This window comes from Calonectris borealis, chromosome 4, assembly GCF_964195595.1.
Source record: "Calonectris borealis chromosome 4, bCalBor7.hap1.2, whole genome shotgun sequence".
NCBI classification, from domain to species: Eukaryota; Metazoa; Chordata; class Aves; order Procellariiformes; family Procellariidae; genus Calonectris; species Calonectris borealis.
The window spans coordinates 41,350,719-41,411,666 of NC_134315.1; the positions used below are offsets into that span (position 1 = coordinate 41,350,719).

The 60,948-nt window shown below is 37.5% G+C and overlaps 1 protein-coding gene across 1 annotated transcript; it reads left to right on the forward strand.

Moving 5' to 3' along the window:
- The first annotated feature begins 32,395 nt into the window (after positions 1-32,395).
- HPGD (15-hydroxyprostaglandin dehydrogenase) lies at positions 32,396-59,641 on the forward strand. Its single transcript, XM_075149310.1, has 7 exons — positions 32,396-32,507; positions 32,711-32,834; positions 36,882-36,988; positions 47,815-47,911; positions 56,003-56,079; positions 58,044-58,207; positions 59,263-59,641. Exons 1-7 carry the CDS (start codon positions 32,415-32,417, stop codon positions 59,399-59,401), a joined length of 801 nt encoding a protein of 266 aa, XP_075005411.1. The 5' UTR covers positions 32,396-32,414; the 3' UTR covers positions 59,402-59,641.
- The last annotated feature ends 1,307 nt before the right edge of the window (positions 59,642-60,948 follow it).

Consider the following 60,948-nt stretch of genomic DNA (forward strand, 5'->3'; position numbering starts at 1 on the left):
GATCCTGCAGATAATTAGACTAACCACAGAGGGTACCCAAGGGAAGACAGCTCTCCTGAGACAACAGGATAACTTGGCAGTGGTCAGAGAAACATGATGGAGCTCTGCAGCAACTACATACAGTGTTCTGTTATGTGTGACTGCAGTGCTTGCTGTCCAATAAATGGACATATTCATAGCTTTAACTCTCCTATCGTGTGACTTTCCAATCATCACATTACTTTTCATGCACTCTATACTTTTCTGGACTAATCTCCTTGGCCCAGTCATCATGCAGTTGGACATGTGAAGATAGCTTACGAACTTCTTTACTCCAAGTAAAGTGAGCTCTCACTGAAACAGAATGAAATTTCATAGAAATCAAGAAGGAAAACCTGGCTGCCATGTTTGCCAGTAGGAACTATAACACACGAAGCTTCAATAGCAGAAAATGGGACAGATGTAATAGAGAGGTGCTTTGCTGTTACATTACCATGAATGGCATCTAATGGACTACTGTACAGGATGCTAAAAACATTGATCTATGTTATGAACTTCAACTCTCGCACTGAGTACAAATTGGGTGAATATGTACAAAGACGCACACATAAAAATCCTGCAATGCAAACCTTACAGAAAACCGAGGGAGGTTGTAGAGCAGATTACCAGAGGAGCCCAAATTGCCTGGGCCTGTGGAAAATACTATTTTATTACAACATAGATTGTAGGTAGCAGATTATTATGTGCTTCACAATTTCCATAGTTCTAGTGAGGCTTCCAAAACACAAGATCTTGTACTGGGCAGACGATGTATTGATTAGATACGTATAACTCAAGCCAATCAATTTATTGCTATATCAGAAGTAGAGGACACTTACTCAAAAATATGTTGTTATGATGAAATCTCTAATTAACAACTATGTAAAGCAGTATGTTTTTCCAACATAAGCAACTCTTGCAATAAGGTTTTGCGGAGAAGCTTGGAAAAATGTTGCACGTTTCGGTAAGTCCATTTTCTGTTGAACAGGTGAATACATTCCATCACTGTTGAAAAGTGTATTTAAAAGACAAGGGATTCCTATGAGTTTACAAAATACCCATAACTCAGTTTTGAACTGATACATTTTTGAGGTCATTGGGAATGAAATATATTCATTCCAGGTCTGGATAATGATAATTCCCAAAAGACTGGTCACATGCCAAAGCCAATGCTTCTTGAGACGAATACACAACATAAACATTTTTGAAGCAGAGGACTGCATCACTGACAAGTATTTATTGCTTTTCTGAAAATCTGTTCACAAGTAGAACATGAAGAATTACTTTTTCTATGTGACGCAGACTGCTATGATTCACAAGGTCTCAGTAAATTTACATGAGAGTAGAATATTCAAGGAATAAAGAGGGTACTATGCCAAAAGAAGCAGCCAAACGATTTATACCATACAATATAAAGACCTGCATGAGAATCTCAGGCAGGTATTCACAACCAGTCTCAGCCGATAATAAAGCCTGAGCTCAGATGAGTTAAATGTCAACAATCTCTAACTTACACAGGTATAATCAGCAGGTTGTCAGAAGTATGCCTCAGGCCTAATGATGAGGACATTATTTGTCTGAGATATTTTTAATGGGAAATGGCAGAGGTAGTGTATTGTGATACGATCTTTTAAAATTAGTCATGTATAATCATCAGAAAACTTCCATTTGGGAGAGGTCTCATACGTGAGGCAGAAACTGGCTCAGAGTCTGCAAGACTGGCATATCTGTACAAGCCATTGTCAACCAAAATCTCGTTAGAAGAGCTCTGTCTGGAATGCTACAATCTTGGTCTCACTGCATGTCTGGTGGTGCAACACTTAGGACGAGCAATTAGAAAGTATGGAAACCAATGGATCACATCCTATTATCCATGAAGCTGAATCTGCAGGTCCTGAGGGAACTGGCGGATGAAGTTGCTAAGCCACTATCCATCAGATTTGAGAAGTCGTGGCAGTCCGGTGAAGTTCCCACTGACTGGAAAAGGGGAAACATAACCTCCATTTTTAAAAAGGGAAAAAAGGAAGACCCGGGGAACTACAGGCCAACCAGTCTCACCTCTGTGCCCAGCAAGATCATGGAACAGATCCTCCTTGAAACTGTGTTAAAGCACATGGAAAATAAAGACGTGATTGGTGACAGCCAACATGGCTTCACTAAGGGCAAATCATGCCTAACAAAATTGGTGGCCTTCTACGATGGGGTTACAGTGTTGGTGGATAAGGGAAGAGCAACTGACGTCATCCATTTGGACTTATTCAAAGCATTTGACACTGTCCCGCACGACTTCCTTGTCTCTAAATTGGAGAGACATGGATTTGACAAATGGACCACTCAGTGGATAAGGAATTGGCTGGATGGTCACACTCAAAGAGTTGCGGTCAACGGCTCAATGTCCAAGTGGAGACCAGTGACGAGTGGCGTTCCTCAGGGGTCAGTATTGGGCTTGGTGCTGTTTAACATCTGGCAACATGGACAGTGGGATTGAATGCACCCTCAGCAAGTTTGCCAACAACACCGAGCTGTGTGGTGCAGTCAACACGCTGGAGGGAAGGGATGCCATCTAGAGGGACCTTGACAGGCTTGAGAGGTGGGCTTGTGCGAACCTCATGGAGTTCAACAAGGCCAAGTGCAAGATCCTGCACATGTGTCGGGGCAATCCCAAGCACAAATAGAGGTTGGGTGGAGAATGGATTGAGAGCAGCCCTGAGACAAAGGACTTGGGGGTGTTGGTTGATGAGAAGCTCAACATGACCTGGCAATGTGCGCTTGCAGCCCAGAAAGCCGACTGTATCCGGGGCTGCATCAAAAGAAGCATGACCAGCAGGTCAAGGGAGGTGATTCTCCTCCTCTACTCTGCTCTGGTGAGACCCCACCTGGAGTACTGTGTTCAGCTCTGGGACCCCCAACATAAGAGAGACATGGACCTGTTGGAGCGAGTCTACAGGTGGGCCACAAAGATGATCAGAGGTCTGGAGCACCTTTCCTATGAAGACAGGCTGAGAGAGTCAGGGTTGTTCAACCTGGAGAAGAGAAGGTTCTGGAGAGACCTTAGAGCAGCCTTCCAATACCTGGAGGGGGTCTACAAGAAAGCTGGAGAGGGACTTTTTACAAGGGCATGTAGTGATAGGACAAGGGATAATGGCTTTAAACTGAAAGAGAGTAGATTTAGATTACATATAAGGAAGAAATTCTTTACTGTGAGGGTGGTGAGGCACCAGAACAGGTTGCCCAGAGAAGTTGTGGATGTCCCCTCCCTGCAAGTATTCAAGGTCAGGTTGGATGGGACTTTGAGCAACCTGGTCTAGTGGAAGGTGTCCCTGCCCATGGCAGGAGGGTTGGAACTAAATAATCTTTAAGATCCCTTCCAACCCAAACTATTCTATGATTCTGTGATTCTATGAATTACAAAACATAGTGGACAGACTGAGGAGCAAATCATAACAGCTGGAATGGGAGCAGATGTAAATCAAAAGCAATCCACAGTAATGCTGATCCAAGGCTAGGATCTAAAGTGGCATTACAGTTAAGAGCTGTTCCTATGCATGACTGCCACTTAGCATCAGAAAACTCTGACAAATTTGTTGTACTTTCCCTTTACAATTACTTCTGACAATGAAAGCACGGTGGTGTAAATAAGATAAGCATTATGGTCCTATTATGATCTCTTTGCTGTGTTTGGCACTGCTTGTGTATATTCTAGTTTGCAATGGTTTTGGTTTTATTTTGTGAAAACAGGTTTTTATTTGATACAATATGAACTTCACAGAGCTGCATTGTAATTGGTCTCATAATAGGGAGAAAGAAGATAGTTTTACTTTATTCCTTTTATGTTTTTCTTTTATACGAAAAGGGGAGAAGGGAAGAGGCATAAGCACTGTTTCACATCTCAGGAAACAAGCTGCTTCCTTGGTCTTACTGAGATCTGGAAGTTTTCCGTGCCAATAGAACACTTTTCTTTCTAGCACTGAAAGAATATTTGTGATTTCTGTGCCTAATGCAATAGTTTATTTTAACTGAATCCACCTCTCTGAAATAGGTGTAATTTTGCCATAAAATTGTAATGTTAGCTAGATTTTTCATTAAAATACATTCTATACAGAAAGAACACAGATCTTAAAAGAGCTGTGATAGTCTTCTTTTCCTAACATAGAAATTCATATGATTTTCTGTTAATAATCTAAAAAACCAAAGTGGAGTGCTAATATTCATGCTGTGTTTTCATTTTTTTCTTGTTGTCACAGCTGTCTTAGACTAAACAAAACTGTTCTATTTTAAAGTAAGAGACTTTGTATATTTATTTTAAAGAATTAACAGAGCTTTTACAATATTTGCTTTTGAGGAGTCTAGTAGGGGATACAAATATTAAACAAATATAATAAAGGATAAATATATCTATTATCTAAATAAAAAACAAGTTAGAAGAATAGTTTAGCTACATATTTATTTAAACACTCATACATAGCAAAGATGTTAACTATTTAAAATAATAAATGTCCCCATTATTTTATTGTCCAACATACTGTTTTATTTCATTTCCATTTCCACATATTATTCATAAGGAATGAGGGCATACTATTTATGCATCTATATTTCCCCTTCAGTGACACAAATTTAATAAATCATAACATGAGAGATAAATACACTTTTAACCACTGAAGTGAGCTGAAGCTCTATACTTTCAAGTACCAATGTCAAACTCCACATTGGCTTTAGTGAAGTTCCAAAAAATGGGTTCAGGAAAGCTAGTATTTACCATGGTACAAGATGACCAACAGAAAAAGATTAAACAGTTATCTCTCATTCAGTATTACATTTTTTGTAATTTAGATATTTCATGTGAAAATATTTTAGCTTTTGGCAGCATATTTTATGTGCATGTGTGGTTTGGAAGAGTCCTAAGATGTATCATACTAGAAATATCAGAAACCTTTATGATAGTGCTGCTGACAAAGAAAAAGTGATTGACCTCATCACAGTTTAAAAACATTTCTGAATACCGAATTTTCTACTTTTTCTTCACCTTAAAAGGATCACTCCACCCCGTGCCTGTTGGAAAACAGCTGATAAATGAAAGCTAGAAGGATCAGAAAAGGTTAATTCTAAAGATCAGCAGGTATGCTTAGAACAAAACTGGCATATATCAAAAACCTCAAGTTTTCATAAAATCCAAAATCCGTTTCCACTTTATTTAAAACCTGTTATGTCTACCTGACAAACCAGTCACAGTTTTCCAGTTTATAAATCAGACTGATTTCAAAGTTCTTTGAGATCTGAAGATAAAAGAAGCATGAAGTTCTGCATTCCCCTAATATTCTCATAGCGCTTTGGGCATGTTTTACAAGAGTTTAACACAAGAACAAAAGTTTTGCTTCAGAATTTATTGTACCACTTCAATTTTAAATGTTATAACCCTGTGAAAAATTTTTAACCATAAGGACTTAAGTCAAATTCTGCCTAAAGAAGTGTAAATCTGGAATGTCTGTATTGAAGTCAATGGATATGTTCCAGATTTAAACAACGGTAGATAAGAATAGAGTTTGACTTCATATCTTCAGTCACAACCCGACATTTTAAGGAGAAGACTAGATTATTTTGCAGACTATTTTTATATAGTTTTCCTTTGGAAGGAAATATTTACAGCTGTTACGCTGTCAGCTGGAAAAAGAATGGTCATTTATTCTTACCCTTGCAAAATTAGGCCAATAGCTTTGCTGCATAGGATGAACGCAAGACTGAGTCATGGTTACAGTATGCTGGGTGTGACTGCAAAAGAAATAAATATTCTTTACCTTGACAATATTTGTTGTTACTTTGGGGGGTGGGGGGGGAAATATGGGTGATTTTATCAGTGAATGGGTGTGTCCCCAGCAAATTAGCTGGGTATGCCAGCTGAGTAGAGTTCTCTATGAACGTTTGGTACCAGGATAGTAGTAGCAAAGACAAACAACAAATAGTCTAATACGGAATCACAGGAAATTTTGAAGTTATAGAAAACCCATTAGAACATACGCTAAGTTTGAAAGTCCTTAAAACATCCCAGGGAGGGATGCGGTTTTCAAAGAACAAGCATTTTTCCAGGTTTCTGACAACCAGGCTGCTGGGTGCAAGGACAGGTAAATCACATACTTACAGTTACCATATTTGCCCATCTGTAACTTCCAGGTTACCCACTAAAATGCCGTGCAGTTCAGCAGCTATGTGGATTAAACTTGTGTCTCTACAGCACATGTGAAAGCTTACGGCAGAACTTTTTTGCTCCTGCCCCTGGTCTGCGACAACCTGTTGCTTTTCCTTCCCGGCATCCGCTGGCCCCTGTCTTCATATAGCCTGCCCATTCCACCTCAACTTCCCTGCTCCCCAGTTTCCACAGCTCGCTCTCCCGGGACTACAGACAGGCTTCTGTCAGTACCTACCCACTCCTTTCCCCTTACAGAAGTTACCTGAACATGTGAGTTATCTGAGGACTTGTTCTCAAAGGTCAGAACTTTAAAAAGGCATGGATTACTAAATGCAATTATTTACTCATGAAAATAACACTCTGTGCTTGTGCACGTGAAGAATCCTTACCGTCTTCAAACTCAATTTCTGTGTGTCAGCCGAGAGCCGCAGAGTCTCCCCCGGCATCCATCAGAGCAGGGTCTGCCACCCCAGCTGGGGAGCAGGGCAGGCCGGGGCCCCGGGAGGGCCATGGGGATGCGGAGGCAGCCTGTGGGACAGGCCTGAGTCCCAGGCCCATGGACGGGCCCACTTCAGCAGCGGCAACCACTCGGGCTGGGCCCTGCTGCAGGCACCGGCCCAAAGTGGCTCCCGAGGCCATGTCATGGCCCCCAACGGACCTCTGAGGCCACCTCTCCCCACAGCCTCTGGCGGGACAGGGACATGCTCGGTGGCCTGTGGGATCCACTGTCACTGAAACTTACTGTATACACACGCAGGGGTGAGGCACTCCCAAAGAGGGGATCATGGTGAGCTGAAGGGCCATTCTCATTTAGCACCAGTGCCACGGGCACTAGTAAGGGTTGAAGGTCACTCCTGGCCAGACAACATACAAACACAGCCCCTCAGTGGGAAAGCAGTGTCAGATGGGGATGGATAATCTCCAGAGGCATACGGAAGCAACAGGACAGTTACGAAGAGTGGACCCTACCTTGAAAACAAATCAATTTTTTTTTTTGCAAGTAATATCAGTGTTAGGCTCATTCTTTATTCTTCTGGCAACATCCGGTGGCTGGTGTGTGCTGACGATGTGGGACCTGCTTTGCACAGTCTCGGAGAAGTCCTAGCAGCAAGTAATCCACTTGGTGGTGACTGCTTAGGCTTCTGGGGTTTTTTGGTCTAAATAGTGCTACTGAGCTGTCTAACCTGCCCTAAACTGAAAAATTACTGATACTAAGATGCTAAGAATACTAAGAAATGTTTGACATAGCTTGTGCATGTATCTGAACAGTACATTCTGCATCAATCTGCCTTTTAAAAATCTGTTTCAAATAGGAAACTGCTTAGCAGCCCTCTAGACGTTGTTGCAGGCTTGAAAACAGCTCTTTCTCTGCTTCAGGGCTTAACAGATGGCAAGTTTGCTGAGACAATACACAGAGCACAAGGCAGGTGCTGGAGTTACAGCTTGTTCTTCCAGGTCTCAGGGAAGAACAGGAAGCTCTTAAAAGTTTCTCTCTCTAACATTTCCTTTATTAGCACACTTGTTCTATATTTGTTTTGGATTCGCCTCTGCCAGTAAACACCTTCCAGCATGACTCCTAGCAATAAATTACCTTGTGAATCGGGATACTTGGGATGGATTTTAAAGTGGAGGCTGTCATTTACCCATAGATTAACTGAAGATAATTTTCAGCCTGCATAGTGAACACGTCCCAGAGAATTGTCTACATGCCAAAATTGAGACCTGATGCTTTTCAGCTGAAGTTATGTAATTTAGTTCCCCTGTGAAGCTTCTCACTTTTCATATGAGGAAGCAGAGGGGAAACTCAGGCTAATCAGACTTGAAGTCTCTCTTATTTCCTTTAGGCTCTTGCATCCAACAAACACTGCTAGGTGACATGAAATCCCTCAGAGCTCTTTCCAGACGATTCTGGCCACACATTGCAGAAGAATTGCAAATTTTCAATTCTCTTCTTACTCTTTCTTATTCTTACCAATTCTTTTTAATGACACATAATCAAAAAAAAAAAAGACAGACAAAATATCGTGCACCAGTCAACTTTGATGCAATGAAAAATTTCTTCTAGGGCCCAAAAAATGATTTCCAGGTTCACACTCTATTTCCATGGCACAGTCAGGAATATAAGACAGCAAGCACCACAATACGTGCTAGGTATTTCACCTGCTGTCAATGAAGGGAACAGGAGTTATTCTGGACAAGTCCTTCCGCTTAAGAATGTATTTCCCTCAGGTTCCACTTGATTTCCTTTCGGTCCTGAATATCCCTCCTTGTCGCATTTTAAGAGCAAAATTGTAATTTCATCATTAAAGTATTACGTTTTCTAAAAGAGCATCTCCATTAAGGTGTGTGAGAATACTTTCCTGATGTATGACAAATGCTGAATGTACTGCAGTTAACTGGAAGTACCTTTGGGCAAGCATTTGCATTTAAAAAAAAAGAGCATATAAAATTTTAAAAGCACAGTAATAAAATGAACTTTTTTAAAGCATTTATGGCTTTAAGGAAATGTACAACCCTGAAGTAAAGAGTGGAGAGTGTTACATGACTAAAGACTATTCCCTGGTTTATGTTGGATGCAGCAGAGAAAAAAGAAACATTACTTACATGCTGTCAACATCTCATCTACCTCCATTTATCTTTGTGGAGGGTCAAGCATCAGACAGAATTCATAGCATAGCACTAGGATTACGTGTGGTGTCATCTCGGCAGCAGGAGAATTGGTGGCTTCATGTCTTAGGGAAATGGTCTTCCTCCCCCTCAGCAAATTCACATCTGTGCGTATGTGTACTAGAAACTCCAAATCCCCGCAGGAGATGTACACTGTTTTTCAATTTAGTGCTCAGCAAATGTTCATTCAGTGAAGACTGAGCAATTCAAATTGATTTTCACCTACCATCTTTCGTTTGCTTCCTTTCTTCTGCTCTCCCACTCTGGCTCCCAGTTTCTGTGAGAACAAGATTTAGTCAGGTGACAAAGCATGATCAAAAATGTTTAAAGTTCTAAGGTTTTCCATTTCAAAAGATTACAGGTAACTTCTCTTTTTCTGTTGAGTTTACTTTTACATTTTCAAAAGAAGGCTATTAAAACAACTATCAACATGACTAGTGAGTTGTCAGAAGAAAGCAGGACAACAGACAATAATTTCAATACATTTCTCTTAATTTTTAATATGATGTTGCATGGAAACAAAATTTAATATGAATGTGTTGTCAGTGTATTTTTTTCTGACTGTTTGGTTTCTCTTAATAGCTCTTGAACGGCAGATTTTAAACAAATCTTATAAAAGGGTGGAGGTGGTTTCCATGAAAATAGATGGCCAGGGAGAAAATCCAGACCATGCAGTTTTTCAGACTTTGAGAAAAGATGCAGAGTCAGTTCGTACATTATTAAACACGAATAAATCCACATGGGAGAGACATCTTATAAATATGCCTGCCATAGGAAAAGTTGCTGTCATTTTTAGAAACCAAAACAAGTCAAATGTGAGGCACTCATTTCTAGCAAAAAGGGCTAGTCCTTGTGATCACTGAGCTATCTGGACCAAGAAACTGCAATATTTTTGAAAGAAAGTAAAAATATCTACCACTTTTCTGTGAAAATAGGCTTTTTGAAAATAGGTTATTCCTTACTGGACAAATCAAGCATTATTACTTACTGTCACTCTGAAAATTATGTTGATCTTGGTAAGAATCTAAATTTATTTTGCTTCTTTAACCATTGGTTTATGCCCAACCTAATGTTTGCTGGATTGCTTCACTGGATTGTAAATCAGCTAGGGCAAGGACACAATTTAAGTTTCAGAAAGTGCTATTCAACCCTGACTTACAAAAAAATTACTAAGACCTCAGTGATATGTTAATTGAGGAAAAATTGGTAACTAAAAGGCTTTAACCTTCATTTTCTTCCAGAAAAGCATTTTATTTTCTTTTATCCAACTATACTGTTCTCAATAGACCTTAGCTTAGCTTTTTTTTATGCCAAGTGTTTGCCCCTATATCTGTTCCCTACAAAAGTGAAGATATCTTAAAAAAAGTCTTCAATAGCTGGATTTGGTTTTCCTCAGTATAAAGCTGTCAGCAGAGCAGAGGCTTTACTTGCAAGGAAAACATTACAGCATATGACAGTACTTCTCATATCAGCCTACTACATAAAAAACGGGTGCTTTTAAGTTCATAATCTCTAATGTTCTTCTGCAATATAACTTGGACAGAGCTGTAAATCTTTCATTAGTGACAGCCATAAGTAAATAATCTATTCTAAGTGATGTAATTTTCAAAGCCGCTTTACTTTCTCTTTGCAAATGTCATAACAAAGCTTGATGGCAGCTTTTATAGTTGACACCTCACAGAATCCCTGTTGGCAAAAATAATTTGCTGTTTTAAAAAAATGTGCTTATGAACTATAAATACCAATGAAACCATGGGAAGATTCTCCTGGGTTACAGTGAACTTTGGGTCAGGTCACCCACAGCTTAATTGGCTTTAAGACTAGAAGGGGGTATTAAGATAATTTGTTATGACCTGATACACATGGCAGATCAGTAGCAGATCAGCAAGTAAATGCTGCATCAAGTCAGCAACTTGCTCTTGAATCGGAATATATCACAGTGCAGAAGAATTCAACTTCTATCAGTTAAATTTTAGGAGCTTAATGGGAACATGTGCTAGGAACATGTGCTGGGAAGAGAGCTTGGAAGAGAATCTTTACATCTAATAAAAGCCACACAACATCAGACTCATTCGGTAAACCACATTTAAAGGGAAAAGAGCTGGTGCTAGAGAAATACACCTACAGGGCTAGGCTTTGGGCTATCCATCCTCACTCAGAGATGCAAATCCCTTTGCTTCAGGTGCAGGTGTACGCTGGTCATCCTTGCAGGATGGCTGCGACTACTTGAGGAACACTTTATTAATAGTTAGCAATATTCTTTTAACATCCAGTCCAAGATTTTTCAGGGTCAGTCTATATCTATTTGTTCTTGTGCCAACATTGTTCTTTAAATTAAACAGATCTGTTCCCTCACGGTGTTTATCCCTGAGGAGATCAATCTTATCCCCTCTCAGCCTTCCTTTTGCAAAGTTAAACAAGTCACACCCTTCCACCTCCTCTCATTAGGCAGTTTCTCCATTCCTCCTGCTACCCTAGTAGCCTTCTCTGCAAATGAACTAGTTTCAGTTCATTTTTTTGTATGTCTGTGACTGGAGTTTTGACTATCCCAGATGACTGCACACCAAGGCCTAGCACCATCAACCCGCTCCTTGGCTCTCCTCCTGGAATACTCCTGGTGGGGAATTTTTCGAAGTCACATTTGTCTTTTTTCATGGCTCCATTGCATTAGCAATTTATACCCATGCTATGATCATCAATAATGCCTTATATTTCTCCTCCTTAACTACTTCCAACTAAGAAGATGCAAACTTACAGCAAATCTTTTTTTTATCAGCCCCCAAATCATGTGCTCATAACCATTGGTGAAACTCCATATAGATGACGTTCTGGACCAAATTTCTTCTGGACAGATCAAAGAGTAGCAAGAGACATATATGCAGGGGTAAGAACAAAAGCATGGAATGAAATTGCTAAATCTTCTCATTTAACCACAACAGGATTAAGCGTAATGCTTGCTCATACAATAATAAGCATTTAGAGAGAGAGAGAGAAAAAAAAACAAACTTAGCAGCATTCAAGCACAGAGAAATATAAACAAATATTGTAAATCAATCCACAGTGGCTAGATTCTTTTTTCTGGTAAAATGTTTTAAGTTTGGGATTTTTGTTAAATACCAAAATACTGAATACAGTGAACTTATTAAAAATTCTGCATGCTTTCGTACCTTAGAAATAAGGAAAGGATGAAAAGAAATACAATTTTTACTTCCCAAAATTTGAACATACGAATAACAAGCCTGTGTAGAGAAGGCTGTTTGAGGTTGAAGCTGTGAAAAATTACTTCACTTGCTGACTGTTTGTATCTCCCACCTCTTAAGTGAACATCCTTAGCAGTGGAAGGTGAGCTCAACCTATCCTCGCAAACAATAGTAATTAAAACACTGCAGTAAAATGGGAATCAAGGTGCCTCCTTTCTATAGTGAATGTCCCAATGACCACATAGAGTCACTCTTCTTCCTGTTTTTTGTGTCTCACACTTTTCTTTCTGCAGTTTCCACAAGACGGACCGTAACAGGAGTAGTTAAGACAGCCATTCAGCACCCAGGTAGTAAGGATGCTCTTTCAGGAGGTAAAGGACATGATTTGAAAATTTCTCAGACAGAACAGAACACCAGACCCCTGAATTTATGTCTGAATACCCTAGCTACCTGGCAAAACAAAACATGAACTTTCATGGTTTTGTGAATACACTCCTTCCTTTCTTTTGCTTTTCTGACAAAACCTGGAAAGCATTCCTTTTGAACAAAGTGTTTTGCTAAGAAGTGGGAGAGGAAAATAAGGATCAAGCTCATTTCAGTACAGCAAACAAAACATATTTTGATTCAATAGAAAATATTTTTGTCTTTGAATTTTCTGGTTCAGCAGCCAAACAGAGAACTTATTTTTTGCTTCCTTTTCCATATCTTAGTCACTGCAACCTCTTGCAGCTGCATATTTTGACACTTTGACAGAAACTTCCAGGTCTGCCCAATGGCCGAGGAATGACTCTCTCACTTGGAAGCACTGTCTGAGGCATGGGGATGTATAACTGCTTTTTAAAGGGGAACTCCAAGCTTGAGTCTCAGTTAAGTTTTCCCTTACTTTTTAGATCCTTATGTGTATAACAGGGGAAGAACCATTCTGCAGCATCTTGTTTCTTATATCAAAATGCTCATTGCTACCACCGGGTAGTGGTGATCTGATTCTGTATGGAATTTTGTTATTATGCTCTTACCTATTATGGAATTATACCTCAGGCACCTACCTCAGAGCCTTCAGCTCTTTCAAAAACTGCAGTTGATCAGCTAGAATTTGCCCAACAACAGCAATTTAAAAACAAGACGACTGTGTTTCCTTGGGCATTCATGCAAATTTAATGGCAAAATATATACCACATAAAGATGACTGCTTTTGACAGTTTATACTAGATGAAGTTTACACTGTAGTCTCCCAGATCAAATCCTAGATCTTTTCTTCAGTTCCCTCACATCACTGAAGAAACATTCTGCATTTACATTGACCACACCTTCTGTGTTCACCATGGCTTTTTGTTCAAAGCCTTTTTGTTCAGAACTGTCACATCAATGTGTCTGGTTTCTTTAACATGCAATCTTTCAGTTCCTTTGGTTGTGGTCTGGGATGCTTTCAACCCAAAATATATCTTCTAGAACCAGACATCCACTAAAGAAACACACTCCTAACTTCCTCAAACAGGGCCACTCCTTTTTTTTTTTTTAATGTTCATTATGAACTTTTTCTCAAGCAGCAAGGACTGTGTTTTCAATATTAGACAGTTTAGTTCCTGTTATTTTCTGTACAGTTCTGCAAGGTCTTGGAGGTTATCTGTCCTTTGTCCTAACTTAGAGAATGTACTTTTGTAAGCAAGTAGATTTGGCTAGAGATGTAAAGCTGAAGTCAGTTCAGCCTTTTTTTAAGAACATGAGGTATATATGATTTTCAAATTCTTATCCATCGCATATTAAATCTGAATTCTCAACAGAGTAGTGCCAGCCTGTCAAAGTAGTGACTAAATTTGTATTAACAGAAGTTTAAATTCCATAAAGAATGTTTCACAAGGTTAATTTTTTTCAGACCAAATCATTCCTTTGATTTGTATAAGAACAGTGTAAACATGAAGAAGAGTTTTCAATTACACCATTCAGCAGTGATTTTGTAGTTGTTTTTTAATGATAATTTGGTTTATTTAGGATTTCTATTTCATGACACATTTTTATAAATGTGGTTGTTATTTTCATTTTCACAATTAAAGGGTGGTACGTGAATTTACTTTGTCCTGTCAGCATGCAATTACATGATGCAGTGCATACAATCATGTATATAATTCTGTCAAAACCAGAAAAAGAGCTGCTAGGTTAAAAGAGTTAGAGGAACACACCTTTTTAGGCCATTTTCATGGTCCCATCTGCAAGATTAAAAAGAAGAGGCATATGTTGCTTAAGATACAACCAAAAATTCAATATGGGTTTTGTAGCAAAATTTAAAGGCTAATTCTGTCTGATGTGGATACTGTCTTGAACACACATAGATTTCAGTGATGTTTGTCGGGGTTTTTGGACTTTTTTCCCCTTGCATTGCTGCTTCCTGATGAAAGAAAGGAAGTAGCAACTGATGCATCAGTGTTTTGGTTCCTGAATGCACAGAAATGCCAGTTTGCTAGAAGAGCAAATAATATGACTCACTTTGGATTTTAAGGCGATATCATCCACCTGGAAAATAGGTCTACATACATTTTAGGAAACTTCTTATTTGTCACATAAAAGTTATAATTTTGCGCTGCCTATGAAGTTTTATTGTCATGTTCCAAAACCTCAACCGAAGCTTCTCAGGATCCCTCATTCATGACATTGTGCTTTTCCATAGAAACTATTGGGAGCGCGTTGGTTACAAATGCACCACCTGGTAAACTGTTCTTTTAGGACCTGTTCTCCTTACCATATGTTTTTATTTATTTGATCAGAGAGACAGTACCATCCTACAGACAGTGGTTGGCATGGTAGGTGATCAGTTGTACTCTGCCAACATCATTTCTGTACAGTAGTGCACTTCTCATGGCACTACAGAGCCTGGCGACTGTCCTTTTTAACAAAAGAGACTATGGGGAACCTGTCACTGGAGGCAGCAGCATCAAAGCATCTAATGTCTCTGCTATTCCCAAAAAGAAAGCATAACTGTGGTCAGCATCCACACACATTACATGGCCAAGTTCATGGCTCCAGGGTGTTTGCAATGATATTTTTGCTGCCTCTGAAAAGACTTGCTAAAGTCTGTTGAGCCATGCGGCTGGAATGAGCTGATGAAATCGTGCAACAGTAAGTGTTATATTCAGATTGCTAGCACAGTGCTTGCCTCCTTTTCACCTGAAGTAACCTTCTGGGGCATATTTGTTCTGTGATTGCGTTTAATTTGTTTTATCATGCCTAATGCCCCCAGCCTTTTGGGATCACAGCCAAAACATCTGCACAGCCGGCAAATGGCCATTGTGCCATCCAGTAGTGTTGGATTCAAAAGCTGACAGAATTTAAGAATTACAAGTGGAGATGGTCTCTACCAAGTCACATGTCACTTGATCTCCTAGGAGGTAACTCCTCTGGCTAGGTGCTGTGAAAAAAAAATCATTCTTGCCAGAACTGAAAGAAAACCACTGTTACAGAATTAATTGGTAATCCCTGGGAAATAGCTGGCAACTGTTGAGACTTCAGAGAAGTTATCTCAGGTGATCCTAGACTGATTAGAGATGCTCTTCTTCCACACCATTAACGTTTTCAAAGTGACAGGCTGTGCCTCAAGGTCCGAGTTTGACTTAGGCTAATTCATATTCACTGATTCTTGGGATTCATGTTGCAAATCTTCCAGATTAGCTGTTCCACTTAGCAAGCTTCCAGAAGTAGAGGGCTTCTTTCTGTTTCTCCTTCTGAAGTACTGCTGAGAGGAATGCTGCCTGTGAACAGCCTGTACTGCTGTTCCTTGAACCATAAACACAGCTTGTGGCTTCGGGAACTGTGAGGTTGCCAGATCAAGCAGCAATATTGCATTGTCAGAGATTATAGTTCGTCTTTCTTTCTTGAGACTAGGAAAATTAATACCTCCCAATCCTCTTTTTCATCATTCAAAAAGTATACTTATGTATGCAATCAGCCAGCTCTTCTAGAGAATCCTCTTTAGTGACTGCTGGTTCTACTTCTGTTCCTCTGGGCAGTCCCTTCCCTGCGTGACTGTAAATAGGCAGTTTCAAATGGACAAACTTACAACTACAATAAGGGACAGACTTCAAGTGTTATCTACAGTGAACCACGTGTATCATCAGTGTGAACTCACACAGTCAACAGACACATGCAATAATATGTAACAGAAGTGTAACTTCCTGAAATCAAACCAGAATGAAATAGTAAAGCCACAATGGTACCAAATAGGCAATGCATTTTTCAATTAGCTCGAGCATGCTACTGGAAATTTTTCTGAAGCCAATACAAATTACGTGGCTTTAGTTTACCAGTATTTTCTGTGGAAAAATTCCATTCATGAAAAATTTGGACCAACTTTAGTGAAAACTTCTTGCAAAGGGCAGAATGGATTCATAAAAACTCAGAGATCTGGTCTTCAGAGTATTCTCTGACTGTCTGAAAAATCTATCCTCTATTCAGGGGTGATACAATGGTGGTAGCATTTGGGAACAAACTGAGGAGCTAAAATCCTGCTAAAGACACATAAGTGAATAATCACTTGGTTGTACCTGTGCAGTAAAAATCTATATGACAACTATTGGCATATAGGCACCACAGCTAAATTAAACGCTAGTAATGAATCCATTAAGTAAACCGAAATGAATAACAGACTCTCATGTGCCAGAGGCAACATTTTTTTAAAATCTTCTATCTTCCAAATACAAATATAATATCTTCTTGGAGTCATCCTGAGGTAATAATTCATTTCATACTCTGTAGCTGTAAACATCCTGGTATGACAGACAAAATATTTAAATTATTTTTGATTTATCACCTTATATTATTCCATGGCTAGCATGCCTTTAGCATGAGTTGCTCTGAGGTGAGAGAGCACTAGGCTTAATCTAAAATTACTTCACAATGGATTGAGAATTAATCATTTATGTGATCTCAAACATTTCATGCTACCATGAACTCATTAACTCCTTGTCTCTACCTATGCATATGTATGACACACATACACATGCAGATATATGCTTTGTCACCTCAACATAATTCTTGGATCTCAGGATTGTTAAGACTGTCAATAGGATATGACAGTCTTTATGCCACAGAGAAACTCATTTACCTAGAGGAAATCTCTACTTGTTGCATTAGGGCAGACTTGTGTCTGAAGGCTACATTCATGATTATGTTTTCACTGCTGCTCCAGAAAATCTGGGTTTCTTGAATGCCCTATGTCATATCTGTCAATGAGTATCTAAGATTCCTTAAAGCATCTAAAGTGATGTGGATGCCTATGTTTAAGCAGCAGAATCCTTCCCATTATTGTCTCTAAACTGAAGCAAAGCGTATATTACAGAATAGAGTGCGGGTCAAAGATTTAGTTCAGTACTTGGCCTTTGAGCAATAACTATTTTGATGCTTTCTGTCAAGGATTCTTAGGGAAGAGAAGATGACACCAGAATAGCCACTGCTCAAAAGTCAGGATATTGGCCTTTTTTATTAGTACATGTAGACAAAACCCATGACATACTTTCTGTTGTCTATGAACTAAAGGAAAAAAATAGTCATAAGGGTAAATCTGCATTTTTGTTGACTATTGTTTATTTGCCAGTGACTGTACTAAAGACAATCTATAAACATACAAACTAAGTTCTTACAATTTGAATATGAAGTTGACATTTTCTGACATATTTGGATAGTCTAGTTTCTTAAACATATGGGTAGAAGACACGAATCTATTTTTCTTTGGAAATTTGGAAGAAACAGATGTTTAGTTGCAACTTCCCTATCACAGGATACTCCATCTGTATTTCACCTTTATGATTTACTAAATTGTGGTTACTACATACTGTGTGTTTATTTCCTTTTCTCATTTTCTGTCTCTTTCTCTTAGTTCTGGTTTTCTTATTCTACATTAATTCTGACTCCATGTGCCTTTCATAATTTCAGCATTGAAAATTCAGTTGGATTCTGTGACCAAAAAATGTTGTCTGATTCCAGAAAAACAAACAGAGAGCACAGTTGTGTCAAAGTAGGCTGATACTCAGCTGTATTTATTTACTCTTTTTTTTCCAAAAAAAAACCCTTTTTAAACACTAGTCAATGTCATGATAACTAACATCTCCTGCTGATACAACTTCTAGGTTAAATGAAAACAACAATCCCAAATAAGAATTCAAAAGACTCACAGATCTTTCTATTTTACTTCTGCATCTACCCCTCTTCTTTCATATTGTGCTCTTTGTGAAGACTATTTTAACAATATCTAGATGCAATAATTAACCCCCCGTTATGACAAGGTGGATTTTCTAATTGGAGTTGATAATTTGAGGATTTGTTTTATTCCTCACAGGGTGAGAAAGCAGCCTTTGCAAGGAATTATTTAGTTTAGCATTTAAATAAATTACATTGGTATATATTTTAACTTAAAAGCTTAAAAACAAATAAACTACAAAAATACCTGACATAAGCCTGGCCATTTCTGCAGCTACATAAAATGATCATTTAGTTTTAAAATACACAGGCATACTTCAGGAAGACTACTTAAAGTGCCCTGGTTTCAAAAGAAGGGCAGCCCCCCATACCAAAACAGTATCACCATACAGCCTCACAGCCTTGTGCTTAAGACACTTTCTAGGGAGATGTGGATTTCAGTTCATTCATTTTGTGGAAAGTCTTGAACCTTTTAGCCCCATATTCTACGGGAATGCTCTAACCATTCAGGTATTCAGCAAAACAGAGGACAGCTCCTCTCTCCTACCTACCCTGTAAATTTAAAGAAAGTGGCCAAAACAACCATATTTTGTCTGAAGTTAATGTGAAGCAGGTCAGATAAATACTTGGGCAGAGAAATGTCGATTTTCAGACTATCGATTAGATTTAAGTTTCAAACAGCTACCAATCTTAATCCTAACAAGATGGCAGTCACTGAAAAGAATGGAATCTTCTGCATTAGAGGAGTTTTACTGCCAAAAATATAGTTCTTATCACTGTTCAGCAGGGCTTTTGAGAATCACTGCCTTGGATTTCAATGCTTAAACCATCTAACAGATGCACTTTTGACACTTTAATTTTTTTGTATATCTTGGCCTGAAAATCCCCGAGCCTTGATTTAAACTAGAATAATTCTAGTGCTACGAGAAACTGTAGAGGTCTACTATGGGAAAGTTACTACTACCTTCGACCCCAAGCTGTCAGCAGTCAGGCATCCAAGAGTTACTGGTGCTAGTAGTACTTATCAGCTACCATGAGGACTGCTTTCTCACTAATAATAATGGTTGAAAGATGTAAGGCAAAAGACTAGTATAGACACATCTCTGATTGTTTAGGCTGATTATTTGCTCTCAGAGCAACAGAAGGAAGCTATGCAATGGATTTGTGCAATAAATTAAAAGTGTTAAGCAAAGTGTTTTCCCAATTACTGATATTTTCTCCAACTTTGCTGATTTCTCCAGCTCTCTCTCCCTTTTGAGTTTACTACTGTGTTAGCTCTGCCTGATTAGTCATATATCTAAGTGAATCAGCGTGAAATAATTCATGTGTCTTAGCTTCATTGGATTACATTTAGTCATGCAATATTTGATCTGTCTTGATTCCTAGATTCCTAGTGTATGATTTTGAATTTGCACATAGTTACTCTGTAAATTTTTGGACATCTTTGCTGGCTGTTGAGACATCCTGCCTTGAACTTTGCCTGCTCCAGATGCCAGACGTGGTTAGTAACCTTGAGCTAGAGCCCAGAAACTAAAAAAAGGCCAAAACAGATATGGAAAAAGAACCCACAGTGGTGCCAAGATCCACCCTCACTTTTCATGTGTAGAAGGTACTCTGAAAACTTTGAGCAAAAAAATGCTCCATCCACAGGTCCAACACTGCAAAAAAATGACCTCAGAAAGACTGCCAAAACAAAACCTGAAGGCCCCAGCCTAGCGGTACCATTTGCACTTACTAGCCACCTCTGATTCAACATATAGAGAGTTGACTTTTGTGCCTTATACCTGGGAAGCCCCTACATAACCGATTTCAAGAGAACGTATTTCTACCCTACAGAAGATAGACATGAATTAAATAAAAAGGAATAACCAGGTTTATTTGTAAAAGCAAAAAGTCCAAAATAAAATAAATAAATATATTCAGGAATAGACTATCCGATCATAATAAGAGGCATTGTGCTATTCTTCTTCTTCTTCATGAAGAATACTCTTTTTTTTACATAATTCAAGTAGGTCAATAGGCATTACAGATGCAGAGAATATTTTTGGCATATTTTTAATGTCTTGTAACTCTATAAATTGTGAAAATAACACAATATGAAGGTCTGTTCCAACCAGTGTTATTGTCTTCCTTCATCCCCTATAAAATATTGGTTGTCTGTTGTTTTAAACCATATTACAAACTCTGGCTGAATTGTCTTTAGTGTCTGGGATCATGATCATACCAGATTCTCAGTTCTTAGAGGCATAAGAGCCACTAAATACCTCCAGCTTGTCTGAAATTAATTTAGAATCACACAGAAACTGGATTTATAGGCTTGACCTTAATCTCACGAAATCCAGGAGGAGAAAGAACAAAAACTCTTACTGTAAAACTGCTAAAAATGTCACATATCAAAATTTCTTTCTTCTCTTTTAAAAAAGAAATTTTTTTTTTAAGGTATAGAATCAGATAAGTTCATTAAAAGGCACTTTGAGGTATATATGTTTTTATTGGCATTGAACTCTATCAGCCCCACCTAATGTCACCTAAGCCAGGAAGAAAAACATAAACTCACTCTGTAAATACTGTTGCCCTTTTGCCAGGTTGTACCAGTTTGGGGAGTTTGTAATGGGCTAATTTATCTTTCAAATAGAAATTAGTGACATGGAGAACTGGACTATTTCCTAGGTATAGAAACATATGCAGTCTACGTATGTATGTACACACACACACACAAATATATTTTGATTATTGAATGCATATTGATAGAGAGAAGGACAGAATGGAATATACCTAAATTAGGTAAAAAAAGAATTCAAACATTCTTCAAAAATAATCTGTTTTCTCTTGAAAAATGTTCTGGAAAATGTGTGGAATAGATTTAGTTAACTTAGTAGACATTATAGTACTGCCATAATACAGAAAACGTGACTGTACTCATTCTGAACCAAGATCCACTTATTCTAAAATCCTGTCTTTGACAGTAACCAAAAAAAGAACAGAACATATATATATTGTAATTCTTCCACATTTTGCTTTCTCACCTTCAATGACGATAATTTGGTGTCTAATTAACCTAAATTTGGTTGATGATTTTTTGAACCCATGTAAAATTACCACGACATCCTATGGCAATGGGTTCCACAGTCTAACTGCATTGTGCATGTTGTAATGATTCCACCACCATTAACTTCTGTCTTTTAAATAGCCAAATATTCCTTTCTAGTTAGGCACTGATGCTGAGAAAGGGTGTTGGAGCCAAATGAACAGACACCCAAAGCACAGGGCTCAGCCCTATGTGATGCTTAGCATTCTTACTCGCAAGCTCTAAGCAGAAAAGTTTCCCCTTTGGATCACCCACCTCATTCTCTCTGTGAACTGTATAGAATGTCTCACGTCAGTGATCTGAATCAACCAGCTGGGACTAGGTGCCTCGTATCTTGGCATTGCATCGCTTACTTGGAGGTGGTTGAACAACCATTCTGTATTCTGGTCATTAACTGTAGATTTATACACATGATATATATATATATATATGCATAACAATGCCAACTGGCATCATCAGCCTGAGAAAAAGTTCTGTTGATGTGGACTTCTTTAATTTCAGTGCTGGATTATTAATATCTTCAGATCACCAGAACACTTTAATTAAACTCTGTTGAAGACTTCTGCTGCAATACTGTAAATTGCCTTATAGATTTTGCTGTCTCAGCTGCTTAGAAATGGATTACGTAGTTCTTTACACCTAGGCTGCAATTCACAAGCCAACACAAAATTTCCCTCCAAAACTGGGAAGGTGGTGTTTTTACTATATCCTGGTATATCTAATAAACCTTTGTACAGCACACACTTCAGTATCTTGTGGGAGCTTCATGATTTAAAGCAAAAAAATAATTGGAAGACATTAAAAATTGTGGGGGGATTGAATGGAAGGTTTCATTCATGGGAACGCAGTCTAGTAGTATTATCTTTATTTGTTCTCCAGGCAGACAATCTGTCTAATTGCATTTGTCTAATAAGCCTTAAAAACCCCTCACTAGAATGGCTGAGAACTTGAAGTTCAATTTTATGGAAAATTCTCACATTTCACAACTACTTTTATCACTATGAAGGAATTCATAGTCAGAAAATTTCACAATTATTCATGGAATAAGAAATTGGAAATTCTGGGAAAAAAAAACTGCTAAGAAAATGAAACATACCAAGAAATATATATAACAGAAACTACACTATGGCATAACACAACTAATAGAATTTAAAAGCCCAAATAAACAATAACAAAACAAATTCAGAATTAAACACATTCATTTTGCCAGAAGAAATCTTATCATCACTAATGAAATAAGAACAGTCTTGTTTTAACAATTTTTTTCTTTGAAACTTGTCAAAATAAATGTGGTTCCATAAGAGATTTGGGCTTTCTTAATACTGAAACATGGAACATCCCTATTCGTAGAGAATAGTGACTTGAAACATGGTGTGGTACAGGGACCTAGAAAGATGGAATGATCCAATCTGATTCACTTCACATTTACAAAAATACTTAGGTTGTCACCAGGACTCATTCTGGTCTTACATGGTTTACAGATTTTTGGTAGAGTATTTCCTTGTGTTCATTCTCATATTCTTATTTTGGATTTTTGAGTTCTCAGTTTTCAGGACTTTTTTTCACTTGTCTTTTGAAAAAGCTAAGAAGTCATCCTTAACATCTCAAACATGCTGTTATTCAGTAATATTACAGGGCATGAAATAATTCAAATAGGAGCAGTATTCCTCTCTTAACTGATAAAGCATTTTGCAAAATTAGAAAAATGTATTTAATAGTATAATGCAGAGGTATTGACAATCATCATTCCAAGAAATGAAATTTAGTCACGTAAGGATGAAGGTCTGGACTCACAAAAAGATGTCTGTATCTCAGTAGTTCTGTATATGTTTCATTTATATAGACCTGTTAACTCCATCAACAGTGGTGCATTATAAAATACGGGAGGGAAATTAGGTATCCCAACAGCCTGCCTAGCTCAATACAAGATTGTTCAGCTCATTCACTGTACACATTTCTAAATATGTTCAAAGGCAGTAACTAGGAAACAATAAAAGGAAAGTATTTGCTGTGTCCCTGCCTTTATATTTCACTTTGTATCTGGCCTAATGAAATTTCACTGTTGCCCTGTATCACAAGAATGCTAGAAAAACTTAAGCCCTAAAGCAGCTTAAATTTAGGTGGGTAAACGATGCTTCTCAAAAGAGAGAGATGCAGATTTGAACCTTCCCCTCTCTCTGATATGAAAAAGAAAAGAACCACAGACTAGGCAAATATTTTGCCACGGAATTATTTTGAAAAGTAGGAGTTGCACAACAACATAATCTAGCAAGAGAGCCGTTGCCATGGCATTATGTACAAAGCCCAAGTCAGTATCTGTGCCCACTGCTCACATCGCAGCATATAGGACCGGTCAGGAGACTGGAAGATTTTACACAAATGGTTTTATGCACGTACTAGATAAAGATTAACACACAGTTTACATTTTACACATTAACACTGTCAGTGAGACAGTTTTCCTGATAAAAACAAAATCACCCAAAGGGTGCAGAGGCTGCGCACTTGTTTGAAAACTACTGAAGTCCTTTTGCAGATGTAGCTCTGCATGACACAGCCAAAGTACACAAGGCATGCAGCTGAGGGAGAAATACAATATGTATCTGTGTTTAAATCTACAAAAGGTCACAAGAATTAGGAATTCTTTTTAATCATCTTGTCCTATGCTTCTTTAACAGTTTGAGTATAGCAGATAACATATTGAATCCATATACACATGACTAGCAATGTCCTTACCTGCTCACCTGTGTTCACCTTCTCCAAGGCAACCACTGCTTCATAACCTCAACGTTGATATATTCCTTACTTAATCCCACCATCAAAACAAATGTTGTTGGGTTTAGATGGAATATCCCTGTGTTAAACTGATTTCCATTCAAATGTCTTTATGTACATTAGTTCCATGTTCATCTTATTGATGTCTTTAGTTTTTAATTTTTTTAATTTTAATCCTCAACCTTCTAACACACTCCTACATATGCAATTTTAGCACTAAATGTCATCTTCAAAATGTTAAATTAAAGGAAAGGTTTAGAAAATTAAATACTATTACATCATGCTTTTTATCCCCAAAAGAGAGTTTCCTGATTTATTTGTTCAGACTCATCCAGATTTCTCAATATTGCAGTGAAATATTAACCAAAACAAAGCAGAATTGGAAAGTAAAAAATAATTATCAGTGCTGTATTAGAAAATTAAACATTTTTATCAGATGTAATAAATATGAAAATTGAGTTAGCTGTCATAAAACACACGTTGGTATCATGGAGAAAATATCCTTTGTAAGATGTTATTTATAGTCACTGTAGAGCCTTTTCATACAGCTGTTTAAGCTTGGAAGGACATAGCTAGTATTGGGGCTCAGAGGGAGGAATAAGCAGGGAAGTGGAGCCTCTACCTTGCAGAAAAAGGTAATGACTCATTAATTGTTCCAAAACAATGGAACAATGTGGACTATGAAACTTCCAAGGCTTCCCTTCCCTTCTTGTGGGAACTCCATGGCAGTCCAGAGATAATTCAAATTCCTGACTAACATTCAATGGACTTAACCAAACAAATCTTACTAGTCTCAATTCTTACTTAACTTGTCTTTACCTGCAGTTTTCCAATTTGAAGAAAACATCTGATATTAAAATTTCTTACTTTTGACAGGGTAGAATTATGAAGAATTTTAAGTGGACTAACTCTAATAAGAAAGGTGAGACGACAACTTAGATTGTGCTACCAACCCTGTTTATAGTTACCTACATAATAATTTCTAAGCAAATAGTTTACGTTCTCTTTCATGAAGAGATATAATTGTGAAAGTTAAAAATAAAATAATTTTTAAAAAACACTAAATTTGAAGAAAATATTTTCTGTGCTGCAGTAATTTCAGTGTATGAACAAAATCAAATATTTTCTGGAAATCTTTTTTATTGTCCCCAGCTCATAAGCATACATGACCTTAATCTTTTCATACCATTATTTTTATGAATGTGCATATATGAGATGAAATAAGGTTAAATTATTTTTGCTGCCAGCTGCTGTCTGGTTTACCTCAAGATGGAATTAATCCAATAATTGTTGGGAGGTTTTTTTTAATTCTGTACTGTAACTACTAATTGGAAAATAGGAAAACATTAAAAACAGTGTATCAGTTACTTTTCTGTCAGCAACCGTCTGACTCGACTTCCATGGAGGCGCACAGTACGCATCAGGGACATATCTGGACAATACGTGCAAATCAAAACAGCCTCCTAATGGAGTTTTCATGTACTCCAGCAAACCTTGGTATTAGTGGGGTTTCTTCAGCATTGTTATCAATTACGTTTCTAGTTTGAAGTAAGTGCATTGCTTTGTTGAACACTTTTTAGTCCCCATGATGCATGTTAAAAGATTCCTTGTACAGTTGTATTACTTCAGTAAAAGCCATTTTCTGAAAAAGGTGGCGAAGTGATCTGCTTTCCTTCTTTGTTTCTGCAAAGTGATCCCAGGTTGCTCTGCAAATGTAAATGCATAATTTTACGTTAATGAGCTGTAGGGAAAAATCATTTGTGCTTGTTTATAGCATATTTACGGCCTTAACTCTTTCATACACTGGAAGCATGTATAGTCTAACCATACCTATATTCATATTAAACATTAAACAATAAACAAAAAGTATTTACTTGTATTTTAATCTACTGGCTGGTGATTTAGCTAGATAACATTAAAAATGGAAACTGTCCTTATGATATTCATAGAATCACAAAATGTTAGGTTAGCAGGGACCTCCGGAGATCATCAAATCCAACCCCCCTGCTCAAAGCAGGGTCACCTAGAGCAGGTTGCTCAACACTGTGTCCATTTAAATTTTGGCTATATTCAAAGATAGAGATTCCACAAGCTCTCCGGGCAACATGCACGAGTGCTCACACCCACAGAAGAAAAGTTTTTTCTGGTGTTGAAGTGGGATTTCCTGAATTTCAATTTTTGCCCATTGCCAATTGTCCTGTCACTGGGCACCACTGACTTTGGCTGTGTCTTCTTTACACCCTCCTGTCAGGTATTTACACATATTGATGAGATCCCCCTCAGCCTTCTCTTCTCCAGGCTGAACAGTCCCAGCTCTCGCAGCCTCTCATTGTACGTGAGATGCCTCACTCCCTTAATCATCTTAGTGGCTCTTCGCTGAACCTGCTGGACCTATCATGCCAGATGCATCTCACCGGGGCTGAGCAGTTCCTTTACTGTGTGGCTGGTCTGATTTTAATTGATCACACTAGCTTTTTAAGAAGCCTTTTACAGTTTGAGTATAAGCCTACAACAATTTATTTCCAAATGTATATATATTTGCACTGCTCGATGAGTTGATAATCAAACGAATAGGGTAGACAGTCCTTCATATGGTGTGTTGCCAAAGTTGCAAGAGGCATGGGAGGGGTTCGCATATTTTTGTTTTGTTTTTCCTGCCAGCTGCCATACTGCTGTGGTGTTTAAAGACAGTGCCAAATCGGGGTTTTAAAGGTTCTCCTATAATTATATCAGATAGAGAAAGGGCAGGGCATGCTTTAACACTCAATCCTTCCTTATTCATTTAGAGCCTGGCTCGAGTCTTGAGAAGTTTAACACCTTGCAGAACTGCCTTCCTAGCAAGGCCTGTACTGCCCTGGCCATACACACTCGTGCTCATGTTCTCATTCTTCCAGTAGACTATAATTTTTTAAAATGTGTTATTGATTCTCAGGTATGGAATTAACCCCATATTCCCTAAGTTATCTAGTGACTTTTAAAAAGTGATTTAAATAATAATACTCATATCCTCATTACCTTAATGTATCTGTGTTACCTTAATTGCTTTGAGTTTGTTTTTTCTTTAAAAGCATTAAGTATCTAAGGTGAAACACTAGCAGCTTATTGTTCCCAGTTATTTGACCTATATGCAGGACAATGGATTGGAAAATTTACCATTGTAATGCCTAAGGTACAGGCTGTGGTAATGCTGAGCGTGACAGTAGGAATTTGATCAAGGAAAGGCATGCTGGAGAGCTAGAAAGCCTCTCTGAATAGGTGTCCAAGGCTGGATTCCTAAATCCCCTTGTCCTTAGCTTCCTAGGCACATTTCCTACCCCCTTTCACTAGATATTTTCCACTAGATAATTTTCTTTACTCCAAAAACTTTCTTTCAGTCGTAGTAGATGTTTCCAAAGTGACAGGAAGCTCACTAACTCTTAGCATTCCTTCTTCTCTAATGCCAGTTAAAGGCAATCTAAAAGCCAGTCATCACCTCTCTTACCTCTCATTTACTGTAATATCCTCCCACATGCTCTGACAAATCTTTTCACAAAAACTGCATACTTTCTAGGCATTCTTACAAATCAGGAAATTGCACTAGTACAACTTGTTCAAGTTTCTCATTCCCTTTTTGAATGTCTGCGGTGACTTCCCTTTTCTGCTTTATAAAGCAAAGTGATCTAGTCTTCACTTAATGGTCCTCCTTAAGCTACTGAACCAAGCCTTTCTATTCTCATATACTGCTAAGGCGTTAACTTCCATTTCTATTCTGACAATACTACTAACTTCAATTGCTATTTCTCATATTTTCAAAAAACACATTATGCATTCTCCTATCCTGCCTGTTATTTGTGAAAAGACAGACAACCACAGGGCTGTTTGTTTTGGTGTCTTCCCGCAAATCTCACCATGGAAGTCTTGACATCTTGGACAACTCATATAGTATGAGCTCTGGTAATAGATTTTTCATAACTATTTTCTTATACTTTGCTTTGTTGTATCCTATGTTCTCTTATTTTCCCCAAGTACATAACATTTTTGTGCACATACTGCTATTGTCCTGGATGAGCAAAATAATCTAGCCACTGACCTAGCATGAGCTGATATGATGTTGTGCTGTAAAAATGCATTTTGGCAAATCTCTGAGCCTGTTGTTCATTCAGTTTCTTGCCCTCTAAGTTGGTTTGACATTTCTGGCAGCCAGTCTATCTGTCTTGAATTATTTTGCATACACAACTAGGTAAAATATCTGAAATAAAGCATAGCTGCATAACGTCATCTTCTTATGCAGTAATTGCTGCCTTTCTAACATAGTGCATACAGAGAGATCATACAGAAATCGTATTATGAAAAAAACCTCTTGGACACGGAGAACTGTCTTATACTTGCTGAACACTTAAGTTTTTTATTAAGGAAGGTTTGGTCACACCACATTAAGTATGTACCTGAAATCTGTCTTTTAATTACCCCACGCAAAGCTAGACATTTGGGGCATTTCTCTAGCTTTGTTTTCCACCCATTTTTCTCAGTAGAAGGTGGGGAAATGCACTAAACTACATACCAAAGTACACATACTGCGTAACTGTATTTGGATGCCCTCCTAAATGCATTGCCTGATAATCCATTCACAGGTGTGATATCGCTTGTTTAGTTTTCATGGCAACTTGAATAGCATCTTGCAGAGTGTGAAGAGATGGTAACAAAAATGAGGCATGGGTTGCTTTTTGAAAAACTACTTTTGAATGAACAGGGTGACATATGTCTGAGAGAGATCATATTCCTGTCTCCTTTTCAAAAAGAGATTAAAACCACCTGGAGTCTCTTCACGCTTTGATGCCACTGTGGTCTGTGCGGAACAGTGGAGGATAAGCCATGGGCAGTGAAAAAGAATAAATGTAAGTAAATAGAGGGAAGTGGAAGAGGACGCACCACAGCCGTAAAAGGAAAGCAAAAAAGACATTGTATTGCTAGCCAAAAGGTCTACTAGAAAACAGTGAATGAAATCACATTCTGCACACAAATAATATGCAAATGTTAATATGCATTCGGCATTGCACTGTTAGCAGGGGTGTGTGTGAAAGATTTAATCTGAACAGCTTCAGCATCTAAGACATTATTTAGTATTATTGTTATTTCTTAACTTTTAACAGAAACTGCAGATTACCTATATGGAATTACTCATCTCTCAAAGCACCCAAATCAAACATTCATTGGGTCATTCAATATCTTTTCATGCTTGTGATTTCAGATAATAGTTGTTTGTTATATTTTTTAGTCTAGCTAACATATTGGATAACAAAGTCCTAGGGCAAGTGTTAGTGCACCTTTCATTGAAAGTATCATAAGTGTGATATGATTTGGTTTGACTCTACCATTGAATAATGCAACATCATTTTTAACTGTCTCACATTTTCTTAAATGAGCATATCAGCTTCTCTCACACACAGAATAAGGTACCCAAAGCATATACTCAGTCCTCTGTAAGCTGGCCCCTTAGGAAGATAGATCCTTTATAGTATGTTACTGCCCGTTGTGACAGCTCTTCCAACTTCTTATGTGAAGTCAGGTACTGGGTTTTCTTAAGGGTAGATTATCTGAAAAAGTGGACCACTGAAACATTAAAAAGTGGAAGTTCTCATGCTTCTGTGAAAGCTTTCAAGAAAATTGAAGGCAAGGTTCAAAAACTGTCAATTTATGAATCACAGAGAAAAAATATTTCATAACTACCACTGCAAGTTGCAGCAAGAAGATTGAGATGCTAACTCTGGATTTCCAACAAGGTAAATGTCTACAAAGAGCTTTTTCTTATGGGCAACATTTTATCTTTTATGCAGTTGATCATATTACAAACTTGGGGTGGTAAAGGACTATATTGCAACAAAGTTCTTAAGAGTACCTGTCGTGAGTTGGAGGCAAATCCAGTGCGGTTTGAAGGAGCAGAGCACACACATGCCTTACAGCCAAGCGATCTCTCCTGGCTCCAGGGGTAAATCACAGAGCCATCATTCTGTTACTTCCCCCTGGATTTGGAGGATTCGCACATAGTGTTCTAGCTAGGAACACTGTCTCTAATTTCAAATATATTCTGCCAAGGTTATGGGTATCGACGTGGAGCCTTTTTTTGCCGTCTTGCAAGATGTGTCATTTAGATTCTTGAATGGAATAATGGAAAGAGCCCATTCAGCCAACAAAACCAGAGTTAGAAACCCTGGGTTAGTTTATCACAATATTTTTAAGTTATTTCAACCTATGACACCCAGGATTATATTCAACCAAGCTGATCTTTGGGACACAGCCTTGCAAGATTTGTTTTACGGAAACAGTGTGTGCACTCAGATCTTAAAGCATTCCAGCATCTCTGAAGAGTCCAGATTGTTCTTAACATTCATGCCAAGTTATCAACAATTTAGAAAACAGTTGCCAAAGGTCATCCCACTGCAGCTGTTTGGAAACACAGACTGGTTTATTGATCTTTCCCTTTGCATAGCACTTTAAAAAATTATTAATACGTCGTGGAAATAAAGACTGTGACAGATGTTGATCATGACTTGGCCAAAGGTTGGGGGGGGGGAGGAGGGAGGCAGGGTTTATCAGGGTTGGGTTGAGGGTGAAAGACTCCGCTATAATGCTATTGTTAGGTCCCCGTGTGGTAATACTGTTCTCACAATGTGCCTTTGACCTGGCACTGTACTTGTCTCTCAACAAATTAGGGAAGCTGGCTCAGCTAGTTGGGAAAGAGCTCATTAGGCATGGCAGTTTAGGTGGCACAAATTTCACGGCTCCAAAGCAATCTGGAGCCCTCCCAGAAATACAGGTATCATATTCAAACAAATCACTAATCCCAGAGGCCAGCTCTGACTGCCTTTCTGAAGTACTGTGAATCATGATCTTTAGGAAAACTAAATGGCTGCTGTCCAATTGAGCAGCTGGATTATATTAGTTCACAGTTTTAAGGACAAAGGTTATAATAACAAGATGTTGTGTTACTCACTTTACTCAATTAGGTAACATAGTTACCTTAATGGTTCTGTAACAGTTTGCTGGTGTTAGGAGCGATATAATTTGTTTCTTCTAGGGAATACAAAAGAAGGGATTTCCATACGCGAAGGCAACCTAGTAGGAAGCAGGCAGCTGGGATAAGAGATGGGGCAAAACAGGCACACGGTTGCTGAGAAGCAAAGAAAAATGACAACAGGCATTAATGATAGATATGAAGTCTGAGTCAGAGTACTTCAGGGCCTTAAAAACACAAGCAAAAAGTTTAAATCTGATACACCAGGCAAATGAAAACAGAGAACTCAAAAGGCAAGCATGTGTGTTAATACATATACATGATGTACATATGTTTATAGAGCTTAGGACTGGAACAATGGATTTTTCCCATCTAGCCAACACTCCACAACATTGTATTTTCTATGGGATAACATTTGTGAATCTCCTAACAGGCTAATGAACAAGAAAACTGATTTCAGCTTTTAGAGCATTAAGGTTGCTCTTATTTCTACTGTATGGCGATATATCTTAGTACTGATAAATTTTAGTTAACATTCTGTAGCAGAATTTGGCTTATAAGTGGTTAAACATTTTTTAAGGTACAAGCTATGTTATCCACAGACCTGACAATTTCTAGAAAGTCTAGAAAGCACTTACCTTGGTATGTCTAATATCCATAATGGTTAATGGCTGCTTTTTCATACAAATAGATTCTACTTATTGGCAGAATGAGAGGGAGAAGGCTGGTGGGGCATTCTGAAGTGTGAAAAAAGCCTCTGCGTTTGTTTTTTTCGAGACTGAGCTTTCTTTCAACTCCTTACCCTGCTGCTCACGCAACTTGGGCCAACCAAAACGCACACGGCCTTAGGAGCTGCCAAAAGCCCTTATCAAAGGTTGTAGCCGCTTCTCACGCGATTTACGGAGGCGCAGAGGCTCTCTCCCCGCCCCCGCCGGGAGCTCTAGCTGCCCCGGGACCCGCTGGGCGGGAGCCCGTCCTTGCCGGAAAGAGCCCGGGGGGCTGAATAGGGGATGAAGTTGGTGTCCCCTCTGGTCCTTGATCTTTGGGGTTCTTCCAGGCACTCGGGAGAACGATTTAATGATCTGCTCCACCCTTGCTCCCCCCGCCCAGGCAGCTCCGGGCAGCTCTCGGTCACACGAGAGGGGAGCGGGGGGAATGAGCCGCGGCGGCGGCAGGAGGAGGAGGAGGAGGGAAGGAGGGAGGGAGGGAGGGCAGGAGGGAGGGAGCGAAGGAGGGAGGAAACCGGACAGGTGACACCGCGCTAGGTTGCTCAGGCTCGGCGGGCGCGGGGCCGGTGGCAGCGGCGCGGCGACCATGCACGTCAATGGCAAGGTGGCTCTGGTCACCGGCGGGGCGCAGGGCATCGGCAGGGCTTTCGTCCAGGCGCTGCTGGGCAAGGGCGCCAAGGTAAGCCCCGGGGAAGCACCCCCTCCCCTCCCCTCCCCTCCCCTCCGCTCCCGCCTCTCCCCTCCGGCCGGTACCCGCAGGCGCGGGGTGGCGGCAGCCCCCTCGGCTCCGCTCGGCGCGGCTCCGCTCTGCCCGGCTCGGAGGGGGAGCCGTCCGCCTGCCCGTCCGCCCGCCGCTCAGCCTTTCCCTCCCTCCCCGCCCAGGTAGCCCTGCTGGACCGCAACTCCGAGGCCGGGGAGGAGAGCAAGGCGGCCCTGGACGAGCAGTTTGAAGCGCAGAGGACGGTGTTCATCCAGTGCGACGTTACGGACCAGGAGCAGCTGAAAGGTAAGAAGGAAACTGTCAGCGCTGTGCTCCGGCTTAACATGCAGCAACCTGAAAGAGCCTGGGCTGCTGCACCAATAAGTGTGCAATTAAGGTTTCTGGAGGACAGCCTACTCCCAATCGCTTCTGACAGTGACTCAAAAAGGATTTGTTTCTGAACCTGCAGATGTGAAACATTACTACCAGCATGCATGTATTTTACCGTATCATGGCACATCGTAAAGAAAAGCCAGAGAAATCATTTCCATTGAGTGCTGTGTGTGATATTTTTGCATGAAAGCCTCTGCAGAAGATAATTGTTATTTTATGAGTAATATATATAAACTTTAAAGCACGGACTTGCTTTTTATGAGGTTTCAGTACAGACTCCAAGCTGCATTCCCTCGTCACAGGAGTAATAAATTCTGCTCTGGGTTGCAATGCTCTTTCCATACAGCACACTTACTTTCAACGTGTGCTGCTGTAGCTGAAAGCAGAATTGGCAAAAGATGGCACATTGCTTTATCACAGTGTTAAACATGGGTTGAAAACATTTCGGACACATTTTGCAGATGCAGGGAATGGCAAGGATCTTCCGTCATGTATGATTTGCATTTATGTTTTCACTTAGTAAATAAATCATGTTCCCTTCTGAGTTCTTAGAGTATCGTATAATGTTGATGTACCCTTCATAATATTTCATAACAGGCATGTAACTTCATCAAAGTTTCATTATTAAAGAGATACATTCATAGGTAGTGACTCAGATTCAGATTTTGACATCACTTTTCTCAGTGCCCTTTCCCCAGATTCATTTGTGTTAGGCTAGATGTGAACATTTTTGGTTCTGCTTTTATTCGCTACGCTTCACTGGCCAATTTCTCAACAGTGGTGATTGAGCATATCCATTCCTCTTTCACAAAACATTGCAGCTAGTCCAGAATTCAGCAGTATTGTTCACTGCTCCGAGCTAGCACGATTATGCCTAATTCCAAAGCTTTACATTGTCTGTCTGTAAGACAGATGCTAGACTTTAAATTTGAGATTTGCTCCAATCAGCAAACAAAGTTTTTATCAGCTAGGTTGATTATTGACTTTTTCTCCAAGTGGGAGGAGTAACCTAGGAGCAAGAAAAAGCATCCTAGGGGTAGGAATAGCACGTGCTGCAGCATGGGTGTTACCCCAGTGTGCTTTCTCTCCCATGGTTCCTCCTCTCTCTAGTGCCAGGCTAGGGCAGGACCAACAGGATGTGCGCTGGGAACTGGAGTGAGCAGGACAGGTCTGCGAGGGAGGGTTTGGAACCGAGTTAGTAGGAAAAGAGCAATCAGAGTAGGATCGGAATGGACTCTCGCAAGGAGCGAGACCAAGAACGGGTGGCTGCTGCTTATGCTTCTCTGACACTGCATTATTCCCGCTGCAGGTTTTTTAGCATAAATTTACAATCCTGTCTTACAATCCTTTGGGGTTTCTGGGGTATTTTTTAGCAGTTTTGTTGGTTGGGGGTTTTTTTACTGCTTTATTTTCCTATTTTTTCACTTATAATTGCAAGCCACCACCTAATAAATTTAGATTAATTTCACTCCTAGTGTTTAAAGTTCTTAGTAGATGTGTGAAGTCCTGTACTTGCTTTTTACGTTAAAAGTCATGTGAGTGAATGAAGTTCCTCTTATTTTAACTTTAGCCCTTTTGGTATGAAACAAGTCACAGTACTAGAACCAGTATCTGTAGGTACATAAGGCTTATGGGTAGGAAATCAGCTGCTTCATCTACTTTCAAGTCTTGCCTGTGCTTTTTTCTCTGGTGGCTTTTTCACATTGTGACCCCTGCCAAATCTTCTATCTTGCCCCACTTTTGAAAAATCACCAAACATTTACTTTTTCTTTCCATGAATATTTAGGAAGCTCACATATAACTGGTGTTTGTACTTACTTTCCACTTTTTTCTTACCTCTTGTTTAAAATGGATCTTCCTCTTCATTTTTCATTTTTCTTCATTCAATATTTATCACATGTGATCACCTGCTTTTAATTTTTATGATTCCATAAGCACTAATTATGTGTGCAATGTAAACACAGAATTAGTCTACATTTGAAAAGGGATGAACAAGTCAGTTTACACTGATGTGTGGGTGATAACTTTATTAAAAATTTATAATGAGATTCTTCTTTTTGTGGATAGGTAATAGATGGGATTACTGTAGGCAGGTAAACTTTTATCAGAAATATTCCAAATTTGGTAATCAGTCTTTATTTTAACATAGATATGCAGCATTTGGCTCTTTTCTCAATGTTTAAACTAGAAAAGTACAATTAGTCAAGACTGTGTGAATTTAATAAATAATTGGCAAAAAGTACTATTACCCATGGTGTATTTTGAAGGCAAAAGATTCTATTAAGAATTAGGTTGATGAAAGATGTTATTTAGAGAGGTCTTAAAAGCGAATCAGAGAGCCAGTTTCCAAAATCTGAAAGCTAATTGAGGACCCAAATTGTATTTATTTTACTCATTGATATTAAGTTAAATAATCAGTTCTGCTCCTAATAAAGCCAAAGGTTTAAATTTGCTCTTGCTGATGCAGGATTGGAAAGATGAGAAGTGGTTGAAGAGTTAAGTTGAGAAACCAGAGAATGAATTAACAACAAACATAACAAAAGCCAAAAAGACAGACCGCCAAAAATAGAGGCTTTAGTAATATTAAAATATTCTGGTACAGAATAAGAATATTAGAAAAATCTGTACAATGAAGGCAGTTGGATAAATAAAACTTTTCCCATCAGCTGCCCAGCTCTTGTTCTGATGACAAGATGATGACTGTGATGGACCGGCAGCATTCAGGCAAAGAAAACGCTGTAACAGTACTGACCATCTAGTGCAAGAAAAAAACTTTGTAAACCCCTGCAACTGCTGCAAAAAAGGTAGATGTCTCAAAGCTGCTGCTATGCTCCTGATTGACACTAATAGCCAAAGACTAAAGATCAGAGAATTAAGATGGTCCTGGGATAACCTTTTAGTGAAGCGGTTTCATATGAAAGCCTGTCAAGCATAATTTCAGTATACCTGAAATACTCTAAATTTTTAGTCAGTCACCAAACAATGTTTTTTAAAACAGTATTGGGGGGGTGTGTGTCTTGGTTTACATAATAATAAATATTTAGTGACCAGGAACAGTATTTGGAGGGAAAAACAAAACAGCTATACATGTCAGATAATGTCTGCAGTCATGGAAAATCTTAGTCTGGAATGAACATCTGGAGGTCATCTCACCCAACTATCCTGTCAAAGCAGAGTCAGCCTAGATGAGTTTGCTCATCACTATGACATCATCATGTTTTTCCATACACATGTTTTATCTTAGTTCGAACACTGTCACCTGGAAGAACACGTGTCATTGTGGAAGTTTCCCAGTTCTTTATTTTTAAATTCTTTGGAAGACAGGTCACTATTTTCATCAACAGAAGGAAGAAGATCTGGATTTGAGAAACACATTATTAGAGTTACCTAAGAAGTGGGATGTATAACAATTTATTCATAAATGGATAAATTTAAACAAGAATCATGATGAATTATTTGTAGTTGAAAGATTCATATTAGTTATATCACTGAATAAAAGTTGTGTTCTTAGGCTAAATTCAAACTCAACCAAGAAAATTGTTCTGAACACATGAAGATTTTATTTTTCATTTAAAATAGATGGTGTCAAATCTTGAATTCACTAGCTATATCAAACTGTTACAAATCAAGCTATTAATCTATATAATTAGGGTGCCAAACATTCTATCTAATACAAAATGTATGGGTGCTAAGGACTTTCATTAGCTCCTGTTATCAGGCATTATAAAACTGAATGAAAAGGAGACTATGGTATCTTAATCCTTTCAGTTTTCCTGAATATGTTTAATATTGGTGAATGGTTAGATAAAGAATTTCATTGCATATGGCTCATTAGTGGTTAAGAAAACAGTGAAGACATTTTGGTAGACTAATAAAACATTAATTTGTATGCATGCATTGTATTTTTGTATCTTACTTTCTATAAGTGCTAAGAAATTTCACCCTTGGATCTTACCACAGGTGCTTTCAAAAAAGTAATTGAACACTTTGGAAGGCTGGATATTGTGGTTAATAATGCTGGAGTGAACAATGAGAAGGACTGGGAAAGCACTATACAAATTAACTTGGTAAGTATTAGCTTCACATGTTCGTACTTTATTTCACATTATTTCACATGTTCATACTTTATTTAATGCTGGAATACACTTAACAGCCCTTGGCTTGTATAGATTGTGCCATATGACAGAACATGAATTGTTGGATTGGTAAACACAGCTATTGAAACAATAACCACATAACTGCATATGTCTTAACCAATAAGTGTGTGTACGGTGGGTCCTTTAAGTTGTCTATCCAAGATGCACAACACTGTGTAGAGGTACTCAGGCTAACACCAGACAAAATTCTCTTTCTATAAAATCCAATGAAATCCCAGGTAGGTGTAACAATTTGGTGCCCAAAGCAGTAAAGCTGCATCTACAGGAGGCCAGTCTGTTTGTAGGAATGTTTTAGAACTTGTGAGACTCAGCTGGCCTGCATTAGAGAATAAGTTGCCATTTGTTGGTATTACAAGAAAAATTGTTCAACCAAGAGCTCCACATTTTCTTCACCAATGAAGCAAGCATACAATCTGAGCTTTTAATATAGGCCATTTCACCATCATCACTGGTAGAAGCGCACCACTTAAGAGCACTTACGTGCTAAAACCCAGTACATTCAACGAGCCTGTTAAATTTATTTTCAAACAGACTATTACCAGTTCTTTGATATTATCTGGTATCTCATCAGATGAGACCACAATATCTGTTTCTCAGTTGAATTTTTTTTTAATTTAGATTACACTGCTAGGAGATCTAAACTCCAAAGGAAAGACCAACTTTCTAGGTTAATAAAATTCTGACCAGCTTGTATTCTACCACCTGTGAAGTTCTAATTCAATGGCGATTCAGCAAGTCACTCCTATGACCATACCTACAAAGTGTTATAATCTAGATCTGCAAAGAAAGTAGCAAAAGGAAGCTTGGAAGAGTGCGATGTGGAGTTTTCTCCAATCAGTCATTTGGAATTTGTCAGCGCAACAAGAAAGCTCAGGATAAGAAAATTAAAAGTTTGTTTTTGTCAAAAGTTTTAAGGACAAAGGTACCCGAGTCTTTGAATCCTAATGCCTCCATGAAAACAAACTAACAAAAAACCCCAGGACAAGTAACACAAGGTGTATATGAGACAAGTTACAGAAAAATTAACGGGGAAATATGTATTTGAAAAAAAAAAAAAGATAGATTTAATAATACTTTTTCTTGATCTTTTATATCTATCCAAGGTCAAATTTACTTATTCTTGGAAGGGACTGAACTGAGATCACAGATTAAAATTTCCGCAATATGAGAAATACATTGTTCAATTTCCTTTGCTTTTTCTTTACATTTTATTTAAGATTTAACTACACATATTTCTTCCTTCCTCTTTCACTTCTAAAATATTCTGACAAATTAAACATCAGGAAACTTCATGTTGTAAAGTAACAGGAGTGTAACATCCTCAGAGCTATGCAACATCCATATCTATTAGTACAGATCCCTTGAATTTGAAAGAAGACTTTACTGTTTTAGATGACTTTACTGTTCTAGATGACTTATTTCTCTTTATTTTTGTGCCTGGTTTAACACAGGATATAAGTTACTGTAGGCAGCCATCCACCTGTCAAATTTGCAAGCACAGATAGTTAGTCATCACCAGAAAAATTGAAGTCCATGTGAGAAACACATTTCTCTGTGATTCACCTTTAAATCTAGCTCAAAAAATGAAGGCATTTCTGATCAGCAAATCTTGAAGATATTTAATGTCCGAGTAAATATCCTAACTTAGAGTGATGTCCAAACAATTTTTCAATGCCAAGAGCTTCAAACCAAAGGCATTGAGAATCTCCTTCTACTATTCTTTTTGTCACCCCAGTGATTGGGCTGAAGCAGACCATAGGTGGATTTGAACGACCATAGGTGGATTTGAACCATCTCAAGTAGCAGAAAAACTGGAATCCAAGTCTTACAAATCTGTATGCTTCACTATCAAGCTACCACCCCTAAGAATTAAAAAAAAAAAAGGAAGATTATATAGTTTATACGTTATTTTATAGGTAAGTTCACCATAAATGCCCTGATGACTTAATTCATAGTTGAAAAATTTCATCAATACCTGCTGGTGACTGGAATAAGAACATCTAAAATGATCAAGCAGAGTAGAAGTACACCAATGTGGGTTAAATCAAGGACACTCTAAGATCCCAATATCCTCATTTATCTCTTGATTTGAATATTCTTTCCCTATTTAACCTTGAGTCAACTAGCTAGCTTATTTCCATAGGGCATTTCTATCTAGTTACTGTGATTTCCATAAACCAAGATATAACATTTTGTACTTTTTGCTTTTTAACAATGGAAGAATAACAGCTGCTGCATGTAATATGTTATATTGGTTGGTTCTATAAAATATTTTTTGCTTCTTGTAGAGAAAGGAACAAAATATGTATGAAATACATGATTTTAAAATGTCTCTATTTCCCCAATGTCGGACATTTTAAGTATGTTTTGTACAATCCCTAAGAACAGGAATAACTTCTGTGGCCATACATTTTGATACACATTATGCACATATTTTATACTTTAAAAAAGGGGGAAAAAACCCTACATGCCAGCCTTCGTCTTAGTGATATCATTTATATATTGATACAACAAATATTCCCTGCCCCAGTTTAAAGTACGAAGTACAAAAGTAGAGCAGTACAGAGCAAGATAAATCAGAACAAACGTATACGGGGTGTGTTCTTTATGGCTAAAACAGTTCACAGAACCGGTTGGTCTTCAGGAACATTTTTAAAGGAGTGTAAGGAAGTTCCCTGATAGTACTACTTGAGAAAGCATGAAGAACAGAAATGAAGAAGCAGGTTCAAAAAGTGGGACTTAATTTAGAAGGAAAAAGAGGGAATAAAACACAATTCCCACTTGTATCCATTACAGTTTACTGAGAGCAAGAAAAGACAGCTTGATAAAGATGGGGGGAAAAAAGAGTATCAACCACTAAAAAGAGATTTCTGTTGCAGTGCTTTCCACTGTTTTGCTATATTTTTTGCCAAACAACATCCACCTTTTCATTACTTTATTAATATTTCTATTAACTTTTTTAGTTAAGTATTCCAGCAATGCCATCCATTCCTCACCTCAAAACTCCAAAGCTGACAGTGTTGACTTGATCGTTATCAGCTTGATCAATGGCAGCTTCAACTACTTATACCCATACAAATGTACACTCTTGTTATTATGGTATATATAAAAAAGATCTTGGCAACCGTACAGGAATTGCATTTTAAATGGATATTATCAGTGTAGTTTCAACAGTCCATCATACACACACATACCCATGCACAGAATAGCACAAGGACATATGACACATACATTCTTATCAAGAGTCCTACCTACAGTCCTTCAGCATGACAAGAAGTGTTTCTTGCATTCAACTTCATAACAACTTATGCCTAAGGAATCCAGAAATTTTATAATCTGACTTTTTTCTCTTCAAGTCCCTAAAAAAAGAAAAATGTCCACATCTTTATGAGCGTTGAACGTATATGTTAGTTAAACACAATTTGGCGTTCTAAGAAGCTTCCCTAATTTTATCTGGTATTGATGATGTAGGCTTTCTGGAACCATTGTAATTACAGTGGCTGCTATAATTACAGTATTTTTTCTCTTTACAAATGTACTTAGCACATTTTACACTAAGGCAATCCCAAAATTTACTTGGAGGTTCCTTTTTTTATGCTCATATCAGAGGTTTCTGAAGACTGACATAGGTTGCAGTATCCAGTTAAATGTAGCAGTACTGGTATTACATATGTTTACATTTTAAATATTACCTGAATCAAAAGTACGGAAGTACTTTACTTAACATTTTGACTGTCATATTGTTTTCTTATGCCAACAAATTAGTTATTTTGTAGGCATATTTAACCCGATTCCCCAAATGAAATTAAATAGACTCAGGAAAGAATTTGACAGCAAAATCACAATTATCTCCTGTTTATGTGATGATTTTGCACATTTTAACACATTATTCTGGCAAAACTTTAAATTGCAGGCCATAACTTGGGCATGCCAAAAAAACACAGTCATATGGGATCCAATTATTTAAGTATTGCCCAGAGAGAAGTAGAATTCAAATACACATGTAAAATTTGTTCAGGTGCATGTCAGTCTCATCCTTCATTACTAGGCAAAATGTGGCAGTACCCAACAATTCCAAGTTTTTACATTTTTCATGGGTTTGCATAATTTATTTCCATAAATGACAAAGGTAACAAGTTTCTGTGAATTTAGAAAAGTCCTTTTCTAAAATGAAGTCTACCTAACTCAGGGTTTGTCCCTGCAAAATACTTAGAGTGGTACTACAGAGAAGAGAATGTAACACTGTATATGTATGTGTGGCTCCATTCAATATAGCTCATGGTGAAATAAATGTTCCAGCAACTAGCAAACCTTGCAAAATCAATTCATTTACTCATCAGTAAGGAACTATTTCTGAAAAGGCCAATTAATGTCTTGGCAGAAACTAGAAAGGTAACTAGGCAAACTTCAGTGATTAATTTTATTTATTTTTGGGCCAAAGGCTTCACGATCATCACAGGGCTGTTCCATTGTGCAAGCCGAAAAGGGATTCCTTTTGCTCTCCTTTCCCAGTGTACCAGGACAAATGACAAGGACTGAACTTTCATCCCAAAATAATGTGACCAGGACACATAGCTGGATTCAGCAGGTGGGAATTACCACTAGGTCCCACAGTACAGACAGAGGCAAGCACTGTTTCTTGATGCTACCGACATAGAAACAAACCAAAACAAACAGTGCTATATGTAGAAGATAAAATGGCATAGGTAACTAGTTTACCAAGCTTGCATTCTAAGACAACCAGAAATACACTGACTCTGTTGTTCAATGGCTTAGTTGATTATTCTTCAGCATAATTTGGTATCAGAAAGAGGACTAAGTGCCTAGGGAGAGATGTGGCCACCAACAAGTGAGAAGTACCACTTACCTTGAAATTAGTGGCCTGAGGGTCAGTCCTCTAAGTGCATAAAGAAGCCTGTAAGTATAATTATTTTTGTTGTTCATATTGCTCTAGGAAGGGCACAGACTTACCTTAATTGCACAGTAAGTCAATGAATTTCTTAGCTTACAGTTTTAATGTATGTTTACAGTAACCAATGTTGAAGTATAATGAAAAGCAAATTTCTTTGAATTAAGAACTACTTAAGCCCAGCTACTCAAAATGCAATACATATTTCTATGTCCTTCAGGAATGCATGGGGGCGAAAAAGTAAAGAAAACCCACAGTAAAAAACTAAAACATAGTATTTCACTCCCACATTGTACAAAAGCTACTGATTTCTAGCAAATGATCAAATCCTACTGCACATTCCTTTCTGCCTCTCCCTCCCTAGGCTTCTTGTTTTCCACAGTTTGAGCTGGGAATTCAAACTTGAGAGCCTGCAATTTCATTTCATATAGCAAGTAAACTAACCTATACGTAGGACTGCCAAGGGACTTGCATGCTTGCTACAACCTGTCTGCTTCCTAGAAAATCTACATTAAAGACAAAATCAGTCCCACCTCCCTGTCCAACAGCAAAATGCTAAACTTTTCCATGGATATCACTAGCAGCACTTAGTTTCAGACTTTTGAAGTTTGTCTTACGCAGTTCGTAAAGTGCTTTGAAATGTTTCCTTATAGATAGCCATCAATTTACAACATCACAGTACGAAAGTCAAATGATCTTGGGTCAAATTCCAGCTCTGTGCTAACCTGCTTTATGAAACCACAAGTCAATGGCTCTTTCATTTGTTTTTTGTTCAGTATCCCTAGAACTGACCTAGATTAGCTCAGAAACCTACATATAATGTTAGGACTGATTACTGATTACCATTTTGTTCTCTCAAGGGAATTCATATTGCCTTATCACCTTGATAACAATAGAGTAGTCATCTTCAGCACTGAAGGAATGCAGATATAGTTTCTCAGCATGAAATATTAGCATGCGTAAGGAGACAGCAGAAGTATCAGACAAGAAGTGGTAAAGGAAACCTTATTAAATAGGTATAAGAAACTATGTCAGTTGGAATACCTGCCTTGAAACACTTGGAAAAAAGCACTGCATACTAAATTACTTTCAAAGCAGTTGTCACTTACAAAGGATGACTATTAAAGATGTTCTGGGCACCATCACTGAAGAACACTTTTTTTTTAATAGATCAAGCTAAAATGAAACACAGAGTATGAAAATTGACTTAGGGAGTCTAATGTTGGAATACAAGAACATTGTACAACACTAGCTAACACTGGTTCCTAACTCCAGAAAAAAATGAACTAGGTCTCTATTGAAGACTTGGAATCTTATTAGAATCAGAGTTTCAATATATGATTTCTTTTAGAACAATACAGTTAAAACTATATAGCCATGGGATACATAGAAATGTCAAGAGCGGCAAATTTTGTAAGTTTTGTTTCTGATTTTGACACTGATACCTAAATTGTCATTTAACAATTTGTTAAATAAGTTACTGATTACTGATATGATACTTCCAAAACCAACTGCAAACGTTTTGAGTATTTGCACAATCATTTTGCAAAGTTTACCATGCTGTCAGATACTAAGTTTTGGGTTTATTACTGTATGGTGTTTCAGAATGTCTGATCTCCTCTAATCTAAATCTGTAATTTATGGAAGATAATACTAGGAGATATTCCCACCCTCACCATTATAACTTCATTGGAAAGAATCCTAAATTTTCTACTGGAAGTTGAAGAGTAAAATTGCCTCTCTTGGGAGCGCACTCAGACCTGCAGTGCACCTTGATGGTCTTCATTATGTGCTATAGTAAAACACTATTTTGGTAAGAAAACAGCAGTATGACTAATATCACAGGTTTTTCAACAGCTAGGAGGACAACCATTTAGATTATTTTCTGATTTTAATGGTACTAGTTTTCAGTAGCCAGGTGCAAAAAAACTAGATGAGAGTCAGCTGTCCCAATTTTCACTTTACCTCCATTTAAATGCAAATTTGACTGCTTTCCTACTCCTTGTTCTTGACATGTTTATGGACAATATCCATGCAGCTAAATGCAGTTGTAAACAAAGGAATTGTAAAACATTCAACTCTAAAATGCAACACACTTTGTTGTACAAAGTTAAGTCTTGCAGCATGTTTTCAACCTAAAACAAGTCAGATTTTTTTTTTTAATTAGTAATTTTAAATGTTAACTTTCCCAGAATTTCTATTTGCAATAGACAAACTATGAATTATTGTTGGCTAAGAGCACGGGATTAAATTATTATTCTTAAAAGTATACATGGAGAACTACACAATCTGAAGACACCTTTAGTTTATTTCAATTTATTGAAAGGCAAATTACAGACATTTTTCATCATATTCCAAAACCAGGAAATTGGGAGGCACAAAATCATTTTTTGCCTGTTTTACTTTCTATTGTATATTTCATGGTATAGTGAAGTAATAGCTGATAAGCTTCCTTCTAGAATTCAGATGAAGTATTCTGACATCAACAAATAGGAATCCAAAGTCACATTTCATATGAGAGGAGGCCTGAAGCTGCAATTTATGCACTTGCAAAGATGGATTTCATAACAAAAACAAAAAACTATATGCTATTGCTCTTTGGAAAACAATAGTCCAAAGACTATTGTTCTTTGGAAAACCTCTTTCCCATTTGAGTGTTTGGCACCCAGATACAAGAACCAGCTTCACTTTATCAATTCAGCTGGATCGACAGGCTCGACTGGGAAGTGGCACTAAGACTTCTAAGCAGAAGTCGTATGGCTTTCGTACTACAATAAGTTCAGCCACTGCTGTTCTTCCATGGAGAACTGTTGAGAGGACTTTCTCTCCTGGAGAGAGGGGAATTCTGGCAAGAGAATGGGAGGTCTATCACACAACACCTTTCATCTGAAGTGCCATCTGCTGAGTGTGCAGACAGCTCGGTTCTTCTTACCCTGTATATTTGGTTCAGAGTTTATCTCCAGAATAATTCTTTATGTTACCAGCCCAAACATCAGAAATAGCCATGTCACCTGAGATCAGCCCCACCCGATAAGAAATTTTTTGCAAGGAAAACAGCAGGTGTAAGGGCAGTATCTGAATGAAAGTCTGCATTAATTCTGAAGACAACCTCTCACAATACCTACGTAAAGGAGAAGGCTGCCCCAGCCACTTGAAGAAATGCTAAGTTAATGGACTTTAGAGAGAGAAAAGAGCAGTACAGTGATTTTGATAGGAGAGTCAAGCTACCCACTTTTTCCTTGTCTTATAATTACGGTTTGGCCAAAGACTCATCTAGCTCTATTATCTCTTTGAAGGAGAAGGCTGGAGGAATAGAAAAATCCTCAAAGAGCCCCAAGCTACTTCCTTCTCCAACTGATTTATTTCCTCTAATCATCCTAAGTGGAATTCTCTTTTGCTGGTCAGCAGGCTGAGCCACTGCTCCAGGGCACGATAGGACCTGCACCTGCTCTCCACAGACAGCATTAACCCCTTCCTTTCTAAAATGTCTCGTGTACAGCCTATCATATGTATATATTAAAAAACACAACCCACCCTTAAGTCTAAGTCTAATTTCACTTGAGCTGCCAATGAGTTTATGTTCAGAATAAGTACAGCTTACAGCAACACTACTGGGCATTAACGATCTTATTTTTCAGTAATTTTAAAATTTACTTTAAAATTTACATGTGACAATCAACATTAAACCACACTTGACTACATTTATAACGGCTCTGAAACTTTCCAGGACATGCAAGAGAAATCAGATTTAGTTTGGTATTTTACAAGCCACTGAAGACAGTTCTTTGGAAAGTTTCTGTTAAAACATTTAATCAATAACATTCTTTTGATATTGATCAAAACATTTTAAAAAGTATGTTATTTAAGACAAAACTTTCCGGGAGAAAAATAAAAAAGGTTTTTATGGGAATTTTTTGTTTAAGAAAAGTTTAAAATGTTATTTCAGAATTTTGAACTATTCATATTTTGTGATTTTTTTTTACATTATTCCAGGAAATTGGTATACTGAAAATATATTTATATTGAAAATATCACATAAGATGCTGCAACTATAGAAAATGAAAAAAGCTTATTCTGCATTCAAATTCCAAAGCAAACTTGGTAATGAGGTCTCAAGTTGTTTTATCTCTGTCAATGGGCAGCTTAACTTCATGTTACTTGGGCAATGAACAAGCAATATTAATAAAGCAGGACATGCGGTCTTCCAAATCTGATTCCTGTTAAAACCAATAAGCATGAAGGGCAACTGAACTTGAATTAGGACTTTCACTTTATGTTTTATAACACATATGTCTAAAACTACCAGCTAATAAAAATGAAATGTAATACATGTCTTTAAATTATTGCAATTTTGGTTTGGGAATTCAGATAATGGTAGAAAAATACTTAATGTTCTGATTTTAAAGCTTTTTCTTTCCAGTACACCTAGCCACTATCCATTAGGTTTTAGTCATATATAGATTTTTTTTTACTGTGGTTTTTTATTACTTTGGGAGATTTCCTTCTCCATGATTCACAATCCTGTAGACCTTCCCTGGTCAAAACTCTCAGTGAAATAATTGTGCGCAGATGTGAACGCATTTGTAGGGCCACTCCGTCTTTTGAACATCTTAATTTATTTGGGTCAAATAAATAGCAGTAAACAGTAATAAAATATAAATGGTGTTCTCATTTTAAAACTGAAATAACATTTCCAGAAAACTAAAAGTAACTCAATACATTCGTTCATTTTAAGTAGAAATTGTAAACCAAATGTGAACTGATTATGGAGAGATCTAATAAAATCAGTAAATAATTATGAAACTCATCCCTAATGCAGTAATGTTGCAACATTTCACTAAAGTTAGTATGTTCCATAGCAGCACTGTCTGCTGCCTTTCTATTAGCACTTGTTAAAGTCTCTGGTGAAGTGACTTGCTCTTTGGGAAGGACTCAACCACTTGATTCATTTAGGAGGCTGATAATCCCAGGCTTGGCATACCTCTAGGCATCTCATCTGAAGTTTGGTGAGATGAATCCCAGCACAAGTTCTGAGTGCAGCAGAGTTCAAAAACAGATCTTAAGGAATCAAAATTATACAGGTCTCAGTAAAAGTTTCTTACTCAAAGAACTTTCTTAAAAAAAAAAACAAATTAAAAATCACATGTTGCAGCTAATTTTATGCTAACACCATGTTTCACACCTCTTCAAATGCTTTTTTACCTTATCTGTATTTGTCTGTTTGGCTCAACCTCCTTTTGAGAGGAATGGTAAAACTCCAGTAACTTCAGTCAGAAAGGAATACAGATTTTTAATATCCTGGGACCAGAAGTATAACATATAACTTCATCCTAAAAAGGGATCTCATACCTTGAGCCAAATAGAGTTATAAGTGTTAGTGTTATCTTCAGATTCAGTCTGTACATTGTTTATAATGTAGAGCAGTTTGTCTCAATAAAAATGCTGTGAATTGGATCAGTTCATCCACCACTTATAACCTCAGACAAAGTGTGTGTTTCATCTACAATTTACTTATTCTGTATTTCATTTCCTTCACAGCATTTATTTCACGTTGTAAAATTTTAATTTGATTATTGATATCTTAATAAGAAAAATAATGAAGCTGCTATTATTTCTATGCATTGCAGTTGTGCTTCTGAAGTTATTGAGTTGCATTACTGTTGTAAACGGTGGAATGTCATCTGTGTTTATAATCTTCCAACTATAAATGAGATCATTGGTAAAGCAATGCGAGTTCTAGGCACCAGGATTAAAGCAAGATTCAGTTTTTAGGAGCACAAAAGAAACACATTTTGAATATAATCATTCCTTTCCCACCCTATATCAGACATCTGTGATTAGAGGAACCTACCTTGGCCTAGAATACATGAGAAAAGGAAATGGAGGCGATGGAGGAGTAATCATTAATATCTCGTCTTTGGCAGGTAAGAATATTTTCTGTATAAACACTTCCTACTCAGTGGTTTGTTTCTAAAATAAATGAATCATACTGATCATTCACACTTTTTCTTCTTTCTTATGGCTCTTCCCTGTTTATTCCCATTTTGACCTGGTTTTCATCATAGCAACCAAAATAATATCAAAGGACCACAACTTTCATTTGTTTTTTTAAACTCAGTTCAATAAAAAATTCAGTAATTTTCCTAACCTATCAGTCTCATAGTTAATAATCTTGAGCATGATGTAAATAGCTTTTTTCAGATTTCAGTACTGCCACACATTGAGCAAAACCTAACTAGCCTCAATTCATTATGCTTATTCAACACTACTCAATAACACTGCTGAATTAAAACATTATGTACACCACACTGTGTGTAAGACCTAATTTGAATTCAGGGTTATTTTAAATCTGATTATTTTTTATATTATCAAGTATTTCTCGGGCAGCAAATATGGAAAAATCAGATAATCTTTTTTCACAGAAAGAATGAAAGCAGTAGCAGGTCCTCCATTCAACTCCATAGGAGCACAGCTGTAGGAATACTTAAGATTAGATTGTATCTACTTTATTAATGAAGATTGTCCCACACCAACTTGTCCATGCTCCAAGTCCTCTCAGATGTGATCTACCTCTGCTTGAGAAGCCAAAGCTAGCACATTCTTTGCTCACCACTTATCTGTGCTATAACTGTATCTCAATTTATTGGCATAAAATAGAATTATATGGCTTCTAAGTCAGTCAGGGTTATTGCTGTTCAGTTGTGAGGCAGAATCCTTCTCCCTTTCCTGTGGGTACGCATGTTGCAGTGGCTGGGCTCAAAGCAAAAAAGCACAACTGAAGGGGAAACGGTAAATAGAGAATGATGTCACCTGACACCCTTCCTCAAAAAATTTGTGGGGAAATACTTGCATTCTCTCTTGTTTGTTTGAAGAGTTTGTTCTCTCTTGCTACTGTCGTACCGTTCTGTCTGGGAAAAATAACACGTATGCTGGCTTACACTTGGATTGTCAGTGCTTTCTTTGGTATCCGTGCAGAATACCAAATGGTAGTCATTTTATTCCAGGGTATTCCTGTGTTTTAACAATGAAAAGCCAGTAAGACAGCAGTGGCCATAGTTTCTGTGCGTGAATGGGGATTAGTACCTGATAGGTGTGAATGTTGTGAGTACTGTAAATTCTCCTGTAAACCTTGGCTTTTGTGATGAGAAGTCCAGTTCACCCTACTGACATAATGCATGTGGGTCCTGAGGATTTGACTTAATATATGCACATGCCTCATATGAGTGAGGGGTCCTTTATTAAAAGTCTGCATGTACCTTTAAGTCAGCACTTGCAATACTGCCTAACACATTGCCTACTGATGCCAGTAAGTTTATCTCCATTGGCTCAAATGGACATTGTATTGGGACCAAATTAACCCGAAGGAAACTGCTATTGCTGTACAAGAGTTCATCAAGACAAGTAAAAGATTAAACATTTTCACATAAACGCTGATGCCCGTGCAGTGCTTAAGAAAGAGCAGAGGTAGCAAGTAGTGTGATTCCATTTCTAACTAGTCTCAAAACTACTTTGATTTTAAAATCTAAGAGCTTGGTTTTTCTCGGTTTGGTAAGAGCTTATAAGTGCCATTTAATTATTTGATTAAAATTTGCATTTATTTACTTACTTTTTTAACATTAATATTGTGCCATAATGATTGTGGGAACCTGTCAAAAACAAAGTGTTCTTTGCTTTGTTTGCTTTTCCATAGCTTGTATTTAGCAATTGTTTCCAAGGTCATAAGGAAAAACTCATTAGAAAAGCTGACATACCCTAATTTTTATCGTTTATTTATTTACTACTATTTGTGCTTTGTGACTCTCATTCTCCTTTCCAGTCTGAAGGTCTAAGTCCTGCAGTTTATTCCATATATAAAAGGCAAACTGCCATTGGCTTGTTTAACATTCTCTTCTAGTGTTTTCTTTTCTCAGAGCTAGCTTCTGTTGATCATTAAACTTTTGAGTGGTTTTGATCCCCCCTGTCCAAGTTCTCTATAAGATTTTATCAGATACGCTCTGCAGACAGCAAATATTCTTGTGTCTTGCTGAGCAGCAAGAAGAGTTATATTTAGTGCTTACGTAACAGTCAATAATATTTGCTTTACCCACTAATTAGTTTCCAGTTCTTCACCATGGGAGTTTTGCCAATGATTTGAACTAGGGACAGAATCAAGCCTTACTGTTTTGTATTTCCAAACATCCACAGAACTACTGAAATGTTTCCTGTGAAGTGGATGCTTAAAGTGTTCATTCAGCTAGATGAAAGCCAGAGCGTCCACCCTTTATTTCCAGTATTGAATCTTCCTTTCTTTAGCGTCTCCACAGGATAGGACTAAATACGAAAGGGAGAGAAGTATGTAAGGACATGCAGCAAGCACCCAACTCCTAACCCACTGCATCTCAATGCTATAAAACTTTCTCAATTTTATGGGATTTGTGCATTCATATCAAGAGGAAGTAATGCTGCTAAACAACTGAGATAATGGGAAATGTGTTTTACTGCCAACTTGCCCTCATAAAAGATAACGTCAATGGCTGCAGGTTTTTACATTGTAATAAACTTCATTTCAAATTTAAAGAGTAAAGTGTTCTAAAATTTCTTCTGTAAGAATCTACGTACGTTAATTTTAATTTTGTTTAGCAACAGAAAAAGCATACAAAACTAAATTTAACTCCTGAGATTATTTACATAATTACATTTAACATCGTCTCTTACCTTTTGGTGGCCGGTACCTATACACTTCTGTTAAGTAAAAGGGGAAAGGGAATTCATGTGTGTGCATGCACTTTTGTTTTGATAGCCTTCATACGTTCAAGAAGGTATTCTGTAAAACTGAATTTGTATCTGTCTGGGTTCTAGCAGATTAAAAAAAACAATCAAAGTATTCACAGAGGGCTTAAAAACTAGTAAAATATTTAGCATCAGATCATGCTAGCTTTTTATGACAGGTTGTTCAGTGTGTAGTGTATTTGTTTACCTTTCTGTTGACAGCCATATCAGTGGTTTAATTACACTCAACTTCAAGTGCTCAGGCTCCACAAGCAGACAGTTTGTCCTCCTCCTATAGAAAGCTTCAGCCAAAAGAAATACTTAAAGTACCCCTCCCAGCAAACAGGCTTCTTTAGGACCTGATCCTATATATATTACAAGAAGAAAGCTAAGCATATGGTTAACATCATTTAGTAAACGCAAGACTTTATCACAGTGATACAGTGGAGCAAAGGTGTAAATGGCTGTACAACTGGGACCTTCAGTTCAGCATCATGAAAGAGCTCCTGTTCCCTCCCCTTTGTAAAAAAAGAAGATACTGAGCAGAATCCACAGGAATGAGGTTAGAAAAATTAGAAACTATTCCCTTGAGACTTCAGTTCGCTGTTAAAAAACTTCCTAGAAATGACACAGATTAGAGTTTTTCCTAGGATTTCTGTGTCTCCTCTGTTTTGACACAGATCACAGCAGAGTAACTGACATAATGAATGTGATCTTGTCCCCCCTCCCTATTCTTAAGAATGAGAGAATCAATTCTCTTAACACTCTGTAGGACCATCACTGCCCTAGCTCGTTTCTCCAGTTACATATCCGCTTCTTCTAAGCATATTCCATACTGTTTATGCAGACTTTTGCCTAAGGGCGACAAAGGAGATTTCTGTAATGTGGTAAAAGACATTTAATTTAAATAAATATGGCTAAATCTTGTGATGTTATTTATTTGTAAGTATTCTATGTGTTGCAATAGGCTTTGATAAGTATATTTTATAAAACAAACCTAATGTGGAAAGGAAAACACATTACTTTGGCAATATTTCCCAACATATGGAGAAACACATTTTGGTTTGCTTTTAAATAGGTTCCATCGGTTTGCCAAAACTTACCTTTCAGCATTTTCACATATCTTTTTCATAAACAATGAAAATGTAGAGGTTTAGGATGCCAAATGATACCGTGACTATCACATTAGTGAGACAAAATTTAAATATTTTAATGGAATATTTAAATGTCTTAATAGTGAATATATTTGTCTAAAGTATGACTGAGAATAGAGCTTAATCACTGCATAATCACAGTGTAGAAGCACTGCTTTCTGATGAGCCCAAAGCCTCCATGAGATCAACAGCCATGTTAGAAAACAGGTTCTTGTATTCTCTGTGCCACACTCATCCAAACATGAAGTACGCTATTTCAAGAATTAATGAAACTTAAATATATTATCAAACAGAAATTACATTTGTCTCAAGCGGCCTAACAGGGCACCCATGGAGAAAATAGGGGGTAGAAAGGTCATCCAAAAGCTAAGAAATCTTATTCAAAGAAAGAGACTTGTTCAAATCTCTGAGGGCAACATGTGTTCTGTGGGAAAGCATACCTGGGGAAAAATGCTTAATTCTTTATTCATCAAAGCTCTTCAGTGGACTGAAAGGAAATGCTGGTTTCAACAAAGCTTACTGATATAATTCAAGCTTATTGATACAATCCTCCACCTCCAACACTAATTTCTCAAGGTGTGGATATTGAAACTATTGACCATGATAAATAAGCAGTTGTAGTGAGAAGCCTGACACCATGTCTCAAATGGTAGAGTGGTCTTGACACTGTAACAACAAGGGGACTAGAGTATAACTAAGGGCAAGAGCTGTCTCTGTCAGCCTGCCAGGAACTGAGAAAAACAAAAAAGAGCACAGTAGACACTAGGACACAGGATTACTGTTGGTCTGCTTGAATTAGTTTTGGTAAACCAAAGGGTGCCTTCAGTCACCATGAAATCATTTGCAATTCACCAACTAGTTCTCGATGAAGGTCGCTTGAGGGGAGAAGGAAGTTCCCTGTCCCCTTTCATGTAACAATTCAGTGATGCACCAACATCCAGAAAGAAGAAAATCTAGGCATAGTTGCCTCCTCTTGCTAAGAGAGATTGAAAACCACACGTATCACTTTCCAGGAGTACACTGCCCCATCATCATCCATTTGAACACCCTCGCCTTCTTCCCCCCTTTATTTTGTGCATAATGTTCTCCAGTTTGTTTCACTGTCGTTCCACTTTGCATAAGATAGTTAAATATTCACAGGAGCAGCAAATAGAATCCAGATTTTCTTACAAATTAATGCCTTAACTAATATGCTATGAACTCATCTTTGCTCACTGGTTGAATAAGCACTCAGGCAGAGCAGGATGAATGTCACACAGTGGTTCATCCCAAAATACTTGCTAGCAGAGTCCCTAGGACACACCGCTAACAGATAGAGGTTCAACACTCCCCAGGGCAGGGGAGCAGCTCAGAGCTGGAAATCCCACACCATGGTTCTGGGTACCAAACCCAAGAAAAAAGTGAGACAGGACTGTCATTGTTTTGGGTGAGGGATGCTAGGACTAGTCTTCATTGTCTCTGTTTTGGTTGAAAGTGAGTCCATTGATTTCTTCTTGGTTCTCCATTTTAGCAAAAATAATAATTTCAGTTAGAAAAGAACTGGTTTTAATGCTTTGATTCAAAAAGAGAGTTATTTGTTCCTCCCTTCCTGCCTAGTTATTCCTGCTGTCTTTTGACATTTAAGTCTTTGAACCTTATTCCACTTCATTATTGTGAGCTGTGCCCTTCCTTTGTTTATTTCTTGACTTTGTTTCTCTTCCCTCTCAAGTAACAAGTAATTTGTCTTACTATGTTTAAAAAAAAAAAAATTCCTCCTCTGTGTTTCCCAGTAGATTTTGTATTTGTATGTCTGTTAGCTGCAGCCTCATTGGGATTTTTTTTTCTTTAAAACATGTAAAACTACTCAGGAGTTTAAAAAAAAAAGTGTCGTAATATTTCTAATGTGCTAATATTCCAATGTTTCCAATTATTTGAAGAAGAGCGATGATCATCAAAAGTCACCAAATAGAGGAGTATTAAGCCTGTGCTGCGATCACAACCCAGAGAAGACAACACAAAAACCATTTTTCATAAAGCAAGTTCTCCATTAGAAGCATGACACATTAATCCAAGCTAAGCAGATAAATACAAGTTTAAGAGAACAACCAGCCACTAGGTTAAGTTCTTCATTTCCCACCACTGAACAGTGCTAATAACAGTGTTGCTTTCACTGGGTCACCAATGTAGTATTTAAACCAAGGTAAAACCTTGAAGCTGTCAGGCTTGTAATTAGACCTTTTTGCCATCTTAGAAAGTTTTTCCTTCAGACAAAATGGATTCCAGAGCAAAGACCCCATGCAAGTCTTTGGCATACATAATTTTTCTGGCAAATCCATACTTAAAGCTGGGTATTGTATTCTTCATCTCCACTGAGATAAGTCACACTCTTTCTTGATTATACCACTTGAAGACATGAAATATGAAGAATGAAAAAACACATCTGAGATATTAATTGGGATGACTTCCATTAGAATCAAACATTAACACATCAAAATCAGTATCCAGTTTTACAATATCACATTCAGGAACACAGACAAATTTTATCTTCTAACTTTAGGTTTGCCATTCACAAGACCCTAGCTTTCAGGTGAAACTACAGCATCCATGTGGTCCAGTTCAGCTGTCATTGTATAGTGGAAATTGTTGGCATAATGGGTAGAAATGTATATACACTCATGGTCTGTCATCTCTTCTTGATCAGCTTTTTGCCATCAAATTCAGTCTTACTAGAATTATGTTCTTAATTTTCCTCCAAAACCTCCGTTCTCTCTTCTTTCTCTACTATAAATAATGATTTCATGCTCTCCCACTCCCACCATAAAGGTTCACAATGTTAGCAGCCATTTTTCATTTTGCTTTTCCTTTTCCTTACAGAGGATAGCAATGATATTACCCAGGATCATTACGTTTTTTTCCTGTTCCCTTCTAAAAATCTTCATCCTGGCTTTTCATTCCAGAACAGGGCCCACTGTAGGAGGTACCATACCATGAAATCCTTTTCAGCCAATCTAATTCAATCTAGAAAATGCTTCAAAAAGCTTTCCTATCCACATCTCTGCTTTCATTTCTTTCTGCTCACTATCTAAAGTCTTCATCTTATCATTCCATTCACAGTGTTTACTCACTTATCTCTATGCTCTCTCCACACTGAGGTCTTGCATTCACTTCTTAGTGCTTTTTTCATTTGCTTATTGCAAAATGGCTTCCCTATTTCATTTAAATCCCTTTCATTTAAATCCCTTAAATCCCCCTATCACCTATGAAATATCACCAGAATAGTATTGTAAGTAAAATAAATTTTACAATGCCTCAGATGGTGCATCAAATCTGAATTATTTTGTTTGTAGTTGCTCCTTTGAGCGAAAACTATGCAAAAGAGTATGTATTTGCTATAGTACTAACTACATTGTCAAATAAATAAGCAGTAACAATATTGCACAGGCAGATGTATTGGCTGACCGTGCTTCAGTCAGCTGTGCAGCACACTCATTCTTATCTCTCGCATTAGGGCTAGGGGAAAAGTTTTACCTGAGGCTAAGTTTTGTTACTATTCCACAGAAGCAACTTAAGCAAGGGATTTAAGACAGACATTAAATTTATGTTTTGATATATTACAAAGATAATATTAAATCAGCTACAGTAGTCAAAATGGGTTTTGCTATTTCCCCTACCTTTTCCCACACTTACTCCCTGAGATCACTGTAAATGATTGCAGGTGTCCAGTTTACATATCAGCAGCTAGGGTGTCAGCAATCAAAGTTTATCTAAAATACTTTACATACTTTAAATACTTTACAGATTCACAGAAGGCGGCTCAAAAACCTCATCCTTGAGTGTTTTCTTCCAGATCCTGTCCTCCATTTTAAGTCATACATCATAGATACAACTTTTCCTCTCAAAAGTTACACTTTTTTATTATTCTTCTTTTGCCTCCTTATGTTTTTATCCATCTCATATCTTTTCCCAGCCTACCTCAGATTACAAAATATAATTTGCAAATTTTTACTAATCTATTTTGTTGCATCTCTACAAATTCATCACTTATTCTTTACATTATAGATCTATATGTGTGTTTAAGGTAATCGTAAATAGGAGTACCCAACATCTTTATTCAGCTGCCTTTTTATTTTAAAGGACTCATGCCTGCTGCATTCCAACCTGTGTACTGTGCTACAAAGCATGGTGTAATTGGATTCACACGGTCAATAGCAGTAAGTATGTGTTTTTGAAAAGAGTATCAGCAGCTCCTCGGGAACATGCTAAGTTTTTCATGTTCCCTCTCTATTGTCACACAACTGGAAGTAATTTTCTTAAAGAAAACGAAGCGTCTGAAACAGTGGAGGTTCCCTCCTTTCACAAAGGGAATCCAAAGATGGAATAAGTAAGGCAAGTGTGTGTTTATGACCGATTTGAGGTTTGGGGAGCATGAAAGAAAGAGGTTGCAAAGTGATTTAATGACAGTGGGAGGAGCCCCAAAGCCAAATTCTTATCCAAGCTTTAAAAATATTTTTCATAACTCCATCCCAGTCATTTAACATTTTGGTTTCCTAATTTGTAAGTCAGGTTGATGTCTTTTTTATGATAAATAGGCACTAAAGTGTATGTACAAAAAGTGACTTGAACACAAAAATGTTTACCATTATTTATTCTTACCAACTCTTAATACGCTGAAAATGCAAAATGACACATTCATGATGGGACATGTTAGATGTTATATGACCATATAGTAAGTCTTAGCTTCTGACTCCAAAACTTTCTAGTTAAACTGAACAAGCAGTAAGATAAAACAACTTGGAGGGAGCAAGTATGATTACACTTTCATAGGCTAAGCTTAAAGATAGCCTACTCATATAAGATCTCCAATCTAATTTGGAATGATAATTTGGATAGTTTATCCATATTTTATGCCCCCACCTCCTACCCAAATATAACTTCTTTTTTAGATTAACCTAAACAGATTAGTATGGATAAGTGTTGCATATAACATATTAGCCACAGCATGAATCTGACACCTGGTTTTCCATTTTTGTTTTCTCATGATAATATAAACATCACTATCTAAGTTCAAAAATAAAGGGTCTGCTAGAAAATTAGAGGAAAGGCTGCCTCTACGGAACATGAGCATGCCGAAGAGAAAAAGAATAATAAACATAGCGAATCACTGTATTTACCAGGAAAGGCAACAGAGCCTAGCGTTGGGCAGGTGTGATACAAAACATCTAGGACTTCAGTTTCTTTTCTTCTCCAGACCAAAAGAGCAGGCTACCATATCATGAAAATGACATACGATTTTCATAATACCTGAAACGATTCCTGTTAAATAAATAGAACTCAGTGTTGAACAATTACGGTTATTCTTGGATATATCATGTATAGTTCGTAAGTTCTGTGTTATCACAAAGAAAGTTCATCTAGCATTCAACATATGCCTGATGCTGATCAGACTTCTTTGCTACGCACATGCATTGGTAGCACCACAAATGAAGGGTCCTACCATTCCCAGAACAATTTGTGCTGCTTGCTTTCCCCATGTTCTTGAACTGCTTCCTGAAAAAAAACCTGCCTCTTTCCTGGAATTCACAGGGACTTTCCTGTGGAGATGCTCAGTGATAGATTCATCCCTTGGCAGGGACAATAGAGCAGCTGGAAAGGTTTGGCATTACAGTTCTAGAGGTAGAGACCAAACCCTATTTCTGTTGATGTGAGGGAGGTAAAGACAATCTTAGGGTTAAATCTAGATTAGATTTCAGGTGGTTTTCTTTTAATAAGAAAGTTCTTATAGGATTGGAAGCATACATTTGGGAGATATTTTTTACTTGGTTTTGCTTATAAGAGTTATATCATCACCCTAGAATACTGTTAATGACATGACAATAGCACCAATAACAAAAATATTAGAAAAAAACAGCTGTATGGAAAGAAGAGTGTTGATTTCTTGTAGAATTGTTCTCCCAGTAAAACAGATGGTTTCTTCCTAGTAATCTAGTATGATTACTAGAGAAAATGTACTTCAAACTTAGTTCTTGAAACAAAACAATCAATCAGTAGTAACAAAATTTGCTTACTAGGCAAGGCTGAAAAGTACTTAGGGATAAATCTCATTCTTTGAAAAACTACATACATAATACTGCTTTAAAATGTTGATGACGAATGCCTATCTTTTTCTCTTTTCTAGTTAGCTGCTAATATGGAAAACTACGGTGTGAGACTCAACACAATTTGTCCAGGATTTGTCAACACACCAATTCTTCAGTCAATAGATAAAGAAGAGAATATGGGACAATATTATTCATATAAGGATGAGATAAAAAATATGATGCAGTTCTATGGCGTGATGGAGTAAGTCAAGTCAGATACAGTGGTTTTTTGCCCTTTGTTAATGAAGAACAAGCACACACAATAGCACTTTCAGCAAAATTAAAATACAAGGGAAATGCTGCCTCAGATAAAAATCTATCAGATGTGTTACCCTATATACAAGGAACAAATTTTAAGAGTATCACCTACATAGTGATATTTCCCTCTATGCATTCCCGTTTCCCAGCAAAGTGGAAATCAAATTCCCAAGTTAAAGCTGGTGTATTAGTTTTTAATAGCCCCTGGTGTTGTTCCATAAATTTGTTTAATCAAACTTGTTGTAAGATGTAGGGTATATCACTTGTATTGAATTTTCACAAAATTGAACCAAGTGAACCAAGAAATCAGACCAAGAATGGACAAAACTGGACTAAGTTCATAAGAGCACAGTAGCAACGATGGTGGATCAAATCAAAGAGTTACCTAGCCCATTACGATATTGCCAACAAAGGCCAAAAGCAGACAGCTAGGAAGGAGTGTGAGAACAAGACAAGCATAAAGAGATATTTTTTTAAAACTTTCTCTAACAATTAGCTGCTCAGATACTTCTGCACAAAGGAAATTGTATGACTGTGCTGTTTCGCCCACACTTTTTCATATGTAAAATATATTGCACCTATTGACCACGTTCTCCCTACACTAATTTGTATGTCAGTCCTGCTACAGAAACAGGATAAATCAACAGAAAAGAGCTGCAGAGGATTGTGTAAGGATTACTTCTGTCCATTGCCCTGACAGAGGAAACTTTGATAGGAAGCCCAGTGGCAGCTGGATGTCCACAGGGATTTAGCAGTAACTAGAGCAAACAAATGACAATTTGTAAAGTTGACGCTTATACGTTGAATGTCCTGACCGAGGAGACTGAATTTCTCTCCTGAAAGACTCATACCACCTCTACTTTTCTTGAAAATAAATTTGTTCAAATGCCAGATTCTTTAATTTTCAGGGTATATAGGTTTACATTGAGTTTCTTTACTTGTCCTTTTCACATGTTCTATTACATCATGATTCTGAAGTAACAAATTCTTTTTTTTCAGCCCATCAATAATTGCTGAGGGACTGATAACAATAATTGAAGATGATACTCTAAATGGAGAAGTTATGAAGATTACAGCATCCCAAGGGATTCATTATCAACAATACAGCCAAACACCTTTTACATCATCAAAGAGATAAATAATTGTTTTATGCTAATTATTTTTTGCTTTTCCTAAATATAAAAAATTTTGAAAAGAGTAATTTTTGGGAAAAAAGGTTAGTGTTGTATCTAGAGCAGTGACAGTATTCAAACATTCGCATCCTGATAACAAAGAGATGGACAAGAAAATCTGGTGTGGGAAGATGTTACCATGCTGTTTTGATTCTATAAGCACTAATAATAGTATTTATTCAGTAGAATAAACACACTGCTCCGAAGATTTTTGATTATGTAGTAATAGGGGCCAGTTTTTTCCTTCTGGTAGTTCTGATCTACATACTCCAAGCGTATTTTGGTGGACCTGACTTACTTCGTATAATTCTTTTCACTATCGTAAGCGTCTACTTATTTACATCTTGAATTCTTCAGACCAGGAATTCAGTTGAGGAATCTAGAACACAAACATACCTATAAGAAGTTAAGAATTTACTTTTTCTTAGGAAATGTAAAATAGAACAAGAGGCAAAATTCTCTTTCCTCATTTATATATGCAACTGAATAGGTTGCATATCACACATGAAAGTACAGATTTTTATCTTGCCAGATTTTAGCTATTTATAAAATAGTTCAGAAATATTTTTGTTTTCTTTTATAGATATATATATGAATTTTCTCTCTCTGTATATACAAGGGTGAATACATTGGCATTGATTGAATGTCTACTTACTCATTAAATCTCATTTTCTAAACCTTTAAATCTAATTTCTTGCCTTGATTGATTAAAACCTCAATTAAATCCTGAATAATCTGTTTTTTTCATGTTTTATACATGTCCATTTTGGTATCATGATAGATAATCTTAGACAGAGCATGTCATATAGAGGCAATGAAAATAAAAAATGAGCCTTCTACCTCCAGAGAGCCACTGGACCTTCTGAATCCAGGTCAATCACCAGCTACATTTATGAAACAAACATTGGTACTCCATGGGTTACATGCCTGACAAAAATAAATTTTTACATGGTAATTTATTTAGACTCATAGCATAAGAAGATTTAATGACTCCTGGGAAAGCTGGGAAAAGTTAGTATTTACCCTCCCTAGGAGTACTGACTTTAATTTCACTGATGTAAGCATTGTTTGTTTCAGCATTATAACTGAAAGAGTGGAAACACTAAGATTTACCTTCTGTGGAAGTCAGGGAGTAATAAGGCCGTGGGGAGAAGAAAAGAAGTAGACACACATACCTTGAATTACTCATCATTCTCCCCCCACCTCCATTTTTGGCTATGTTAACACTATTTTTAAAGCCTATTTTGAATGCACACATGATGCTAGCTTCTACTTTTGTCTCATTAAAATCAGAGCATTTCCTAATACGTGACAAAGTAGTGCAAAAGATGTGATGTAAACTTAAAGTCAGCTCGCTTCTTTAGTTAGGTTCTAACACTGATAATCATCTACCTCTGCTTCTCTGCTTGTTAAGCAGTATTTCAATGCCATTTATAAACAAGGGAAGGCTTAATAATAATGATAGTATATGCAAACCATGTAACTAGCAAACACCACACTAAGTTAGATAGTA

Bases quoted from the DNA above. Each gene is read 5' to 3' on its own strand.
- HPGD (XM_075149310.1), top strand. From the start codon at position 32,415: ATGCACGTCAATGGCAAGGTGGCTCTGGTCACCGGCGGGGCGCAGGGC. The intron at 32,508-32,710 runs GTAAGCCCCGGG...CTCCCCGCCCAG, and splicing joins TGCTGGGCAAGGGCGCCAAG to GTAGCCCTGCTGGACCGCAA. The intron at 47,912-56,002 runs GTAAGAATATTT...TTTATTTTAAAG, and splicing joins TAATATCTCGTCTTTGGCAG to GACTCATGCCTGCTGCATTC.